Source organism: Salvelinus namaycush, chromosome 20, assembly GCF_016432855.1.
Source record: "Salvelinus namaycush isolate Seneca chromosome 20, SaNama_1.0, whole genome shotgun sequence".
Taxonomy (NCBI): Eukaryota; Metazoa; Chordata; class Actinopteri; order Salmoniformes; family Salmonidae; genus Salvelinus; species Salvelinus namaycush.
In genome coordinates, this window is record NC_052326.1 from 42181986 (window position 1) to 42254074 (window position 72089).

A 72089-nucleotide genomic window follows, 5' to 3' on the forward strand; every position below is an offset into this window, starting at 1 on the left:
ATATGCAGATGGCATACAACTGAAAAGAAAGTCTACAATCTTCAATGTAAAGCCAAGTAGACTTTTATTTTACAGATTTAATGCATTTTCAGGTGGGCAGGTTCAGTACTCCTTCACAATCCATACAGTTCTGAGTCATCTTTCACACCAAAACATTGAGATGTGTTTAAAACACTTGTTTGCCCTTTACAACTTCTCAGCAAGACTGCTGGACTCCCCCCCCCCCCCCCCCAAAAAAAATAATCCGCTTCTGAGGACAGCCTCTCCCCAAGCCGTCATATGAGAACTATTAGCGCCTATTCACGCTAGCCTCACCCTCATGTGGGTGCTAACAAGCAAGCTAGGTCGTGCAACGTATAAACAGCCATTGTCAGCCAATCCAGTAGGGTTTGGAAGCTACGGTGCGCTTCGATTGGTCATTCGTGTCACGATATTGCAGAGGATTAGAATAGAAGTTCAGCTTTCCCCAACTTTAGTACCACCCTGTATAGCTCCCTCGGCCATGCTCGCGTCGCTCAACGGTCCCCCTGCCCACTTTCTCTTGCTTTCCTTCCATTGAGAGTGAATGGCTTCCAATGTTTCCACACGCAATGCCGCTTCCTAGTGTAAACGCACTGTTAGTAGCAACGCTGCTGCGTTTTCTGAGCAGTCTTTAAAAGGAGGAAGGAGGGAGCAGTGAGACGGACTAGACCATGGGAGTTGTGTGTAGCCTAGCATAAAAAAAATTAAAAAAGAAAACCGAGCCATTCACTCAAGTTATTTGAGTGAGGCTCCAACAAAGTCACCATTTTGCTGGGAGTGGACCCTGTACTGTAGTAGTCTGCTGGGACTCATGAGTGTCAAGATTAGAGGTCGACCGATTAATTAGGGCCGATTTCAAGTTTTCATAACAATCGGAAATCGGTGTCCATAATTATTTACACCTTTATTTAATCTTTATTTAACTAGGCAAGTTAGTTAAGAACATGTTGATATCACAAGTTTACTGGAGAACTGAGACGAAGTAGAGACTCTGGACAGGGTGGATATTCGTATAATAAAAAGCAGTTTATTCAGAGGTAAAGATATCTGATACAAGCATGCACGGACTCGTTCATTCAGCTCGTAAGGAACCTGCAGACAGAGCCCCGAAAACATAGTGCAAATGTATTTTATACAGGTAATAAAGTAGGTTGAGTCTGGCTGGTCTGGTCTTCTGGTTGGTCCTGATGAGTTGGGCGAGGTCCACTTCAGGCTAGTATCACTGTCCCATTGGCTCTGAGTAGAGTTCTTTGTCTTCAGAAATGTTCAGCTAAAACAGGAGATTAGGTGTGTGCGTAGATGTTCCTATTTTGACATATCTGTGTGTCTCTGTAAAATGTTCAGCTAAAACAGGAGATTTTGTGTGTGCGTAGATGTTCCTGTCTTAATCAGTGTTTATGAAAGGTTTACGTCAGCCCTCTGTCCTTGGGTGTGTGTGTGTCTCAGTATCTCGTGAAATGCAGACCCAAGCACCCTTTTGATCAAGGCCTTTCCTGCCTTATCAGTGTTTATGAAAGGTCTGTGCCAGCCCTCTGTCCTTGGGTGTGTGTGGGTCTCAGTATCTGCTTATGAGTTTGTGAGAAACCCTGTTTTGAAAGAAGTTAGTTATAACAACGTAATAGCAATATGCTTGTGTTATTTTAAATGGTATTTATTACAAACACATTCTTATTTTCAATGATAGTTGCCTCGTTCAGGGGCAGAACGACAGATTTTTACCTTGTCAGCTCGGGGGATTCAATCTTGCAACCTTACAGTTAACTAGTCCAACACTCTAACCACCTGATTACATTGCACTCCACGAGGAGCCTGCCTGTTACACGAATGCAGTAGAAGCCAAGGTAAGTTGCTAGCTAGCATTAAACTTATCTTATAAAAAACAATCAATTAATCAATCATAATCACTAGTTAACTACACATGGTTGATGATATTACTAGTTTATCTAGCGTGTCCTGCGTTGCATATAATCGATGCGGTGCGTATCGTTGCTCCAATATGTACCTAACCATAAACATCAATGCCTTTCTTAAAATCAATACACAGAAGTATATATTTTTTAAACCTGCATATTTAGCTAAAAGAAATCCAGGTTAGCAGGCAATATTTACCAGGTGAAATTGTGTCACTTCTCTTGCGTTCATTGCACACAGTCAGTGTATATGCAACAGTTTGGGCCACCTAATTTGCCAGAATTTTACTTAAATATGACATAACATTGAAGGTTGTGCAATGTAACAGGAATATTTAGACTTATGGATGCCACCCGTTAGATACAAAACCGTTCCGTATTTTATTTCACTGAAAGAATAAACGTCTTGTTTTCGAGATGATAGTTTCCGGATTCGACCATATTAAATACCTACGGCTCGAATTTCTGTGTGTTATGTTATAACTAAGTCTATGATTTGATAGAGCAGTCTGACTGAGCGGTGGTAGGCAGAAGCAGGCTCGTAAGCATTCATTCAAACCATACTTTTGTGCGTTTTGCCAGCAGCTCTTCGTTGTGCTTCAAGCATTGCGCTGTTTATGACTTCAAGCCTATAAACTCCCGAGATTAGGCTGGTGTAACCAATGTGAAATGGCTAGCTAGTTAGCGGGGTGCGCGCTAATAGCGTTTCAAACGGCACTCGCTCTGAGCCTTCTAGTAGGTGTTCCCCTTGCTCTGCATGTGTAACGCTGCTTCGAGGGTGGCTGTTGTCGATGTGTTCCTGGTTCGAGCCCAGGTAGGAGCGAGGAGAGGGACGGAAGCTATACTGTTACACTGGCAATACTAACGTGCCTATAAGAACATCCAATAGTCAAAGGTATATGAAATACAAATGGTATAGAGAGAAATAGTCCTATAATTCCTATAATAACTACAACCTAAAACTTCTTACCTGGGAATATTGAAGACTCATGTTAAAAGGAACCACCAGCTTTCATATGTTCTCATGTTCTGAGCAAGGAACTTAAACGTTAGCTTTCTTACATGGCACATATTGCACTTTCTCTCTTCTCCAACACTTTCTTTTTGCATTATTTAAACCAAATTGAACATGTTTCATTATTTATTTGAGGCTAAATTGATTTTATTGATGTATTATATTAAGTTAAAATAAGTGTTCATTCAGTATTGTTGTAATAGTCATTATTACAAATAAAACAAATAATACAAATCGGCATCGTTTTTTTTTTGGTCCTCCAATAATCGGTATCGGTGTCAAAAAATCATAATCTGTCGACCTCTAGTCAAGATGCTTCAGAGATCTCCAAATAAGTATTTTTCATGTCTACAAATCCCTCTAAAGCATGTTGAGCTCATGGTCCTTGCAGAGTTTGACTTTCAAACTGAAATGTAGTAACGATGGAATATAGTTTGAATTGTGACTGAAGAGGGCCTTCCTGTTTTAAAAAGTGACACTACCTCTGCTGCAGAGACCCATCCAACAGAAGCCCCAATCATATGACGACAGTACTATCAGACCTTACATCATGCACAAGAGTGCATAATCTTCAGTTTCTTACTTACAATTTTGGATTTGTTCCTTCCCCCCCACTTGGAACGCAGAGAGAGAAAAAGTTCAAATAAGTACTAGAATGCTACCCCAAAACAGAAATGTCATCTTCCAGGGAACACATTTTATATCCTGTCTCCAGTATCAGTGTCTCATAAATAAAGGCTGAACCAGTATGCAGATATATACCAGAACAGTATTTCATTTTTTGGGGACAAACATTCTAACACAGGTTTGTAAACATAATATTTCCCTTGAGCTCAAGACCTTGTTTATTAATGATATCATGAAATAAAGATGTTGATTTTCATCCTCAATCCATGCCTTCATCTGTCTGTCAAACTAAATCGGCATGAGTTGAATTCAAAAACTAAAACAGAAATGCTATTCGCAGTTCTTCCATAGTTCTGCTGCACTGACAAAACTGGAATCAAGGAGAAAATAATACATTTGTCTTCGTAATACAGATTTGTCCTCTAGTGGATGCATTAATTTATCAAACAGAACAGCCTGTTTTCCAGTAAATAAACTGGCGAAGAAACGCTCTAGTCCTTCCAGAGATTGGCTACTCTAGAACAGCCCCCCAATTACGAACACGAACTTTAGCCAGGTTGATCCTGAGTGCTCTGGCTAGTCAAACAAAAAGAGACTACAGCAGCTTTTTCCCCAACATGTTTTCTATCCAACAACTTATTTGTCGGTCAACTTTCCAAATGTCGACAAAACAAAACACACTAGACAAGGTGGGATCTTTTTGTTTCAATAAAATTGATGTGAGAAATGGCGTTTGCCTTTATGCGCAAATATTGATATAACCATCATATCGATGTAAACTTGGGAGTCACGCAATCATATCATGTGGTCCTCCCACTACACCTCGGGAAAGCATACAGTTTATGCTACAGATGAAATAAGGTATTTACTTCACAGGCTGGTGAAAGTGCACAGTGATGAGGTTGATGCTCTTTTCCAATAAATATTGAGGGTCTTATTCTAGTAACAATGATCGATGCTTGGCTGCCGTTTGACAAATAAAAATAATAAAATCGCTCTCATGTAGGTAGCCTACTAGCACTGTACCTGCTAGCTGTTGGCTAGAGCGCACATGCCACTGCCAGTGTAACATTTCTCTGACAAAACCATCAGTAGTTGAAAATGCGATGGAAACCAATTAAAAAAAAAAAAAAAAAAAAAAAAAAAAGTTTAAATGTGCACTACGTCATCACGCAGACTTTTATCCGCAACATGTCTGGTGGGAAAATGACGATTTCAGAATATTTGCAAGAAAATCGGTCATGAATTGGATGGAAACCTAGCTATTTTCTCACCCCCCCCACGTGTTCCCCCCCAAATCTCTTACTCCCCCCATTTTACATAGCCGCCCACCCACACATTCACACACAAACCTCCCTGACCTTTGTATTCCCTTTTTGACCCCCCCCCCAGACACACACTTCATGCTGGTGTGTTTGAGACCTGTAGCCAGGTGGTTGTAATTCCCCCATGTAAACTAACACCTTAAGGCACCCTTTTGCACAGAGAACAGAAACACTGATGTTGCACAGGGTAGCGCCCCCCTGCTATCAGGGGACAATACTCCTAAATTTACCCCCCCCCCCCCCCCCCCATGGCCCTTATAACCCATACACACATATTGGTGTTGCGTCTCAATGGTCTAAAGTGGATTCCTCTTCATCTACTTCACCATGAAGGAATAGGGTGAAGGGAAGATAAGCAACTTCTGACAATTGGGACGATACATTGGATTTTCTTTTTTTAAACTAGGCAAGTCCGTTAACAAATTCTTATTTACATTGGCGGCTTACACCGGCCAAACCCGGACGACGCTGGACCAATTGTGCGCCGCCCTATGGGACTCTCAATCACAGCCAGTTGCGATACAGCCTAGATTTGAACCAGTGTCTGTAGTGATGCCTCTAGCACTGAGATGCAGTGTCTTAGACCACTGCGCCACTCGGGATCTCCTCTCGTGTGCAAAATGTCTTCAGAAAGTCAAACACATAAGGCCCATGTTTTTTGCATTGGTTTCGGAAAATATAAACTTTTTAAACAATAAATCATGTGTGGACCACACACACACATCTGAACAGTCCAAAATAAATACATCTCCCTTTTTAAAAAACTTAAATACAAGTATAATATTTTCTCTGCTTTCAAAAATAAGTTACATTTTTGGATAAAGTCCTTCATAAGCAAGAAGTGTTAAGTATCCCCCCTACCCCCACACGCATGTAGTTCCCTTCCTCGTAGACCAGTGTTGTAGAATTGAAGAGGAGCTTCAGGAGAAACCATTACCAGAAGGGGGGGCAGCAGAGACCGGGGGGTCTGAATAAATAAAAGCCAGTTGAAACCCCCTTGCTCCGCACACCCCTTAAACCACCTCAAAACTGTGTGGTCTTGAAACTGGTGCTCTAGCTCCAGGATTGGGAACTGCGCTGGTCAAAGTCAGCGATGAGGTGCTTGATGTGGGCCAGCTTGTTATGCAGGTACTCGCAGCGCTGCTTCTCCACCTGGTAGTTTGGGCTGTGCTGCAGGGTGACACATACACAAAGAAATTAGACTCCATAATGTTACCTGATATGCAGTGTTTAGAGAGCCATTCATAACGTTTTTTTGGGGGGTTGAATTACTGTTACTTGACCGCTCAACGTTCCGACGTCGTGTTTGGTTCATAAAACACAGTGCCTTGAACTGTACAGAATGCTTGTTTTGTTTGTCTGCCTCCCTGGACAGCTGTAACCAAGCTTAGCAAAGTCAATTAATCATCTAATGTTACTTACGGGCCCTTCCCAACAATGCAGAGAGAAACAAATAAAAATAATTACACGAGGAATAAGTTGAAAAATAAATAAATACACCATCAACAGAACACACCAGCAGCATACCACCCTGCATCCCACTGCTGGCTTGCTTCTGAAGCCAAGCAGGGTCGGTCCTGGTTGGGAGACCAGCTGCTGCTGGAAGTGGTGTTGGAGGGCCAGTAGGGGGCAGTCTTCTCTCTGGTCTAAGGAGATCCCAATGCCCTAGGGCAGTGAAGGGGACATTGCCCTGCATAGGGTGCAGTCTTTCAGATGGGATATTACACAGGTGTCCTGAATCTGTGGTCATAAAAAAATCCCATGGCACTTATCAATGACCCTGGGGTCAACACTCATACGATAAGTTCCCAACCTAACCTCATTCCTAATTGGCATATCTCACTTCTCTCCACCTGAGAGCGGATGTGTGGTGAGCGTTCTGACAAAAATGGTTGCCGTGCATCACCCAGGTGGGTGCTACATATTGGTGGTGGATGAGGGGAGTTTCTCCCTACCATGTAAAGTTACAGAAAAGCGCTATATAAATCCAATGAATGATTAAGATTTAGCCTTGGTTAGCCCATTTTTAAAGTCATTAAAGGGATATGTCAGGATTTTGGCAATGAGGCCCTTTATCTATTTCCCTAGAGTCTGATAAACTTGTGTACACCATTTGTGTGTCTCAATGTCCAGTATGAAGTAAGTTCTAGGTAGTTTCACGAACATGCTAGTAGATACCCATAGTCTTCCAGAAACTACCTCTAACATACTTCATACTGGACAGACACAAAAATGGTATGCATGAGTTAATCTGACTGGAGAAATAGATAAAACGGCCTCATTGCCAAAATATCCCTTTAATATTTAGCTAATGTGGCCAGCGCTAATTACTAGCAAACGAATGCATAATGAGTACTTTAGCTAGCCAGCCAGCCCACCCTTTGGCTGTATTTGTATTTATTATGGATACCCATTAGCTGCTGCCAAGGCAGTCTTCCTGGGCTCCAGCAAAATTAAGGCAATTATACATTTTTAAAATGCCCTCAGGCCTCTACTCTCACATATCTAATCTGTGTGTACATTTGTGTATAATGCGTATGTTATCGTGTGTTTGTATGCATGTGTCTATGTTTGTTTGTGTTGCTTCACAGTCCCCGCTGTTCCATAAGGTGTATTATCACATTTTAAATAACATTTTACTACTGGCACAAGTTACTTGGTGTAGTAGAGTTCCATGTAGTCATGGCTCTATGTAATACTGCGATTTTTGATGTACCGATTCCATGGCACATGGTTTATGAATTGACACGCAAAACGTCGGATTCAAAACTTTGAAATTTAAAATTATACAAAATTCTTGCAACCAATAGAATGTTATATATGGGGGATACAATCTTCCCAGCTCTGCAGATTTTTCTGCAAAGAGGCAGAGTCATTAGATCATTTATTTTGGTACTGTCCATATGTAGCTCGTTTTTGGTCACAGGTCCGGCTGAAGATTTGCATCATTTACCAAGTACTAACACTGCAGATAACAATACTGGGTGATTTGAAAAGTCAGTCAATCGATCAATAATATAAATCATTATTTTAGCAAAAATGTTTCTTTAAATTTACAATCTGTAGTAGCTATGAGAATAGAAAGGTTCAGTACTTTTGTGAAGCATCACAGCACAGTTGAAAAATATGGCAAATAGAAGTCCAAAATGGATGGTTTGAAGAGATAGATGGGAGGGGTTGAATGGAGCTGAAGGGTGGGACTAATAACAACAAGAACACCATTGTAAAACATACGGTGTTTGAAAAATGTATAAAGGTTCAGAAATTTTGTGAAATAGCACAGTTACAAATAGATGGATGCACATCAGAAATAGAGGAAGGACTAAAAACAAACAATATATAACTATTGTGTCTGTAAAATATGTATAATCTGAAGGTAGAAGCCTAAGTGTTACTGTTTATTAGTTTACTTCATTTTTTTGGGGGGGGGGGGGGGGTTGCAGGGAATAAAGGTATATTAAAAAAAAGTGTATATGCTTATATTTTGGGGGTAAATATATACAGTAGGGGGAACAAGTATTGGATACACTGCCGATTTTGCAGGTTTTCCTACTTACAAAGCATGTAGAGGTCTGTAATTTTTTATCATAGGTACACTTCAACTGTGAGAGACGGATTCTAAAACAAAAATCCAGAAAATCACATTGTATGATTTTTAAGTAATTAATTTGCATTTTATTGCATGACATAAGTATTTGATACATCAGAAAAGCAGAACTTAATATTTGGTACAGAAACCTTTGTTTGCAATTACAGAGATCATACGTTTCCTGTAGTTCTTGACCAGGTTTGCACACACTGCAGCAGGGATTTTGGCCCACTCCTCCATACAGACCTTCTCCAGATCCTTCAGGTTTTGGGGCTGTCGCTGGGCAATACGGACTTTCAGCTCCCTCCAAAGATTTTCTATTGGGTTCAGGTCTGGAGACTGGCTAGGCCACTCCAGGACCTTGAGATGCTTCTTATGGAGCCACTCCTTAGTTGCCCTGGCTGTGTGTTTCGGGTCGTTGTCATGCTGGAAGACCCAGCCACGACCCATCTTCAATGCTCTTACTGAGGGAAGGAGGTTGTTGGCCAAGATCTCGCGATACATGGCCCCATCCATCCTCCCCTCAATACGGTGCAGTCGTCCTGTCCCCTTTGCAGAAAAGCATCCCCAAAGAATGATGTTTCCACCTCCATGCTTCACGGTTGGGATGGTGTTCTTGGGGTTGTACTCATCCTTCTTCTTCCTCCAAACACGGCGAGTGGAGTTTAGACCAAAAAGCTCTATTTTTGTCTCATCAGACCACATGACCTTCTCCCATTCCTCCTCTGGATCATCCAGGTGGTCATTGGCAAACTTCAGACGGGCCTGGACATGCGCTGGCTTGAGCAGGGGGACCTTGCATGCGCTGCAGGATTTTAATCCATGACGGCGTAGTGTGTTACTAATGGTTTTCTTTGAGACTGTGGTCCCAGCTCTCTTCAGGTCATTGACCAGGTCCGGCCGTGTAGTTCTGGGCTGATCCCTCACCTTCCTCATGATCATTGATGCCCCACGAGGTGAGATCTTGCATGGAGCCCCAGACCGAGGATGATTGACCGTCATCTTGAACTTCTTCCATTTTCTAATAATTGCGCCAACAGTTGTTGCCTTCTCACCAAGCTGCTTGCATATTGTCCTGTAGCCCATCCCAGCCTTGTGCAGGTCTACAATTGTATCCCTGATGTCCTTACACAGCTCTCTGGTCTTGGCCATTGTGGAGAGGTTGGAGTCTGTTTGATTGAGTGTGTGGACAGGTGTCTTTTATACAGGTAACGAGTTCAAACAGGTGCAGTTAATACAGGTAATGAGTGGAGAACAGGAGGGCTTCTTAAAGAAAAACTAACAGGTCTGTGAGAGCCGGAATTGTTACTGGTTGGTAGGTGATCAAATACTTATGTCATGCAATAAAATGCAAATGAATTACTTAAAAATCATACAATGTGATTTTCTGGATTTTTGTTTTAGATTCCGTCTCTCACAGTTGAAGTGTACCTATGATACAAATTACAGACCTCTACATGCTTTGTAAGTAGGAAAACCGGCAAAATCGGCAGTGTTTCAAATATTTGTTCTCAGACAATTACATTGATGGAAGCAACAATCTATCCGCAATATTAAAGCTGATTCCACCCCTTAAAAAGATCAAATAAATACTGTGCGCCTCCCATAGCCTGTTCTGGACTTGGGAACTGTGAAGAGACCTCTGGTGGCATGTCTTGTGGGGCATGGTTGTCCGAGCTGTGTGCCAGTAGTTCAAACAGACAGTGCATTCAACACCGCTCACAAATGCAAGCAGTGAGGAAGTTAAATCTCTCCTCCACTTTGAGGCAGGAGAGATTGCCATGCATAGTTGGATGTACACAGAGAGCTAACATTACAAGGGCAAGCCGTGATGCCCTGTTCGGAGCCAATTGCAATTTTCCTAAGTCCCTCTGTGGCACCTGACCACACGACTGAACATTATTCATTACCAGATTTAGTTGAGGTTTACTGAATGATTTGTCCCAAATACAATGCTTTCAGTTTTTGAAAAATGTATGACTAACTTATTCCTTGCCACCCATTCTGAAACTAACTGTTAAGTGTTGCTGTCACATCAGTCGCTGTGGTAGCTGACGTGTACAGTGCTGAGTCATCCGCATACATAGACTGGCATGTCATTAGTAAAGATTGAAAAAAGGGACCTAGACAGCTGCCCTGAGGAATTCCTGATTCTACCTGGATTTTTTTGGAGGCTTCCATTAAAAGAACGCCCTCTGTGTACTGTTAGACAGGTAACTCTTTATCCAAAATATAGCAGGGGGTGTAAATCCATAATGTCAAAAGCCGCACTGAAGTCTAACAGCCCCCAATCTTTTTATCATCAATTTTTCTCAGCTAATCAGTCATGTGTGTAAGTGCTGTGCTTGTTGAATGTCCTTCCCTATAAGCGTGCTGAAAGTCTGTTGTCAATTTGTTTACTGTAAAATAGCATTGTATCTGGGTCAAACACAATTCTTTCCAAAAGAATACTAAGGGTTGGTAACAGGCTGATTACTGGCTCAAATAGTCGACCAAAGGGGCCTTTACTATTCTTAGGTAGGGGAATAACTTTTGCTTCCCTTCAGGCCTGAGGGCACACACTTTCTAGTAGGCTTCAATCGAAAATATGGCAAATAGGGGTGGCAATATAATCCGCTATTATCCTCAAGAAATGTTAATTCCAAGTTGTCAGTCCCCAGTGGCTTGTCATTGTTGATAGACAATTTTTTCACCTCTTCCATACTTACTTTACGGAATTCAAAATTACAATGCTAGACTTATAATAATTTATAATTGGTCAGATATCATAATTTGGTCAGATATAGGTCAGCGTCTGTTGCTGGCATGTCATGCCTAAGTTTGCTAATCTTTCCAATTAAAAAAAATCCTTGAAAGTAGTCGGCTCATTCATCACAGAACCTACTGATATTGCCATCTGATTCATTGAATGATGGAGCGAAGTTTGGCTTTTTGCGAAAAAATGTAATTTAAGGTACTCCAAAGCTTTTTACTAGCATTCTTTGTCATTTATCTTTGTTTTGGTGTAGTTTCTTCTTTAAATTCAGTTTAGTCACATGATTTCTAAATTTGCACTGTTTGCCAATCAGTTGTACAGCCAGACCTATTTGCCATCTCTTTCAACCATACACTTTTTTAATTCCTCAATCCATGGGGATTTAAGTTTAATCATTTTCTTAATAGGTGCATGCTTATTAGTAACTGGGATAAGCAATTTCATAAATGTGTCAAGGGCAGTGTTCTGGTTGCTCGTCATTACACACTACGAACCAACAAATATTCTTCACAACATAGGAATCACTACAAATGTCTTGTATGACCTCATTCACAATATTAGGCCCAGCCTTAGGAACTTTGGTTTTCCTAGATATGGCTACTATATTGTGATCACTACATCAATGGATTTCGATACTTCTTTCAAACAAATTTCTGCAGCATTAGTAAAGAGATGATCAATACATGTTGATGATGTCATTCCTGTACTGTTTGTAACTACCCTGGTAGGTTAATTGATAACCTGAACCAGGTTGCGGGCACTAGTTAAAGTTTGAAGCTTTCTCTTGAGTGGGCAGCCTGATGAAAGCCAATCAATATTTAAAATCACCCAGAAAGTACACCCCTCTATTGGTATGACACACATTATCAAGCATTTCACAAGTTATTCAGATACTGACTGTTAGCCCTTGGTGGTCTATAGCAGCATCCCACCAGAATGGGCTTTAGGTGAGACAAATGAACCTGTAGCCATATTACTTCAACGGTATTTAACATGAGATCCTCGCTAAGCTTTACAGGAATGTGGTTCTGAATTTAAAAAAAACAGCCACACCTCCACCTTTGGCATTTCTGTCTTTTCAATAGGTCTTACGACCATGTATTGCTAACCCCTGGATAAAAGGTATTATCTAAGTGAGTTTCAGAGATTGTCAGAATATGAATGTCATCTGTTAATAGCAAAATAATTGATTTAATGAACCTTGTTTCTTAAGCTGCATATGTTAATGTGGGCTATATTTAAACACTTTCTGGGACGCTTAATGGGTTTTCTTGCTTTAATGGGAAACTTAGCAGAGGTAGACATGTTCAGGTTATTTTTATTAGTGCAGGGTGAGCTGCACACAATGGACTTCCTAATAGGGCACACCAACTCCATTCTAACAGTATTACTCTTGTTCATAGGCATATGATTACTGCATACAATAGCTGTAGGATCAGCAGAGGCATTTAGGGCAGTAAGAGATTTCTAACGATCAATTAGCCGTTTAAAATATAATAAAACTTGGATTAGCTAACACAACGTGCCATTGGAACACAGGAGTGATGGTTGCTGATAATGGGCCTCTACGCCTATGTAGATATTCCATTAGAAAATCAGCCGTTTCAAGCTACAATAGTCATTTACAACATTGTCTACACTATTTCTGATCAATTTGATGTTATTTTAATGGACAAAAAAGTGCTTTTCTTTAAAACAAGCAATTTCCTACGTGACCTCAAACTTTTGAACGGTAGTGTAGCTAGTGATTAGTGTCATTGCTAATTTATACCACATGTACAGTACATTCGGGAAGTATCCAGACCCCTTGACTTTTCCCAACTTTGTTACATTACAGCCTTATTCTAAAATGTCCCCTCATCAATCCACACACACACACACAATGACAAAGCAAAAACGGAAATCACATTTACATAAGTATTCAGACCCTTTACTCAGTACTTTGTTGAAGCACCTTTGGCAGCGATTAGAGCCTTCAGTCTTCTTCGGTATGACGCGATAAGCTTGGCACACCTGTATTTGGGGACTTCCTCCCATTCTTTTCTGCAGATCCTCTCAAGCTCTTTTAGGTTGGATGGGAAGTGTCGCCGCACAGCTACTTTCAGGTCTCTCCATAGATGTTCGATCAGGTTCAAGTCCGGGCCACTCAAGGACATTGTCCCGAAGCCACGCCTGCGTCGTCTTGCCTGTGTGCTTAGGTTCGCTGTCCTGTTGGAAGGGTGAACCTTCGCCTCAGTCAGGTCTTGAGCGCTCTGGAGCAGGTTTTCATTAAGGATCTCTGTACTTTGCTCCGTCCATCTTTCCCTCGATCCTGACTAGTCTCCCATTCCCTGCCACTGAAAAACATCCCCACAGCATGCTGCTGCCACCACCATGCATCAACATAGGGATGGTGCCAGCATACCTCCAGACGGGACACTTGGCATTCAGTCCAAAGAGTTCAATCTTGAATTCATCAGACCAGAGAATCTTGTTTCTCATGGTCTGAGAGTCTTTAGGTGCCTTATGGCAAACTCCATGCGAGCTGTCATGTGCCTTTTACTGAGGAATGGCTTCTGTCTGGCCACTCTACCATAAAGGCATGATTGGTGAAGCTCTGTAGAGATGGTTGTGCTTCTGGAAGATTCTCCTGTCTCTACAGAGAAACTCTGGAGCTCTGTCAGAGTGACCATCGGGTTCTTGGTCACCTCCCTGACCAAGGACCTTCTCCCCCGATTGCTTAGTTTGGCAGGGCGGCCAGCTCTAGGAAGAGTCTTGGTGGTTCCAAACTTCTTCTATTTAGGAATGGAGGCCACTGGGTTCTTGGGGCCCTTCAATGCTGCAGAAATGTTTTGGTACCCTTCCCCAGATCTGTGCCTCGACACAATCCTGTCTCGGAGCTCTACGGACAATTCCTTTGACCTCATGGCTTGGTTTTTGCTCTGACATGCACTGTCAACTGTGGGACCTTAAATAGACATATGCCTTTCCAAATCATGCCCAATCAATTGAATTTACCAGAGGTGGATTCCGAACAAATTGTAGAAACATGTCAAGGATGATCAATGGAAACAGGATGCACCGGAGCTCAATTTCGAGTCTCATAGCAAAGGGTCTGAAAACTTATGTAAAGGTATAATATATATATATATTTTTTACCCCTTTCTCTCCCCAATTCCATGGAATCCAATTGGCAGTTAATGTCTTCTCATCGCTGGAACACCTGTACGGTCTCGGGAGAGGCGAAGGTCGAGAGCCGTGCGTCCTCCGAAACACCACCCAACCAAGCCGCACTGCTTCTTGACACAATGCCTACTTAACCCGGAAGCCAGCCGCACAAATGTGTCAGGAAGAAACACCATACACTTGGCGACCGTGTCAGCGTGCACTGCGCCCGGCCAGCCACAGGAGTCCCTAGTGCACGATGGGACAAGGACATCCCTGATGGCCAAAGCTTCCCCTAACCCGGACGACGCTGGGCCAATTGTGCGCTGCCCCATGGGTCTCCCGGTCGCGGTTGGCTATGACAGAGCCTGGACTCAAACCCAGAATCTCTAGTGGTACAGCTAGCACAGCAGTACTTTTTTTTGTATAATTTTATAAAAACCTGTTTTCGCTGTGTCATTATGGCGTACTGTGTATAGATTGATGAGCAAAAATGTTTTATTTAATCAATTTTAGAATAAGGCCATAACGTAACAAAATGTGGAGAAAGTCAAGTGGTCTGAATTCCTTCCGAATGCACTAAGCGTGTAATGCAAAGACGCAAAATGGCTATGCTGCGTAGTTGCATCACAAAAACAAGTGCTTGGCCCAAAATTGGGTCTTGACGCAACTACGCAAGGAAACACTATTTTGCCTAGCAAATTCAGTTTTACACACATTAGCTAGCTAATTGACTAAGTTTGCTATTTAAGTATTTGTTTTACTTACTAGTCTCATTTTGTTGTACTCTTTCACCACGTCTTCATGTACCTCCTGCAAAAGTTGAAAAACGTTGCTTTCATTTACATGAGCATGTGTTCCATTGAGACCAGACTTTAAATCTGACCTGGTACTCTTTGGTGTAGACCTAGTTGTTATATGACCTGAGGGGTATACTACAAAGCAGGATCAATGAGGTAGCCAGCTAAATTTGCCTAAAAATTCTTAATTATATATATTTTTTGAAAGACAAGCTTGAAAATGGACATGGTATAATTGACTCAACAACCAAAAATGCATACAGTGCCTTCAGAAAGTAATCATACTAGGTCTTCAAGGGTCCAAAAAGTTGGACCCATTTTGAAATGGACCTGGGGCTTTCCCACCCAGACCCGATATGCATTATTAAAATACATTTTTTTTTTTATAGAGACCTGGTCGGATCCAGACCCGGTCCGATCAGAGTGCGGGAAGCAGAATATGTATTTTAAGCTACTTTATTAAAATCGGAGCTGATAAAGCCCGAGAGGAAGGAGATAGGTGCAGCTCTAGCAGGCGGGGGAAGGGCTATACTGTGAGCGAGTGACACGGGGAGCAGGGTGGAAGAGACAGCAACCAACCAGGCCCGACTCACGCTACAGTAGACTAATAGTTATCATAGCTAGGTTATTTATCATCAAATATGATTATGTAGTATGTCTTGATTGCATCAAACTGGGAAAAGCTAGTTAAGCTAGCTAGGCTAATTGAGTCTGCAGTGCATGCGCATTCTCAGCCTATAGTTTCAAATAAAAAGTCAGAAAATTAATTCTTAAAAGTCCATTGGGAGACAGAGGGTTCTAAGCTGACATATGGAATTGTTTTAAGATAGCTATATGATCCATAGTCATACTATTCGATTTGGAATTTCAGGACTTTAGGTAAAGACATTTTAGTTTTTGTTTTTAAATAGAAATTTCGTCAAATATTGAATTTGGCCTTTACTACTATAGCCCAGAAAAACATTCATAAACAGAAAAAGGTAAAAAAATAACAAGGTTTTGAAGTGTTTGTCCTATATTTAGGATATAAAAAAGCTGAGGAAATATATTTTTTATTTAAAAAATTAACACAAAAACAATGTCCTTTTTTCAGGACCCTGTCTCTCAAAGAATTTGTACAAATCCAAATAACTTCACAGATCTTCATTGTAAAGGGTTTAAACACTGTTTCCCATGCTTGTTCAATGAACCATAAACAATTAATGAACATGCACCTGTGGAATGTCGTTAAGACACTAACAGCTTACAGACAATAGGCAATTAAGGTCACAGTTATGAAAACTTAGAACACAAAAGAGGCCTTTCTACTGACTCTGAAAAACACCAAAAGAAAGATGCCCAGGGTCCCTGCTCATCTGCGTGAACGTTCCTTAGGCATGCTGCAAGAAGGCATGAGGACTGCAGACGTGGCCAGGGCAATAAATTGCAATGTCTTTCTGTGAGACGCCTAAGACAGCTCTACAGGGAGACAGGACGGACAGGATCGGTACATCTGAACATCACACCTGCGGGACAGGTACAGGATGGCAACAACAACTGCCTGCGTTACACCAAGAACGCACAATCCCTCCATCAGTGCTCAGACTGTCCGCAATAGGGTGGACTGAGGGCTTGTAGGCCTGTTGTAAGGCAGGTCCTCACCAGACATCACCGGCAACAACGTCGCCTAAATGGCACAAACCCACCATCGCTGGACCAGACAGGACTGGCAAAAAGTGCTCTTCACTGACGAGTCGCGGTTTTGTCTCACCAGGGGTGATGGTCGGATTCGTGTTTATCGTCAAAGGAATGAGCGTTACACCGAGGCCTGTACTCTGGAGCCGGATCGATTTGGAGGTGGAGGGTCCGTCATGCTGTGTCACAGCATCATCGGACTGAGCTTGTCATTGCAGGCAATCAACGCTGTGCGTTACAGGAAAAACATCCTCCTCCCTCATGTGGTACCATTCCTGCAGGCTCATCCTGACATGACCCTCCAGCATGACAATGTCACCAGCTATACTGCTCGTTCTGTGCTTGATTTCCTGCAAGACAGGAATGTCAGTGTTCCGCCATGGCCAGCGAAGAGCCCGGATCTCAATCCCATTGAGCACGTCTGGGACCTGTTGGATCGGAGGGTGAGGGCCATTCGCCCCAGAAATGTCCAGGAACTTGCAGGTGCCTTGGTGGAAGAGTTGGTTAACATCTCACAGCAAGAACTGGCAAATCTGGTGCAGTCCATCAGGAGGAGATGCACTGCAGTACTTAATGCTCTGGTGGCCACACCAGATACTGACTGTTACTTTTGACTTCCCCTTTTGTTCAGGGACACATTATTCCACATCTGTGGAACTTGTTCAGTCTCTCCCTCTCCATTTTTTATTTTACATGTATTTAACCCCTTATTTTTGGGAATAAAAACAGTCTCATATACTTCCATTAATGTTTTCAACTGGTACTGGGGGACCTTCAGACGAGTCTTGTGAGGCCTGTGGGTGTCCTAGAGCAAGCCTCTGGCTTGGCGGACTCACTTAGCACAAATGCATCTTTTGTAAGTGTTGGAGTGTGCCCTTGGTTATCCTTAAATTTTAAAAACAAGAAAATGGTGCTGTCTGCTTTGCTTAATATAAGGCATTTTAAGTGATTTATACTTTTGATACTTAAGTATATTTAAAACCAAATAATTTTACCCAAGTAGTATTTTACTGGTTGACTTACTTGAGAAACTTTCTATTAAAAAGGCATCGATACGTTTTCTCAAGTATGACAATTGGGTACTTTTTCCATCACTGCATGTTTGTGAGAGTCTCATCAAGTTAGTAGGCGCTAAGGATGATTTTGATAACTTATGATTGGCCAACAACAAGCTACACACCCAACTCATGAAAAAGCAAGAGCATCAACATAAAATATCTAATTTCTCTCTCCCCCTCTACTGCAGCAGTCTCGTTCGGATCTGTACGGGCCCTTCCGGACAAGTCAGTTCAAATTACACATACCTGAGACAATCATATTAGATCCAATCCAGACCCGTGACATTTATAATTCTGGATCCGGACCAGTTCGGGTATTTAGGTAAATGTGGATCCGTGAAGACCTCTAATTTACACCCCTTGACTTCATACCCCTTACATTTCACAGCTTGAATTCAAAATGGATTATTTCTCTCAGAGATCGACACACACATAATACCCCATAACGACAGAGTGAAAACATGCAAAAAATGTTTAGCCAATTAACTGAAAATGAAATACATAAATCTATATTTACATAAGTATTCACACCCCTTTGCTATGATGCTCCAAATTGAGATCCAGTGCATCCAATTTCCTTTGATTATCCTTGAGATGTCACTACAACTTGGAGTACATCTGTGGGCAATTCAATTGTTTAGACATGATTTAGAAAGAAACACATGTCTAAAATTAAAAAAGGTTAGAGCAGAAACTATACCATTGAGATCTACGGACAGTTCCTTGGATTTCAAGATAGAATTGTGATGAGGCATAAATCTGGGAAAATGTTTAAAACAATTTCTAGAATGTTGAAGTACAGTGGTCTACATCATTGGGAAATTGAAAAAAAATATGGAACTACACAGACTCCGCATAGAGCTGGCCATCTGACCAAACTGAGCAACCAGGCAAGAAAGACCTTGGTCAGGGAGATAACCAAGAACACAATGACCACCCTGACAGAACTACAGAGTTCCTTGGCTGAGATGGGAGAACCTGCCAGAAGGACAATCTACAGCACTTCACCAATCTGGGCTTTATGAAAGAGTGGCCAGACAGAAGCCAGTCCTGAGAAAAAGGCACGACTGTAGTATGCAAAAAGGCCAGTGAAAGACACCGATCATAAAGGCAAAAGATTATGGTAAAAAGTTTATCTTTGGTCGAACACAAAGCATTACGTCTGGAGAAAACCTGGCACAGCTCATCACCTGTCAAACACCGTCCCTACCGTGAAGCATGATGGTGGCAGCATCATTCTATAGGGATGCTTTTCAGCGGCAGGGACTGGATGGATGGCGGGAACAATGAATGGAGCCAAACTCTTAAATATCCAGATTGCCTCGTCACTTTTACACCTACATAATGTTTATACACTGTATTACCCCGTACCACTGCACATTGACTCGGTACTGATACCTTGTATAGCCTCGTTATTGTTATTTTATTGCGTTAAATATTTACAACAACGGTAGTCTTCACCTGTTGTATTCGGCACGTGACCAGATCTTGACGAGATCCTGCTTCAGAATGCAAGTGACTGGGGCGAAGATTTACGTTCCAACAGGAAAATGACCAAAGCATAATGAAATGGGTTTCCATGGGCGTGCAGCCACACAAGCCTAACATCACCATGCCCAATACAAAGTGTTGGCTGGAGTGGTGTAAATCTCACCGCCATTGGACTCTGGAGCAGTGGAAACGTATTCTCTGGAGTGATGGATCACGCTTCACCATCTGGCCGTCCGACAGATGAATCTGGTTTGGCGGATGCCAGGAGAATGCTACCTGCCCGAATGCATAGTGCCAACTGTAAAGTTTGGTGGAGGAGGAATAATGGTCTGGGGCTGTTTTTCGTGGTTTGGGCTAGGCCCCTTAGTTCCAGTGAAGGGAAATCTTAACGTAAAAGCATAAAATTACATTCTAGACGATTCTGTGCTTCCAACGTTGTGGCAACAATTTGGGGAAGGCCCTTTCCTGTATCAGAATGACAATGCCCCAGCGCACAAAGCGAGGTCCATACAGAAATGGTCTGTCGAGATCGGTATGGAAGAACTTGACTGGCCTGCACAGAGCCCTGACCTCAACCCCATTGAATACCTTTGGAATGAATTGGAACACAGACTGTGAGCCAGGGCTAACCGACCAACATCAGTGCCTGACCTCACTAATGCTCGTGGCTGAATGGAAGCAAGTCCCCGCATCCATGTTCCAACATCTAGTGAAAAGCACAGACTACATGACAAAGTATTTCATTTACAACATTTCTAAAAGCATGTTTCCACTTTGTCATTATGGGGAATTGTGTGTAGATGGGTTAGAAAAAACAAACGTAATCCATTTTGAATTCAGGCTCCAACAACAAAATGTGGAATAAATCAAGGGGTGTGAATACTTTCTGAAGAAACTGTATCAGCTTGGAGAAAGACATGCTCAGATATCCAGGCACTGTATCAATCAAGATCTCAGCGAACACTGCCTCATTGCCTGCATCCGTAATGGGTCTGCGACCAAACGACCACCCCTCATCACTGTCAAACGCTCCCTAAAACACTTCTGCGAGCAGGCTTTCTAATCGACCTGGCCGGGGTATCCTGGAATGACATTGACCTCATCCCATCAGTAGATGATGCCTGGCTATTCTTTAAAAGTGCCTTCCTCACTTAAATAAGCATGCCCCATTCAAAAAATGTAGAACTAGGAATAGATAGAGTCTATGGTTCACTCCAGACCTGTCTGCCTTTGACCAGCACAAAAACATCCTGTGGCGTTCTGCATTAGCATCGAATAGCCCCCGTGATATGCAACTTTTCAGGGAAGTTAGGAACAAATATACAGGCAGTTAGGATAGCTAAGGCTAGCTTTTTCAAACAGAAATTTGCATCCTGTAGTACTAACTCAAAAAAGTTCTGGGACACTGTAAAGTCCATGGAGAATAAGAACACCTCCTCCCAGCTGCCCACTGCTCTGAGGCTAGAAAACACTGTCACCACCGATAAATCCACTATAATTGAGAATTTCAATAAGCATCTCTCTACGGCTGGCCATGCTTTCCACCTGGCTATCCCTACCCCGGTCAACTGCCCGGCATCCTCCACAGCAACCTGCCAAAGCCCCCACCATATCTCCTTCACCCAAATCCAGAGAGCTGATGTTCTGAAAGGGCTGCAAAATCTGGACCCCTACAAATCAGCCAGGCTAGACAATCTGGACCCTCTCTTTCTAAAAGGATCTGCCGAAATTGTTGCAACCCCTATTACTAGCCTGTTCAACCTCTTTCGTATCGTCCGAGATTCCCAAAGATTGGAAAGCTTCCGCGGTCATCCCCCTCTTCAAAGGGGGTGACACTCTAGACCCAAACTGCTACAGACCTATATCTATCCTACCCTGTCTTTCTAAGGTCTTCGAAAGCCAAGTTAACAAACAGATTACCGACCATTTCGAATCCAACAGTACCTTCTCCGCTATGCAATCTGGTTTCAGAGCTGGTCATGGGTGCACCTCAGCCACGCTCAAGGTCCTAAACGACATCATAACCGCCATCGATAAGAGACATTACTGTGCAGCTGTATTCATCGACCTGGCCAAGGCTTGACTCAATCAATCACCACATTCTTATTGGCAGACTCGACAGCCTTGGATTCTCAAATGACTGCCTCGCCTGGTTTACCAACTACTTCTCTGATAGAGTTCAGTGTGTCAAATCGGAGGGCCTGTTGTCCTGACCTCTGGCAGTCTCTATGGGGGTGCCACAGGGTTCAATCCTCGGGCCGACTCTCTTCTCTGTATACATCAATGATGTTGCTCTTGCTGCTGGCGATTCTCTGATACACCTCTACGCAGACGACACCATTCTGTATACCTCTGGCCCTTCTTTGGACACTTAACTAACCTCCAGACGAGCTTCAATGCCATACAACTCTCCTTCCGTGGCCTCCAACTGCTCTTAAAACGCAAGTAAAACTAAATGCATGCTATTCAACCGATCACTGCCCGCACCTGCTCGCCCGTCCAGCATCACTACTCTGGAAGGCTCTGACTTAGAATACGTGGACAACTACAAATACCTAGGTGTCTGGTTAGACTATAAACTCTCCTTCAAGACTCACATTAAGCATCTCCAATCCAAAATTAAATCTAGAATTGGCTTCCTATATCACAACAAAGCATTCTTCACTCATGCTGCCAAACATACCCTCGTAAAACTGACCATCCTAACGATCCTTGACTTCGGTGATGTCATCTATAAAATAGCCTCCAACACTCTACTCAACAAAAGGGATGCAGTCTATCACAGTGCCACCTGTTTTGTCACCAAAGCCCCATACACTACCCACCATTGTGACCTGTACGCTCTCGTTGGTTGGCCCATCTACCTACCTCATCCCCATACTGTATTTATCTTCCTCCTTTGCACCCCAGTATCTCTACTTGCACATTCATCTTCTGCATATCTACTATTCCAGTGTTTAATTGCTATATTGTAATCACTTCGCCACCATGGCCTATTTATTGCCTTAACTCCCTTATCTTACCTCATTTGCACTCACTGTATATATACTTTTTGTTTTCTTTTCTTCTACTGTATTATTGACTATGTTTTGTTTATTCCATGTGTAACTCTGTTGTTGTATGTGTCGAATTGCTATGCTTTATCTTGGCCGGGTCACAGTTGCAAATGAGAACTTGTTCTCAACTAGCCTACCTGGTTAAATAAAAGTGAAATAAAAAAAAGTATCAAAGTTTAGCTTTCTTAAATGAACCAGAAAATCAATAGTAATTTCTGGTTGTTTAATGAAATTAGCTGGCTAACTCATTGAACCTGCATTGTAGTATACCCCTCAAGTTATGTGGCATAGCTTGTTGTGTTTTGACCTGGTTGTACCTGTGGTGTAGTCTTGTATTTTGACCTGGTGTTCTGTGGTGTAGTTTGTTATAATCTGACCTGGTACTCTCTGGTGCCAGGCGGCAGCCTCCGGCACTGAGCGTCTAGCTGGGTGAAGTGGCGAGTCATCTTCTCCACACGGGCATGCAGGATGCGGTACTCCTCATACTCGGCGTTGAAGTTGTCCTTGTAAATCTGCCTCTGGTCCATGGACACCACTGCCATGTACTTACTGTAGGGGGACAGCAGCACAGGACAGTGATCAGGAAACATTCACACACACACACACACACACGTGCCATTCAATTGTATTTGAGAGGGCTAAAAGGGGGTACCATCCCAAACAAGGTTGATTGGCAGCAGTGGCATTCTTATGGAAGCTTCATGTTCAACATAGAACAAAGAGGATTAAGTCAGTAAATAAAAGTAATCACCATATGTAATCTGGCATCACAGTGGTGGAGAAGTCTGTGGAGTGGACTGGCCTCTTTTTATTGTCTGGGGAATAACAAAGACACACATCGGACAATAATTCTTCATCAACTGACATCAGAACAGCTCTCTTTACTAGCCTTAAAATAATGACTCGCACCCCCCCCCCACAATTTTTTTTTTGTAAACTAACACTCACACTTGACTCTGTTCCCTCTTACTAGCTCTAAATTTGCTGAAAGCTACTATGAGGAAAAATGTATTTACTATGACTAATGTGGTTGTCCCACCCATCTTAAAATGAACTATACGTCACTCTGGATAAGAGCTCCTGCTAAATGACTAAACTAACATAAATGTAAAACAAACTATTCAAAAGTACTGGTCTTGAAACAGTTGTCAGAGTGAACCCGTGGACAGATTTCTGAGTGTGCTGCTCAGGGCGGACCCATCTTTACTTATCATAAAGACAAGGTATATCAGTGAAATTAACTCCCATGATCAGAGGTTTGTTGGCACCAATTACAGGACACATACAGAGTATGTTGAGCTAGAGTCCAAAGGATGAAAGAAAATTGGTTTGTAAGGTTGGATGTAGAAGAATTGGCACTTACATACTAATCAATCATCATACATACCAGTTGAAGTCGGAAGTTTACATACAACTTAACCAAATACATTTAAACTCAGTTTCACAAATCCTGACATTTCATCCTAGTAAAAAGTCCCTGTCGTAGGTCAGTTAGGATCACCACTTTATTTTAAGAATGTGAAATGATTTATTTTAGCTTTTATTTATTTCATCACATTCCCAGTGGGTCAGAAGTTTGCATTCACTCAATTAGTATTTGGTAGCATTGGCTTTAAATTGTTTAACTTGGGTCAAACATTTCAGGTAGCCTTCCACAAGCTTGAATTTTGGCCCATTCCTCCTGACAGAGCTGGTGTAACTGACTCAGGTTTGCAGGCCTCCTTGCTCATACACGCTTTTTCAATTCTGCCCACACATTTTCTATAAGATTGAGGTCAGGGCTTTGTGATGGCCACTCCAATACCTTGACTTTGTTGTCCTTAAGCCATTTTGCCACAACTTTGGAAGTATGCTTGTGGTCATTGTCCGTTTGGAAGACCCATTTGCGACCAAGCTTTAACTTCCTGACGGATGTCTTGAGATGTTGCTTCAATATATCCACAAAATTTTCCTTCCTCGTGATGCCATCTATTTTGTGAAGTGCACCAGTTCCTCCTGCAGCAAAGCACCCCCACAACATAATGCTGCCACCTCCGTGCTTCAAAGTTGGGACGGTGTTCTTCGGCTTGCAAGCGTCCCCCTTTTCCCTCCAAACATAATGATGGTCATTATGGCCAAACAGTTCTATTTCTATGTCCCCATGTGCAGTTGCAAACCGTAGTCTGGCATTTCCACGGCGGGTTTTGAGCAGTGGCTTCTTCCTTGCTGAGCGGCCTTTCAGGTTATGTCGATATAGGACTCGTTTTACTGTGGATATAGATACTTCTGTACCTGTTTCCTCCAGCATCTTCACAAGGTCCTTTGCTGTTGTTCTGGGATTGATTTGCACTTTTCGCACCAAAGTATGTTCATCTCTAGGAGACAGAACGCGTCTCCTTCCTGAGCGGTATGACGGCTGCGTGGTCCCATGGTGTTTATACTTGCGTACTATTGTTTGTACAGATGAAAGTGGTACCTTCAGGCGTTTGGAAATTTCTCCCAAGGATGAACCAGACATGTGGAGGTCTACAATTTTTTTTCTGAGGTCTTGGCTGATTTCTTTTCATTTTCCCATGATGTCAAGCAAAGAGGCACTGAGTTTGAAGGTAGGGCTTGAAATACATCCACAGGTACACCTCCAATTGACTCAAATGATGTCAATTAGCCTACCAGAAGCTTCTAAAGCCATGACATCATTTTCTGGAATTTTCCAAGCTGTTTAAAAAAGGCACAGTAAACTTCTGACCCACTGGAATTGTGATACAGTGAATTATAAGTTAAATAAATCGGTCTGTAAACAATTGTTGTAAAAATTACTTGTGTCGTGCACCAAGTAGATGTCCTAACCGACTTACCAAAACGATAGTTTGTTAAGAAATTTGGGGAGTGGTTGAAAAACGAGTTAATGACTCCAACCTAAGTGTATGCATGTAAACTTCGACTTCAACTGTACATACATACAACTCAAGTGAGAAACGTACTCCAATACGCAAGCAGCCCATCGTGTTCAAAGCATGCATACACTTTGCCCTTTCCAAGCATTCACACCATCAGTGCACTTCCAATGCCTGGTTGTCTAATACAGTAGTGCATTGCTGTCATTACAAAACCATGGATTGGAATCAGGCCTTGCATGATGAGCAAGCACTCATCCCTTTCCCTTCTTAACAAGGCATTCAAGCATGAAGCCGAACCAAGGCATTAAGGTAGACTACCTTCGTCTGAGCAGACTGGGCTTTTGGCGGGGATGACTGGCCTTCGTCTTTCCTCCCCCTTGGCGCGGTGTCTCTTCCTGGGCCTTTGGCCGTCCTCAACCTGTACCTCTGGGGGGCTGACGCCATCGTATGTGATGCTGCGCCCCTCCCTACACCGCTCCTTCTCTCTGTCCTTCTCTTTGTGCTTATTTGACTTCTTGCTACTGCTGGGCAAGGGAGGGGGGGTAATGGTAGAGGAACAGGATGATGAAGAGGAGATGGTGAGGGCTGGGCGGCTGGAGCTGGCCGGGGGCGGCATGCCGGAGCCATAGCGGTCGGCGGTCCTGCCTGGGGGCCTGGCTATCGGTGAGGAGGAGTGGTCCAGGCAGGTTGAGCTCTGGTCAAGGGGCAGGTCCTGGGTGCCACGGCCCTCAGGCGTGCTGGGCGAGTTGGAGTTGGAGTCCAGGCCAGGGTGATGAGACAGACGACGGAGGTGAGAAACGGGCAGCTGGGAGGGAGGGGGGAGGTGGTTGAGGGGCGGGCCAGCCGTGGTGGGCCTGGCTGGGAGAGACGAGCGTTTGGTGGTGGCAGCGGAGCTGTGGTGGCTGTTGTCCCCCTTAGTGGCGCTGCGGCGCTCTCTAGAGGACGAGGTGGGGGCGGTGGGTGGTCCTTGGCTGGTGACATGGGAAATGCGGGGCTTCTTGGGCATCAAGGGGTCAGTGAAGTGACTCGGCAACTCGGGCTGGCACTTCTGAAAGACACAAACAATTCAAAACACAAAATATCTCTTTTGTGAATTAGTGATAAAAGGCTATTTTTGATCTTAGTAAACATTAGCATAGGTTTGAGATAAAATGTCTCTTTACAGGAGAGACCTGGTCATCAGGTTTGGCTTGTCTGTTAGCTTACACGCTGGTTTGTGCAAGTAATACTGAAGGTGTGTGTCTAACAGAGTGTAGAGTTGAAGCGTTACCTGTGGGGAGCCCGGGAAGCCATCTTTAGGAGGACTGCTGGAGGTTGGCGGCTCAGTGGGAAGGCCCAGTTTCCTGAGAGAGAGGGAGAACCAACTGTTAGTCGCTGCTACATAGTCACCACGAGGTTCTGCTTGCAAGAAATGCAGGGGCCTGTTCAGGAGGGTGAAATGTATTGTGACCTACCGGGCCAGAATTCCATTAACCTGAACGCGGTCGTCCTCAGAGTAGCCTGGCCAGTCCCTCTGCACCTCACGGTACACAAAGTCCTTCATAGTGTACGAGTTATCTTTGGGGTTCAGGTTGGCCACCTATGAACAAATATACCCACAAAAAAGATTTCCATTTGAAAAAAAGTGCTCTCCAATCATTTGGGAGCATTAAAAGCAATTCAAATACAACCGCTGGTATTACTTTTTTCCCTAAGAGTTAGACTTTTCTTCCATTAATGCCTGCCCTACTTGCATCTCAACCTGGGTATGAAATCACTGCATTTCAAATCCAGCATCTCTGTATTCAATCACAACACTAGGCAAATCCCCAAACAAGTATGAGTATTGTGTTTTCTGTATACCAAGCATGGATAGTCAGCTTACCACAGTTGCTGTTGCAAAGTAAACCAGTCTGAGTAGTTCAGTACATCATCTCCAATAGCTAGTATAAGTGTGTCTGTGTGCTTGATTCTTGCTGTGTGATCTGTGCGTGCTTAGTTCTTGCTATATGTGTGTGTGTGTGTGTCTAATAAGACTAATGACTTTAATGTATGGCTGCTTGGTTCTTCATTCACAATTCAGTAATTGTGAATGAAGGTCTTTGTATTACAGGGAATTGGTCTCCTAGACTGATTTGCATTTGGTGTTTAATGCCTAAGAAGGGTGATGGGTCCTAAGGGTAAACAGGAACATTTGTCTTCTCATACACAGTGCTGCCAGTTACTCATACTTGCCATAAATAGCTAGGAACCCCCCAGTTTCATATGAAACCAATAAAGTACTATGCTCCTCCCTCTTACTTGTTTTAGGGTTCTACCCCCCCTCTCTTGTTGTTGCAGGATGCTAGCCATAATGGTTGCAGAGTTGTAACCAAACTTGTTGCAGGCTGCTAGTCCTAGTCTTACTTGTTGCAGGGGTACTAGCTGCCTCCTTACTTGTTGCAGGGGTACTACTAGCCTCAAAGGATCTGCATGGTCAATCTGGTGTCTGCAGTGGCGTACAGCATTTACTGCGATACGGCCTCTGCAGAAGGCAGGGCATTCATACTTCTTGCGCTTCGCAGAGCAGTTGGGAAGGAAGTGAGTTTGTGTTTATACAGGACCTCCCACCCCCACCTACCGTTAACCAATCATGTCAATGCGGAGCTAGCCCTTCCACATTGTTACAAAATTTGGAAGGCGCACAGCAGTGCGGAGCTTAATTTTGGCCTCTGCATGCCTCTGTAGGTGCCGCAATTACATCACACCCTCTATACGGAGCATCCAACCACATTTTCAGACCAAGCATAAAATGGCTTCTAGCCTTGTTGCAGGGCGCCAGCCTCAGCCTCACTTGTTGCAAGGCGCCAGCCTCAGCCTCACTTGTTGCAAGGCGCCAGCCTCAGCCTCACTTGTTGCAAGGCGCCAGCCTCAGCCTCACTTGTTGCAAGGCGCCAGCCTCAGCCTCACTTGTTGCAAGGCGCCAGCCTCAGCCTCACTTGTTGCAAGGCGCCAGCCTCAGCCTCACTTGTTGCAAGGCGCCAGCCTCAGCCTCACTTGTTGCAAGGCGCCAGCCTCAGCCTCACTTGTTGCAAGGCGCTAGCCTCAGCCTCACTTGTTGCAAGGCGCTAGCCTTAGCCTTACTTGTTGCAGGGTGCTCCCAAGAGAGCTGCGGTCCTTCTGACTGACCCCGTCCCGCTGCAGCCTGGCCAGTAGCTCCAGCTTCTTGTAGGAGCGCAATGCCAGCAGGTGGACGAGGCGGTCGCGGTACGGGCGCTGGGAAACCAGGTTGTTGGCAAGGCACTTGCGGATGGTCTTGGCTGGGTTGATAGGGGTGGAGCGCTTGCGCTCCGCGACTGGTTCAGAGCCTGACGGCGCTGGCTTGCGGATCTGGAATTTCTTACCTGAAGTTAGAGAGGGGCGAAGGAGGTGACGCTGAGAAAAATGGCACACAATCTGCCCAAAACCAATATCCGTTGAGACCATGGCATTATGGAACCTAAGAAGTCCACAATCCATTTATTTGATCATTTGTTTCTCTGACATTTAAATGAATCAGTTAAATGTTGTATTGCTTACCTCAATTGAGTTTACAGCAGAAACGGCACTCCTCGCTAACTAGCAGCTTAGTCACTAACTAAAACGTTTTTATTATTAATATGACAACATAATAATGTTATTGAACACTGACTGAAAGATGAGTACGAAAGCCAGCAGGCACTTGGAACACTAGAGCAGGGATAAATCAATTACATTCAGCAGCAGGCAGATTTCTTCTTGAGCGGATGGTTGGTCAAATTGAAAGTCGAAACAGATATACACCGAACAAAAATATAAACACAATTTTAGAGTGGCCATTATTGTTTCCAGCACAAAGTACACCTGTGTAATGATCATGCCGTTTAAATCAGCTTCTTGATAATCCACTTGACAGGTGTGGCATATCTTGGTGAAGGAGAAATGCTCACTAACAGGGATAAACAAATTTGTGAACAACATTTTATGGAAATAACCTTTGTCTGTATGGAACATTTCTGGGATCTTTAATTTTAGCTCATGAAACATGGGACCAACACTTTACATGTTGTGTTTATATTTTCGTTAAGTATAATATGACTAAAACAATTTCAAATATTGCTTACATTTGCATAAGATCATGTATCTATCTCACTATTATGCGTGGGAATACTTGAATAGATTTCCAAAATTAAAATTACTTGGAGAGGATTCCCTGGTGTTTTTAACAGTCTTATGACAAACAATAAAAATATATATTTTTAAATGCTCAGAGTTATTTGTTGTTGGGCCAAATAAAACCACCTGTGGGCCAAATTCAGCCCGGGTGCTGCCAGTTGGGGAACCCTGCCCTAAAGAGTCAAAGTTGCTACTTAACTATTGTGTGTTCGGAACTGTATGTGGACTGAATTTGAACTGACTGTACGTTACTAGTACAAGATACATCATAGAAGCCTGATTTGGAGAGACTGAGTTCCCAATGTAAAAGTCAATGTCATTAAGAGGATCCAGAGAATCTGGCCCCCAGCTCATAAGTTGTCTGATTAGTCAGGATGCCTTGACATTTCTCCATAATGCGCTCCAGTGATTATGAAATTCTAAAGCGCTCTACAAGATTAAAGGTTAGAGAAAAACGTGTACCCTCGTCTGCCGCCTCCTCCGGGCAAATGCTGATAGAGATCTCGCAGTCTATGTGCACAAACCACACATTCATTTTTGCTGTCTCAAGGCCTGGTGAGTGACTGAAGTAGGTGAGTTGCTTGCGTCAGCTGCTAATCAGCTTTGCTTTCAGCGCTGGCCAGCCTAGTGACTTTACATGGGAGACAATAAAAACACAGCTACCCATCACAGCAGCTCTGTTGGCTTGCTATCAGAATTACAGTTTCTGCCATTACATGCATCAAATTCAATTTCATGGGTCATATACACATATTTAGCAGATGTTATTGCGGGTGTAGCAAAAGCTTGTGTTCCTAGCTCCAACAGTGCAGTAGTATCTAACAATTCACAACATGACCAATAAAATTTGATGCATGTCATTCAAACCAACAGACCTGCCGTGTCATGTAGCAGTGCTGTGTGTGTGTTTATGATTTCACTTTGGCGTACTAAACTCTGAATGGCATCAAGTAAATGGGTCTCCCATTTAAAACAAACATTGCATAAGGTCCCAGGCCAACATACATAACGGACAAAGCCTAAACAAACTAAATAAATGAAGGTTAGGGCTAATTTTGCACATGTTAATAGGAGTGCTTCTACTGAGCCAGCTGTTACATGCCCAAACTCTACCCCTTTCCTCTGCTCCCCTCTCAGTTTCCATCTGGGACACAATATGCAAATTAATCCCCACAGGCAGAAACTAGACCGAAAGGTTGGTTTAACTGACTTTTCTAGTTTGAGAGTACGGAGAGCAAAGATTTCATGGATTCCTGCAGTTAAAGATGCACTATCCAGCCATTTCCTGGTTGCTAAAATTCGAATAGTTCGTCTAATTTCGGTTTGTGAATAAACAAGCTAGTGTAGAGAATCATTGTACCATCTAAACTGCTGTGAAATACATTTTCCATAAGCAAAAATATTGTACTTTCAGGTGTTTGAAGCTGGTGTACAACACCAAAAGTGAAAGATGCAAAAACAAAACTTGAGAATGGGAAGCATATAAATAGCATACATAGAGCAGATCTACCATTTCTTAGAGTTGCTTTCATTGAGAATGACATTTCTAAAAACACATCTGCAAATTTGGTCAGGTCACCTAAACTTGCATATTGCAGAATTAAATATAGTTCCAGAGCAGCCCTAGAGGTAAAAACCATCCCAGCAAAGACGCACATCTGCTTACTGTTGAGAAAACATGCAATGCCATGTTAAATAAACAATACCAATTCATGTAGATAACTGGAACTCTATTTCTATTAGAAACTGTGGACAAGCCCTGAACATCTACCCCTTTACGAACGTTGCTATACGATCGTCTAAACTGTAACGCCTATTCAGACAAACTTGTAGAGGCTGTGTTTTGAGCAATCATGCGACATAGAAAGATTTTATCCTGTATTTTAGGCCTTATCCCGTAATGAGAATCACACCAAAAATTAAAGCAATTGTCTGATGATGGTGCTGGACCATCTGGCATAATGAAAAGCGAACAGTTTGATGAAAAATCTTTCAATAAACGTTTGAAATCCAGGCATGTCAAATAGTTGCGCAAAACACAAGGTACTAAAATTATAATCATATACAAAGAAGCCTATAGGGCACACTGCCTTTTAGAAAAACATAACTGGTGGCAAATGGGCCATTTGGGTGACATCAAATCTATGTTGTTGCATGGCGCTTGAAGAAAAACTCTTTGCCAGTGAAACTCAGTTTATGGCCCTCTGCTGTGGGAGAACTCCGTCCACTCCCAGGTCAGTGGAGGTAGATTTTGCATGGCCAGTTACAGCAACAGTGAGCTGTTACGAGGGGAAAGGAGATTGAGAGAATGTGCAGCGTATCTCCACCGGCAAAACAGGACGAGAGAGCCAAATTAGATTAGCCCAAGATTTACTTTCCCTTTAACACGTGGCCGACCTTAATCCAGTCGTAGTGTATTAGAAATAGAAAGGCAAGACAATTGTTTTGGCTGTAGACCAGTGTTGTCGTTAAATAAGAACTATTTGCAGAGTGCGACTAACCCAGATATGGCTGTGGTGGCAGACAGTGTCAATACTCAAAGTGAGTGTTTCCCCTATATTAATTTAGGAGTGGTGGCCAAACACTGCTGAATTGTTGCCACCGCTACAAAAAAAATACGTAATTATATCTGCCGAGACGCGCTTTTAAATGGATAGTCATTCAATGATAGGAAGTCTATGGGAACAGCTAGCATGTTAGTGCACTAATGCTAGCTTTCAAAATCAGTCCTTTTTGGCTAACCACAGCAGTCAACAAGCTAATCAGCTACCTAGCTAGCTTTCTAGCACATTTACTAACTTGTTCGTAAACAATTAACAAGCTAGTTAACTACCACACGTTCTTGTCAAACTGTCAGAGTAGCTAGCAAGCAACAAGATATGCCAAATAGTTCTAAAAACCACTTACATCTGATTTATATGCATTCAGACAAGTCATGGCCAGGAATCAGATTTGTATCCGATTTCAAACCACCTACGAATGTGGTTTGAAATGGGTCTTGAAATATCTGATTCCATGTGCATTTTGGCTGTTTAGACTGCAGGAAAAACAACAAATTTGAATCGGATATGCAAAAAATTTGGAGTGGATTCACTTCAAATTGCCAATGTGAACAAGCCTTAAAAGGGCTGGACCCAAAGGGCTTAGTCAGGCGCAAACAATGGAAATGTGGGCTTAAATGGATGGAACTTGCCTTTGAACTGGCCTCCAGGCTTGAGGACTTTGGTCCCATCCTCCTCAGCCAGCGTCATGCGCTCCCGAGTCACCTGGTAGGAGTCGTTGGTGGCACACAACGTGACTTTGTCTTGAACCACCCCCAGGGACACCAGGTGGGGGGTCCCCGAACTGGAGAGGACAGGGGGGGGGGGGGGGGTTTCAGTCATACAGCACAGGGTTTCTCAACATGGACCCATCTCAATTCAACCAATTACTCATTAACAAGGCTCAATGACATTAAATTCTGACACCAGAGTGACAATTATTTCAGTTAACGAAACAGCTTACAACAATTTACACTGGGTTTTCAGTAGCGAGCATTTGATACATGCTTGGTTTCATTCCAGAGGGTGCTTACCTGGACACATACTGTTGGATGCACTCAAAGCTTCCCTGAGGGTTGTCCTTGCCCACATTGGATAGGTAGAAGTCAAAGTTCTGAGATCCATCTTGAGAGTCAGTCCTTGGGATCTTAATACGCTGTGGGGTTCACATCAAAAGGAGATCAATTAATAAAAAAAATATTAATCAACCACAGAAAACAAGGAGCATCTCTTCCCTATATGCATGAAACTGCCAGGAGTGACATATTGCAGAGGTACTCGATCATTCTGAAGGGAAATGGGATTTCATTTCCCTCTACTGCTATAGTGCCCGGTGGCGGGAAGAAGAGATTTTGCTCATATTTGAATATGACAGAGTCAGTCATGCCAAATAGCAAACCATCTGTAAAAAACACTCAACTGGGTCTAATTTCTCAAGGTCTTGTAACATTAACCCTTTACAGTGATGTTCAGTGTGTTGCATCTGTCAATATAGACTGATCTGAGCGGTGAGATCTGAGACTAATTAGAACGTGAGCTTGCATGACACAAGCAGATCTTAGAGGTCTGAGTTGCTCTGTGTGTGTGTGTGTGTGTGTGTGTGTGTGTGTTCCCTCTGCTCTGGGCCCAGCTGCAGACTGCAAGAGAAGTATTTATAGATAGACACATTGGAGAGTTCAACTATTCATAGTGTACAGCCCAGGTAGTCAGAGGTTAACCAGATGCTTTCAGAAGGGTGGAAAGAGTTAGGCCACAAGCCTCTAAATATAACTCGTAGCTTAACAAATGTATATTTCACTGAAAACACAAAACCTTGGGTCTACACCAGCTAGGGTAGGAATTGTATTTAATGTGTATACCACCAGCGCTCAAATGATAGGTTGCTTAAGTCTTCAATAATGGTTGCATTAAAATTTTGGTTTACCCCCCACAGGGTTGACCCATAACTAGTACTGTAGTTCAAAATGAGTCAAAATGAAGATTTGACATGTGAACATACTTACCCCTTGGAGTCCCTTGAATTGCATTGTTGGCCGCGAGGATGTTACATTCTGAAAAAGAGAGGAAGGGATTAGACTCTACAATCACATTTTCAATATTTACATTTATACATTTAAGTCATTTAGCAGACGCTCTTATCCAGAGCGACTTACAAATTGGAAAGTTCATACATATTCATCCTGGTCCCCCCGTGGGGAATGAACCCACAACCCTGGCGTTGCAAGCACCATGCTCTACCAACTGAGCCACACGGGACCATATAAGCATTGATTGTAAGTTGTTCCATCATAACAATAATGTGAATGTCACTCAGTTACAACTGGATTATCACAGATGTGGTTGAAAAAAAGAGGGATAAAAGAGCCGTTTCTCATTAAGTGACAAAAGCAGGCCATTCTGTCAACCAGTCACAGCTCATATGCTATTGGTAAGCATATATTGTGTTTCATCTGGCAAATCAACTAGCTAAGAAGCTAGCTAGCAAAAGCATGTTTATAGTTTCATGAATTTGCAACGAGCAAAAAGTACAGTAAGAGTAGGAATATGGAACTCCCTCTTATGTTGAAAGCGGTGTAAATAATAGGCATCTCAGACAAAATGGTCACATATCAGCATTACCTCAGAATTAGCGAGTATTCAGACCTTGACTTTTTCCACATTTTGTGTTAGGTTACAGCCTTATTCTAAAACTGATTACATTTTCCCCCCCCCCCCCCCCCCCCCCCCCCCCCCCCCTCAACCTACACACAATACCCCATAACGACAAAGCAAAACAGGATGAGACATTTTTGCTAGTTTATAAAATAAACAGAAATATTACATTTACATAAGTATTCAGACCATTTACTCAGTACAAGCTTGGCACACCTGTATTTGGGGAGTTCTTCCCATTCTTCTCTGCAGATCATCTCAAGCTGTCAGGTTGGATGGGGAGCATTGCTACACAGCTATTTTCAGGTCTCTCCAGAGATGTTCGATCGGGTTCAGGTCCGGGCGCTGGCTAGGCCACTCAGACTTGTACCAAAGCCACTCCTGCGTTGTCTTGGCTGTGTGCTTAAGATCGTTGTCCTGTTGGAAGGTGAACCTTCACCCCAGTCTGAGGTCCTGAGCACTCTGGAGCAGGTTATCAAGGATCTCTGTACTTTGCTCCGTTTATCTTTCCCTCAATCCTGACTAGTCTCCCAGTCCCTGCCACTGAAAAGCATCGCTAAAGCATGATGTTGCCACCACCATGCTTCACCGTAGAGATGCTGCCAGGTTTCCTCCAGAAGTGACGCTTGGCATTCAGGCCAAAGGGTTCGATCTTGGTTTCATCAGACCAAATAATCTTGTTTCTCATGGTCTGAAAGTCTTGGGAAGAGTCTTGGTGGTTCCAAACTTCTTCCATTTAAGATTGATGGACTCCAATCAAGTTGTAGAAACATTTCAAGGGTGATTAATGGAAGCAGGATACTTAGGTAATACATTAGCAAAGATTTACATCAACCTGTTTGCTGAAGATTTATTTTTATTTCATCCATTTAAGAATAAGGCTGTAACGTAACAAAATGTGGAAAAAGTAAACGGTTCTGAATACTTTCCGAAGGCACTGTATGTCTGATCATAATAAAGTAAATCACATGTAGTCAGATTACATCAACAGGTTGCGGATAATGGTAGCTACATGAGTAAACATTGGCACGGCAGAATAGGTTCTTCCCTGGCTGTTTTGAAACTTCAGGAACTTCCCTTCAGCAAATTTCCCTTTACAGTGTACACTAAAAATGATAAGCGCAAGTAAACTTGCTCGTGTTGTCACAATACACATACCAGGCTTACCATCACGATTTTATTTTATTTATTTATTTATTTTATTTCACCTTAATTTAACCTGTTATGCCAGGGGGGCAGTATTTTCACATCCGGATGAAAAGCATGCCCAGAGTAAACTGCCTGCTACTCAGGCCCAGAAGCTAGGATATGCATATTATTAGTAGATTTGGATAGAAAACACTCTGAAGTTTCTAAAACTGTTTGAATGATGTCTGTGAGTATAACATAACTCATATGGCAGGCAAAAACCTGAGGAAAATCCAACCAGGAAATGGGAAATCTGAGGTTTGTAGTTTTTCAAGTGATTGCCTATCCAATATACAGTGTAAATGGGGTCAGATTGCACTTCCCAAGGCTTCCACTAGATGTCAACAGTCTTTAGAAAGTTGTTTGAGGGTTCTATTGTGAAAGGGGAGCGAATAAGACCAGTCACAGTAGGTGCCTCAGCTGAAAGCTATGAGTTGTTTATCGCGCGTGGCCGTGAGCACGAGCTCCATTCCGTTTCCTTTCTAATGACAAAGGAATTGTCCGGTTGAAACATTATTGAAGATTTATGATAAAAATATCCTAAAGATTTATTATATACATCGTTTAACATGTTTCTACAAACTGTAATGGAACTTTTTTGACTTTGTCTGGACTCACGCCTTGTGCATTTGGATTAGTGAACTAAACGCGAACAAAAAGGAGGTATTTGGACATAAATATGGACTTCATCGAACAAAACAAACATTTATTGTGGAGCTGGCATTCCTGGGAGTGCATTCCGATGAAGATCAAAGATAAGTGAATATTTATAACGCTATTTCTGACTTTTGTTGACTCCACAACATGGCGGGTATCTGTATGGCTTGTTTTGGTCGCTGAACTCAGATTATTGCATGGTGTGCTTTCACCGTAAAGTTTTGAAATCTGACAGAGCGGTTGCATTAAGGAGAAGTTTCTCTAATCCTATGTATAACACTTGTATCTTATATCAAAGTTTATGAGTAATTCTGTAAATTGATGTGGCTCTCTACAAATTCACCGGATGTTTTTTAGAGGCAAAACATTACTGAACATAACGCGCCAATGTAAACTGAGATTTTTGGATATAAATATTAACTTTATCGAACAAAACATACATGTATTGCGTAACATGAATTCCTATGAGTGCCATCTGATGAAGATCAAAGGTTTGTTTATTAATTTTCTCGATTTCTGCTTTTTGTGACTCCTCTCTTTGGCTGGAAAATGGCTGTGTTTTTCTGTGACTAGGCGCTGACCTAACATAATCGCAAGGTATGCTTTCGCAATAAAGCCTTTTTGAAGGGGTGGGCATGTTTGAGGAAGGCATTGAGAGTTCACTCGCTCGCCTCCGGCTTCTCAGAAGGATCCCCGATCTGCGTCCCCTTTTCCGGCATCTTTTCTTCACACAAAAGGTGTGAAACTGATGTCCAGAAGTTATTTTCGGTCATAAGAGACGGTAGCGGCAACGTTATGTACACAATAGGTTAAAAAATAAGTTACACAAAACGCAGAAATAATAATAATTGCACAATTTGTTGGGAGAATGTAAAACGTCAGCCATGTTCTTCGGCGCCATCTTCCCATCTTCTTCTTCCAACTTCGATTGGCTTGTTGTCAGCTTGTTCTAAGCTCCTATTGGCCAAGGCAGCTCCTGACACCCCTCCTGACACCCTTTCTACCACTGACTTGAATTAGGCTACTTAACAGGCCAAGATCTTAACTTCTTAATTCAACACACTTTAAGTCCCAACCGTCCCTGAATGAAATCCTTTAGGCCCAGTTTCTCAACTTCAAATCCAATAATTTGGATTAGGATTTAAAAAAAAATGTTTTTATTGGTCCATGGCCTGAACATTCTGGGAATATGCTACAGAGTCTGACTAGCTTGTTTCTGGAATTATGTAAGTGTTGTTGACAGTCCATTGAACTTCCCAGGACTCCTGGCCCCAGTTGATCACAGGCCCCAGAGGCCCGTTAAGTGCATCTCTGTTGAGGTGCTTCCAGATAATACAGGTTGTACGGCCATGGGATTAACACGCTAGCTTTATTTGGTCCCGACAGATTGGTTTGGTAAGAGTCCGTAAGGGCCCACAATCACCAGAGGCTGACGTGATAGGAATTTGCGCAACTGTGACAACAATTTTTTTTCCTGAGTCATGATTCTGTGTTTGCCACTGAGAAAAGCCTGGTATGCAAAGCCATGGAATGAGACCAAATCCAAATCACATACCAACACTACTGCCCACCGGGACACTAGATTAGACAGAGGAAATGTATTGGCCAATACAGAAGAAAAAACATTTTAGCCTCAGATTTTCTAAATTTGGGCAAAACTATGTTAAAAAAATATATTGCTGTTAGCCCTTTTCTGTGAATATCTTGTAGGTCTAATGTGTGAACTGTTTTGCAAACATATGTAATGTTTTCTTACAATAAAATAGCCTTAGTTATATTAATCCGTGTGCAAATGGAACCTCTCCCATCCAGAAAGTCCTTGAAAAGCACTAGTTTAAAAGGGTTCATGCTGTCATGAACTTTTACTGTAGCTTTAAGAGAACAAGCACAAGATTAGAAGTAAAAGGAGTGAAAACCCTAGCGACTAGTATTTTGAAGAAAACAGCATATAACCCGATCAAACATTAAATAGGCCTATAATTTCTATATAAAAACACAGTCAAGTAGCCTATGCTATATGCTTATTATAAAGATTGGCAAGAAAGTTTCTTGCCTGGGGAGCTTGCCAATGTAACATTCACATTTAAGTCAAGAATTAAGTAATGAACATAGTTGAATCATGAACATAACGTACACTGACAAACTCAGTGTGGAGTTACTGGATAGGTCTGTAGCCAAAATATTGTTATAATAAGGTGTATTGCTATTCCAAAAATAGTTTGGCATGAAACCAATGTATTGATGAAGATAAGAAGTAACAACGGAGTGAATTTGATTTTTTTTTGTATAAAAGGTGATTTTTGGGTGAGAATTTCATAAAACGTGCTAACATAGCTAGCTACACATGTAAAAAATAATAATAATAATTAAAAAAATTGGTAGACCATGGTGGTGTGAATTTGTAAAATACACATTTAGTAATCTTAAACAGGTCTGACCTAATGGTAGCAGCTGGTGACAGTGGCTAGCTAAGTAAACTAACATCCACTGTTGACAACAGTACCCCTGACTACTTTCAAGGTAAAAGGAACATTAGCCAACTTATTTTATAATTTAAGTGGACTGTCACTTTAATGTAGCCACTAAAACTTTTAGTATAGCTAGCCAGCAAGTTGATGTTAACTAGCAAGCTAGCTAGTCAGAATAATTGCTTTCTGAACTAGCTAGATTGGCGGTCTAACTTTTGACTATTGTCATAAATTCAGCTTATGATTGCAATCTCCTTTATTATAGTATTATAGGACGTTTGTCACCGATAGACCCTAACCAAAGATGTACTCTTTAGGAGCCTGTTACCATTACTCCTTAAAGCTGCAATATGTAACTTTTTGGGTGACCCGACCAAATTCACATAGAAATGTGAGTTATAAAGCTGTCATTCTCATTGAAAGCAGGTGCGGTAGATCTGTTCTATGTGCGTTATTTCTATGCTTCCTGTTCTTATTTTGTTTTTGCATCTTTTACTTTCGGTTTTGTACACCAGCTTCAAACAACTGAAAATACAATATTTTCTGTTATGGAAAATATATTTCACAGCAGATGGTACAATTATTTTCCACGCAATGACAGCTTGTTTTGTCACAAACTGACATTAGGCAAACTATTATGATTTTAACAACATTTTCTGCATATTGCACCTTTAAGGTCCAAGGACCTTATTATATCTTATTTTCAGAGGTACTGCTAATTTACTATCTAGCATGCTCTGAACTCCTGTGTGTAATGGAAGGCAGCCCAAAAGGTGTTGTCACTGAAAAGTACAGTATGTGTGTATTTTGAATTTGTGAAATTATTTTGATGTGATATGAAAGTAAAGGGCTTTATGTTTCTAGAACCATATCGCAATTGATATTCGACTTCACGTTTAGATGGGAGTATTTTGCTGTTTTGGCCGTCTTCCGTAAACACGCGCTGTAACATGGGGATATGGCCGTGTGGGAACACTAACCCTATAATGGCGTGTATTCATTTAACGTTATGTTTTTTAAAAATTGTTTCTCGCTGATATGAAAGATAAGGTCCTTATCATGCTACCACAACTGATGCGTGTTAATGTTCAGACCAAGCATCGGTGCGCTTAACAAAACTCCCCCGTACAGAAGACGCCTTCGTCCAATGACTTAGGTACTGTAATGTGTAATGGAACAGAGTCATTCATGATCAAGGGTTACGATAGTTACCTTAGCTAGCCAAAAAATAATAATAATAATAAATATATATATATCCTAACATCTCCAAAACACTGACTACAGTGCCAATCCTTGGTTTAAGAATATACGGTAAGTTAGCTAAAGTTAAGTAAAGATGTCACGCGAAATTGCCATCAAAAGAGTCATCGATTTCACCAAACAGTGCAATTGTCGTCACATTTCAGTACTGACTTGAGTAGGGAAAAAAAGTGGACTTGGCTGGGGAAAACGTTATTTTTTTGTTGTGGGGGAAATTACATTTGGTTAGCCAGCTAACGTTAACTACATTACCAAATGTAGCTAGCTATAGTACATCGACTACACAAATCCATTTCTCTCAAACTTTGATTTGTAATCCACAAATTGCTAACTCACTTCATGGCATATGCATTATTGGTATGACAGTAAGTTACGTTAACTAGCAAGGTAATTTGAATAACGTTTGACCAACCTGACTGTGCGTGGCAGTTAGTTCACCAGTTTTGATAGCATCGGTAGTTGTATAAGGTAAGCTATAAGACATGTATTCAACTTACCTTAGAGGTTTGGTACCTTTCTATCGCTCTGAAAGCTGTCTCTGTCAATTTTACGTGCAATACAGTGACTTGGTCTGTATTCCGTCGGCCACAATTCAGTCCATACCTTCCATCCACGGAGAGCGCCGCCATCTTTACCAACCCTCTACCATCGTCTTGGTCTTATGTCCGAGCATTTAGATACTCTACCTAACACAAATTCAAGGGAGGGACTCCCCCAAGGGCTTGTTCAATTTTTTTTTTGTCCATATGTAATTTGTGATTTCCATATGTAATTTCAGCCCTACTCAGTCTTCACTCCTTCAGTGTATGAATGCTAGAGTTTGTCATTGTAGAACTCTTTCTTTTGAGAAGTGAAAGGAATGGATCGAATCAGCTGTGGTCTGTCCACTACTATGTCATAGAAAAATACGGTATCATAATGTCCACTTGGAATTAGTGGAAATGTATGCTGCTGACACCTACAAAGTTTTTATCGTTGACATTTATTTACTACTGACAGGTATTACATTAAATTCAAAGATTTTTTCCCATTGCTTTTCACTGACACGATCCAGATTCTCTTACAATAATTTATAGTGAAAACAATATATATTCATTGTAGGGTTTCATATGAGACCCCCATAGTAAAGAATATTAGAGGCATACTGGCCAAACCAGTAACCATGGAAGAGCAGTTGTCTCAACCTTTTTTGGTTACATATTTTGCTTATACCAGAGTACCCCCGAAGTACCCCCTCGTGCATTTACCAGTAGGCCTATGTTGTTATGAAGCTCAAGGGGGTGTGCTTAGTCCCATCCTGTACTGCTTGTTCACCCAAGACTGTGTGGCCAGCAGGTATTGCCCTGGAGGCAGAACTGAGTCATTTTCCCTTAGATATGCCAGCCGCAAAGTCAAATTTGGCTTTATTGTAAAAAATTATGACAACAAAAAAGCTTTTTGGTCCTAATTTAAGGTTAGGCATTAGGGTTAGCAGTGTGGTTAAGGTCAGGGTTAGGTTTAAAATCAGATTTTACGACTTTGTGGCTGTGCCAGCTAGTGACCACTCTGCAGAGCTGCCTCCAGAACAAGATTTATGACGAAAAACGCTAACTTGCGGGTGGCCATGCAAGACTGAAATGGTGCTTTTAAGACAACTGGGAACTCTGGGAATAAACAAGGTAAAATTATGATGTCAGTGACCTTCAGATCAGAGCTCTCGAAAGATGCCAGAGTTTCCGACTTGGAATTCCGACTTGGATGACAGTTCAAAATGATTATTCCCATTCGGAGCTTGTTTTTTTTTTCCAGAGTTCCCAGTAGTCTTGAAGGCACTGAAGTTGGAAGTCAGAGATTTCCCAGATTCAAGTTCCCAGTTGCCGGTGATCAGGCCTACCATCGTCGTGTCATCCGCAAACTTGAGGATTGTATTGTTTCCGCGTTCAAAACAACAGGGAACTCAGATCTCCGACTTCTGACTAAGTGAAGGGGAAGGTGTGGTGAAGAGCTCAGAGCCCGAGCCTTGCATCGATGGACATGAGAAAGAAGAATCTGGTCCAGTAGGAGTGACATTTTTGAAAAGTAGATCCTTGCCTTTTGGCAGATCCATTTGTGGTTTCAGGGTGGGTGGAAAAGGAGTTGGGTGCAGTTGAGTCAGTTAAAGTAACCCGTAGTGGGCTTGTGATATTTGTGTTTTTCTTCCAACCAGACGGAGCAGGCGCTTTGTGTCACGCAACTCAGGGCAAGATCGGTTTCTTGCTTTGCTCTTAGGAACAGGGCCCCATTGAAAGGAGTGATTACTGGGGTAGCGGTAAATGTGAAGGTGGACCTCTCCCATCAAACTAAACACGTTTTAACTAGCGCCATGATGCTGTTGTTGCCAGCTAGCCAGCCCTGCATATAAACTAGCTAGCTGGGAAGGGCTCATCAGGAAAACTGAACCGAATCCATTCATCTCCAGACTTGGATCTCAGCTACATGACATACATCATCAATTTGGGCACCAAGGTGTCTGTATAGCCTCTCCATGGCAGTGTGGTGCCAGGACAGCAACCTCTCCCTCAACGTCAGTAAGACCAAGGAGCTGATCGTGAACTACAGGAAACGGGGGGCGTGCACACCCCTATCCACCTCAACAGGGCTGTAGGTGAGCGGGTCGAGAGCATCAAGTTCCTCGGTGTCCAAACCCTACACTGCAAAAAGTGAAATCTAAACAAGTCTAAATATCTTATATTGATTTATAATTCTCTTAAAATGTCATTTTTTCTTGTTTTTTCATACCAAGTGAAATGATCTAATGTAATTTTTTCGGTGTTATTTACATATTGCATCCTGATTGGCCATATGCTAATGAAGTGGGAATTTAGAGGTTCATGAAGAAAGCGTCTCTCTCTCTCTCTCATGTGGCTTGTAATGTGAAGTAATGTCAAGTTAGCAATACATTTGCATTCATGAAGATACACCTTTAGTTGTTATTTTACTCACGTATAGACAAGTCTGATTACACGATATGGTTTCAGAAGTGGACTAAAACGAGCGTATTTACTAACAGAGTTTAGCTTACCGGGTTGAAAAGTTTTGGGAAGAAAATTGAAGAGGCTAATCAGCATGGAAGACGTCGCAGGAGAAGCGCAGCAGCCACTGGCAGCAGTGGGTAGAGGAAGAGGCCAGGCTCCTGTTCAATGTGCAGCGGGAGGGGCACAGATACTCACGCATACAGGCCCAAGTGCTACATTCAGTTTACAGCCACTAGAGCTGTTTGATTTTTCTAAACCGATTAGGAGTTGCGAGCGCTTTTGTCAGATGAGCAATCTTCACACATCTACCGAGGAGAATCAGGGGAACAACCTCATATACTGTTTGGGCGATGAAGCAGGTGACGTTTTGAGGTCCAAACCTAAACAAACTCGAGCAACAACAGTATGGACAAGTAAGAGACAGATTTCATACATTCTTTATTGTGAAAAAGAATGTGATCTATGAGAGAGCCCGCTTTAACATGTGGAGACAGAGGGGAAATTAAACTTAATTATTTTGTCACAGCCTTATATGCCCTAGCAGAGCATTGCAACTATGGACTTTTACATGATTATGTCGCCTCAAAACTTCTCACTGTCATACATTACAAAGACAACTCACCTCCATAATCTGATGACCCAACAGGGAACAAAACAAAGTGTCTCTAGACAGTACAGGAAAAGAGACTTTGGTCTTCTCTCCACCGATGCACCAAATCAAAACTTGTAATAAATAAACAAGTTCCTGGGCCTCATTATCTTGGACAAAGTAGTACAGCCCGACCGACAAAGACAGAGGCTGTCAAGGAGATGGCGGAGCCATCCAAAGTCGGCGAGCTGCGGAGTTTCCTAGGAATGGTGAACCAGCTGGGAAAGTTCATCCCTCAGTTAGCAGAAAAGGACAAACCTCTCAGAGACCTACTCTCAAAGAAAAAACACTGGTACTGGGGGGCCGACCAAGTCAGAGCCTTCAAAGAGCTGAAGGAGCTGACATCCACACCCGTGCTAGCCCTGTAAGTCCCAAACAAAGAGATCAAGATGTCAGCCGATGCATCTTCCTACGGACTAGGACTAGTGCTGCTGCAGAAGAATAGTGAGGAATGTAGACCCATTGCCTACACTTCCCGGTCTCTCACACCGACCGAGCAGAGATAAGCTCAAGTGGAAAAAGAAGCTCTGAAGCTGACATGGGCATGTGAAAGACTCAAAGACTTTCTCATTGATCAACACTTTGTTGGGAACTGATCACAAACCTCTCCTGAGTCTTCTACTAAAGCTACTGTGCACAAATATCTATGTAGATGCCATCATAAAACAGCTTCCAGTGAGTGTTTTCTACATGGATAATATGAGAGAACAACTCAAAGCCAACAGTGTGTGCTCAAAAGTCATGACAATGTGTCAGGAAGGATGATCTGAATGCGAAGGACCACTGAAACTGTACTGGGCAGAACGTGCTTTTCTCACAGTGCACAATGGTCTCCTGTTGAAAGGAACAAGAACATTCCATCAGCCTTACAAAATGATGTCCTCACTAAGCTGCACAAGGGTCATCAAGGTGTGGTCAAGTGCAGAGAATGTGCTCAACAGGCTGTGTGTTGGCCTGGACTCATCCAGCAACTGAACTAATTGTGCATAACTGCAGGACATGAATCAAAGAGCACACAAACCACACAGAACCACTCATACCATCACTACTTCCTGTGAGACCCTGGCAGAGATTGGGAGCGGACTTGTTCACTCTGAAAAGCACCACCTACCTGCTAGTTGTGAGCTACTTCTCAAGGTATGTGGAAATCACAAACCTGTCACTAACAAAGTCTCTGGACATCGTACTCCATCTGAAGTCCATCTTCGCCCGCATGGGGTACCTGAGGTCCTGGTTACAGACACTGGGCCTCAGTTCTCTGGAAGACCCCTTTCTGACTTCGCTGCAGAGTATGGATTTTTCCATGTCACCAGCAGTCCAAAGTTCCCGCAAAGCAACAGAGATGCGGAACACACCGTTCAGACCGTGAAGAACCTCCTCAAGAAAGCAGCTGACCCTTACCTTGCTTTGCTGGCCTATCTGTCAACTCCACTCCAGAATGGCTTTAACCCGGTGCAACTGATGAGATGACAGTTTCGAACCACAGTGCCAACACTCCCATCGCTGCTAAATCCATCACTCCGAAACACAGCTGCGGTCAGCTCAAAGGAAAAGGAAAGAAGGAGTGCAGATCAGCAACGCTTCAATAAGCATCACAGAGTCAGCTACCTGAGCAGTGACTGACTCAAAAGTCACGGGAACAGTGCTGAGGGAACATGCAGCACCACGATCCTACATGATGGAAGTTCCCCATGGGTCGGTCCGCAGGAACAGACATCACCTCATCTCTATGGATGGACCCAAGAACAACAACGCTACGCAGGAGAAGATTCAAGTGTCTTCACCACTCTAACACACAGAATTGCCAGATCCAGAACTGTCCTCAGCTTTTCTCCCCAGAACAAAGAAACAGGATGCCACTTATAACCCCCCACCCTAGCCTGGGGTTGACCAATCAGAAGTCCTTGCAGTACAACTGGGACAATGGCCAAATAACAAGTATCCTGCTCCAGACTCAATGTACAGAACATTGTAGCTCTGAGTTCAGGACTGAGATTCCACAGATTCTAAACAGCTGTTGAACTGAAAACCAACTCCTATTTACATTGACAATTCCCTATTGACCGTGAGTACTCTATTTAGTTTTTAGTACTCTCGTCCTCTCATCCTCTGCATTGTGTATTTATCTTCAAAATATTCTTATACCACCAACACACAAGGTAATCATGGATGTACCTGCTACACTCAGAACAAGGTCTGGGCGAGCATTAGTTAAACCTCAAAGACTGGACTTATAAGTCAGCAAACAAGAACAAAAGACTGAGCTTTAAGTTAAAAAAAAATAAAAAAAAACAGCTGACAAGTTGTTACAGTTCTAACTTACCTGTAGGGTAGATTTGTGTTAACAGAAGTGTGAGATGCATTTTGGGTTCAAGTTTACAAAAATTATTTTATGTTCATGACTATGTAACATTTTTCCAGAAGAACTAGTCAGGAAGAGAGACAGAAGGGCAATGCAGGTGCTTCTACACCTGCATTGCTTGCTGTTTGGGGTTTTAGGCTGGGTTTCTGTACAGCACTTTGATATATCAGCTGATGTAAGAAGGGCTATATAAATACATTTGATTTGATTTGAATAATCCCTTGAGGCAGTCTACCCTTTGTTCTCTGAAAAGGGGAGATGTGGTGTTATTTGCTTTTTGCATCCTGATTGGCCATATGCTAATGCAGACTTGTGGGAATTTAGGGGTTCACGAGGAAAGCGTCTCTCTCGCTCATGTAGCTTGTAATGTGAAGCAAGTTAGCAACACATTAGCCTTCATAAAGATACACGGTTAGTAGTTATTTTACTCACATATAGACAAGTCTGATTGCACAACAATTTTAACTTAAAAAAGGCTTAATACAAGAAATTGATCTTATTTGAAGATATATTTCAAGATTTAAATATCACTCAATATAAGATATTTAGGCTTGCTTATATTTAACTTTTTGCAGTGAGGACTTAAAATGGTCCAGGCACACAGTCGTACAGCGGGTGGTGTGGACAGCCCTGTACATCACTGGGACCGAGCTCCCTGACATCCAGGACCTCTAAAGGAAGGTCCGGAAAATTGTTAGACTCCAGCCACCCAAGCCATAGACTGTTCTCTCTGTTTCTGCATGGCAAGCGGTACTGGAGCATCGAGTCTGATACCAACAGGCTCCTGAACAGCTTCTATCCCCAAGCCATGACTGCTAAATAGCTAACAAAATGGCTATACGGACTGTCTGCATTGACCCTTTTATTTTTATTTTTGCAGACTTTGCACACTCACAGGACTCTACACACTCACTCACACACACACAAACTCATACTGACACTCCAACACACATACACACACACTCACACAAAAACACTTGATATGCCCACACACACACGCACACACATTCATACTGACTCTACACACACGCACGCACACACACTCACTCACATACGATCATCATATATATATCATATATCGTGTTCTTTCCGATGTGTTTTTGTTCTACTTTAATTTGTTTTATAGTACTACTGATATTGAGTACTGCATTGTTGGGAAAGAGCAAGAAAGGCATTTCACTGTACTTGTGCATGTGACAATAAAACATGAAACTTGAAACTTATTCGCAAGTAAGTACCTTTTGTGGATAGGCCAAGTACCTCCAGGGGTCCATCTAGGCTAGCCCAGGTTGACAACCGCTGGTGTATAATGCATTTTTTTTTAAATCAGGCTTGGGAAGTGGACTCAAAAGGTCATTAAAGCACATCTCCTTGTCTGTACACACCTGCACTATCTCTCCCTGCAGTCAGTCCCTACAGAAGGGAGTGTTTTGGTGTGGTGTAGCCTCAGGCAGGGTGTGGGAAAGCCTGTTTGAATCCAGCAGATTACTGGATTCTCTGTAGCCTGTCCACCACACCCATCCTGACACACACACACACACACACACACACACACACACACACATTTAAGGCTTCTTACTTACTCAAAAAAACATGAACATACACAAACACAGCGAATGACTTACTCACACTCAAACGAAAAGACAGACAAGAACACACACACACAGACACACAGACACAGACACACACACACACACACACACACACACACACACACACACACACACACACACACACACACACACCTGAAACAGTCATCCGGACTCGATAAACCAACCAACCAACATACCCGGATGACATATTGTCCTCATTGTCTTACAGGAATTATTGCACAATTACAGTGATAATTAAATATGTTCTACACTCTTGTGGCTTTGAGTCAGTGACTCTTATCACAGAGTGAAATTCAGATAATCTCATATGACTACATTGATTACAGTCACGTCATCTCAAATGATTACATTTCCTCTGTATCGTGCCCGTTCTTTGATGACACAAGTGCTCATTGTCCCAGGTTGTCAGTACTGTGTGAGGACAGAAGAGGTCCTGAAGACTGCTCCTATCCCAACCAGGCACCCATGCCTGGCACATAATGTGCAATGGATGGGATTGGACTAATTCACTTAACAGCCATTGTTTTTACAACAGCGTAACCCATCCTACAGCATCTACTGTACACTGTGTGTCACTGAAGAAAGCAACAAGGCTTTGGGCATAATTCATTTACATTTGCATAATGTTAGACAAAGAAAGACATCCGTTTGAGTACTGAGCACTCCTCTCTTTGTTTATGTTGATTTTATAGTGAAAGTGATCATGACATTGACCTAAATATGCCGAACTAATAATAAAATACATAGCCTAACCCTAAATTGTCTTTGTCAGTTTTTTATCCAAAATGGCTTCTTTGGAATCATTATGCTAATTTCACAATGTGTTGTGAATACCGGTAGGTAAAATTCAGCACAATGATTCTTGACAGCTGGGAAATGTGCATCACAGAGAGACAGGTTGTGGCTGAATGGGCTATATCCATATGCACATAGTAGAACTCTTTTCTTACAATTGTCATTCATTTTGTAATACACACTCTCCTTCTCCACCTGTCTGGCACTCAGACTCTCCTCCCACCTGATTCTAGTTTGAGGGACAAGAGAAGTCAATCATTAATCACTGTGCTATTTGGACAGGTTCCCTCATCGGTGATAATCAACAACAGTACATGCTCACTGGACTGCCGCTGAAGCCTCTAATCAGTACACAAAGAGATAAAGATGTTCTTTCTCCATTGCCAATACCCAGAGGTGCTGTTAATGAATGGGTTATGTCCCAGAACTGAGGTCAATTCTAGGATATTGATGTTTCATCACAAGCCTGAATTTGGATTGGAAATATCATTTGTAAGACATCCAGAATGTGGATATATTCATTTGTGTTTCCCCCCACCTTCACAGGGTTTTACTAAAACCACTTCCCACATGAAAAAATACTATAGTACAGTCGTGGCCAAAAGTTGAGAATGACACAAATATTCATTTTCACAAAGTCTGCTGCCTCAGTTGTATGATGGAAATTTGCATATACTCCAGAATGTTATGAAGAGTGATCAGATGAATTGCAATTCATTGGAAAATCCCTCTTTGCCATGCAAATTAACTGAATCCCCAAAAAACATTTCCACTGCATTTCAGCCCTGCAACAAATGGACCAGCTGACATCATGTCAGTGATTCTCTCGTTAACACAGGTGTGAGTGTTGACGAGGACAAAGCTGGAGATCACTCTGTCATGCTGATTGAGTTCGAATAACAGACTGGAAGCTTCAAAAGGAGGGTGGTACTTGGAGTCATTGTTCTTCCTCTGTCAAACATGGTTACATGCAAAGAAACACGTGCCATCATCATTGCTTTGCACAAAAAGGGCTTCACAGGCAAGGATATTGCCGCCAGTAAGATTGCACATAAATCAACCATTTATCGGATCATCAAGAACTTCAAGGAGAGCTGTTCAATTGTTGTGACGAAGGCTTCAGGAAAAGTCCAGCAAGCGCCAGGACCGTCTCCTAAAGTTGATTCAGCTGCGGAATCGGGGCACCACCAGTACAGAGCTTGCTCAGGAATGGCAGAAGGCAGGTGTGAGTGCATCTGCACGCACAGTGAGGCGAAGACTTTTGGAGGATGGCCTGGTGTCAAGAAGGGCAGCAAAGAAGCCACTTCTCTCCAGGAAAAACATCAGGAACAGACTGATATTCTGCAAAAGGTACAGGGATTGGACTGCTGAGGACTGGGGTAAAGTCATTTTCTCTGATGAATCCCCTTTCCAATTGTTTGGGGCATCCGGAAAAAAGATTGTCCAGAGAAGACAAGGTGAGCGCTACCATCAGTCTTGTGTCATGCCAACAGTAAAGCATCCTGAGACCATTCATGTGTGGTGTTGGTTCTCAGCCAAGGGAGTGGGCTCACTCACAATTTGGCCTAAGAACACAGCCATGAATAAAGAATGGTACCAACACATCCTCCGAGAGCAACTTCTCCCAACCATCCAGGAACAGTTTGGTGATGAACAATGCCTTTTCCAGCATGATGGAGCACCTTGCCATAAGGCAAAGGTGATAACTAAGTGGCTCGGTGAACAAAACATCAATATTTTGGGGCCATGGCCAGGAAACTCCCCAGACCTTAATTCCATTGAGAACTTGTGGTAAATCCTCAAGAGGCGGGTGGACAAACAAAAACCCACAAATTCTGACAAACTCCAAGCATTGATTATGCAAGAATGGGCTGCCATCAGTCAGGAGGTGGCCCAGAAGTTAATTGACAGCATGCCAGGGCAGATTGCAGAGGTCTTGAAAAAGAAGGGTCAACACTGCAAATATTGACTCTTTGCATCAACTTCATGTAACTGTCAATAAAAGCCTTTGACACTTATGAAATGCTTGTAATTATACTTCAGTATTCCATAGTAACATCTGACAAAAATACCTAAAGACACTGAAGCAGCAAACTTTGTGGAAATTAATATTTGTGTCATTCTCAAAACTTTTGGCCACAACTGTATACTTAAGCAATAAGGCACGAGGGGGTGTGGTATATGGCCAAAATACCACGGCTAAGGGCTGTTCTTATGCACGACGCATAGCGGAGTGCCTAGACACAGCCCTTAGCCGTGGTATATTGGCCATATACCACGAGGTGCCTTGCTGCTATTATAAACTGGATACCAACATAATTAGAGCAGTAAAAATAAATGTTTTGTCATACACGTGGTATATGGTCTGATATACCACGGCTGTCAGCCAATCAGCATTCAGGGCTCGAACCACCCAGTTTATAATATGGTATAAGTACTATAGTATTCACTGTAGTGTTTTTGCTGACTTTACTGTAGTATTCACCAGTGGAGAACCGTCAGGGCCCTCTACGCCCTCAGTGTCACGATCGTCTTGCTGAGAGAGAGTGGACCAAGGCGCAGCGTGTGCAAAATACATTCTCTTTTATTTTAGAGAAAGGAAAAAACACGCAACGAACACTTTAACAAACTGAAACAAAACAACAAACGATCGTGAAGCTATAGACGTAAGTGCACACACAAGCTACAAACGTACAACATAGACAATTACCCACATTAACCTAGTGCCTATGGCTGTCTTAAATATGGCTCCCAATCAGAGACAATAAATGACATCTGTCTCTGATTGAGAACCATTCAGGCAACCATAGACACAGCTAGACACCTACACTAAACACAAACCCATCTACTCTACTAAACCCCCTAAACCATACAACCACCCTAGACAATACAAAAACACATACCTTCCCCATGTCACACCCTGACCTAACTAAAATAATAAAGGAAACAAAGAATACTAAGGCCAGGGCGTGGCAGTACCCCCCCCCCAAAGGTGCGGACTCCGGCCGCAGAACCTGAAACAGAAGGGGAGGGTCCGGGGTGGTCCCCATCATGGCGGCGGCTCTGGCGCGGGACGAGGCCCCCACTCCACCATTGTCAATACCCGCTTTGGTGGCGCCTCTGGAGCGGCGACCCTTGTGGCAAGTCCCGGACTGAAGACCATCCCAGAGGGCGCCACCGGACGGATGGGTAGCTCCGGACTGAGGGGTAGCTCCGGACTGAGGGGTAGCTCCGGACTGAGGGGTAGCTCCGGACTGAGGGGTAGCTCCGGACTGAGGGGTAGCTCCTGACTGAGGGGTAGCTCCTGACTGGAGGGCAGCTCCTGACTGGAGGTGTCGTGGAAAATCGGTTCAAATATAACGCTTTACAAGAACTTGTGAAATCAATTAGGCTTTTAATACAGAGCATTGCCAGCCGGAATGTCCCGCGGAACACACACCGCTTCCCAGCCCCGGCTCCAACATTTATACACAAATAGCATATGGGTCCACCCCATATGCAAATAAGCATACTTCCCCTAATTCTTCCTGCCATCATTATCTTTTTAGTTCAGTCTTCCTACTTGTTCACGCCCAATAACGCCCATATCTGCTTTCAGTTAGATTATAATCGTGGCCAGACCCATGCTTGTCTTAAAAATAATATATGTCCATCTATCCTATAGGCCTATGACTTAGCCCTGTATTTAACTCAGTGCCTCAGCATGTTCTCTGGTATGTGTGCCCTTATTGGAATCGGCAGACTATGTGTCTCTTCTATCATTAGTGTCCAGTTGCCTTAGGCATATTTCTCTGGTATGTGTGCTTTTAGTGGAATGGGTAGACTATAAGTCTAGTGTGTCCAATTGTTTTAGGCGCCTATTTGTCTGGTATGTGTGCTTTTAGTGGAATCAGCAGACTATGTGTCTCTTCTCTTCATGTGGTCTGCCACTTCAATGTTCAGCTGTCCTATGCCTCCACATGCCATCCATGTGTCTCATTTTACTCCTACAATCCCTCCTCTGGGGCTAATCAGCCACATAAATCATACAAATATGACTTTGGGATAGTAAATGAGAATACCTATGATAAACAAGAAAATACAAAAACAGAGTAAAACACATAAACCAACTGGACCAAACATCTCCAAATGATTAAAACTAAAATAGGAGTAAAAGATCCAATTAGAAACATTAATGAAAACCTAACTAGACCAAACATCTCCAGTTTGCATAAGAGTAAAAGATCTAATTAGGTGTAAAAATGAGAAAGATATAATATTACATATTTGATGAAGCATGAGCGTGTAGGTACTTAGCCTTGCCTGTGTTTATCTCAGTTATGTGAAAATTAAAAATTAAAAAATTAAAAATAATACAATGAGTATAATAATAAATGAATATGAGAAAATCAGAGACCTACATGCAGTTACAAAAGAAAATTGACACAACATCATTCTAAATTTAAGCATTTCAACATGATCCTCCCTTGCAGACACCTCTCTAATAAAGTGATATCAATGATACCAACCTTAGTTAGAAGATTTAAGGACATTGTCCGTAGACACTTGTAACCAGAATACCCTCTGTCACCTAACATGTTCTTGAAATTAACCTAGTTTTTTAGAAGGCATAACTAGCTTTAATTAAAGGAAACCAGATATATTCATTGATATACATATCTAAAAATTCAACCAAACATACAAAAACACAAGGCCTTAAGCAAAAAATAGATATACTAAAATCCTTACATAGGTGCACAGTCCTCATCCTTACAGATACTACAATCTCCTCTTTGACATTTCGCGCAAAACACGGGGTCTCCGTGATGGTCATGGCCTTCCACATTAAATTTTGTGCACCACTTGCACTTACGGCGCAAATGACACTTTTTGTGGACATGTACAAGTAGACATTCATCTGAATTTGGGAATACAGCATATACAGGTAGACCATCCTTACGAAAATCATGGCAAACATAACCACCTCCAGGAACTATTCTATATAGACAGTTTGGATTCCCAAAGGGGCAGTCCAAAGGTCCACCGACCGCATTGCATGGCTGTCCATTTTTGTCGGTATACTGGCCTGGGCTCCCAGGTACAGGACTAATTATCACAGGAGGGTCAGCTCTCCTTACAGACATCTGTTTAACCGTTGTCTGAACCACAAGTGATTTTATCAAGGGTAAAACACAACAAAATACTATACCCAGAGCCAATAACCCTCCTCCCAACATAATAGCCATCCTAGCAAACATAGCTCCCCACTTTCCTAATGCTAAATCCAACCAATCCCAAACATGAAAGTCAAACCCAGCATTTGCCTTAACCTCTGCTCGTAAACCTTTAAGTTTAGCCATAGCGATTGCAAAGGATCCATTAGCCGCAGTGTTATTGGAAATAAAGGTGCAACAATCATCCCCAAACATAACACAAACTCCACCCTTCTCCGCTAAGAGCCAATTGAGAGCCTGTCTATTTTGCCAAGTCATTTTACTGGTAGCCTGTACCTGTTCCCCCAACGCTGTTAGGGCTGAGTCAGTATAGTTAATGAATCTCTGTTGGTTATAATATATATAATTAATCCACTCTAAGTTTTTATTTGGTGTTTATCCACAAAAATATAGATTCAAATCCTGATCTAACTTCATCTCTTGCCTTGAACTCCCGAGGTACACCTCTAGGCTGTCCAATTGCATCAAGGTATACCTCAGGGTCTTTCTCATAAGCCCTTTTAACTCTAGGTTTAACATAGTCATCATGGGGTGATTTAATAATAGTAACCTATTTAATTGCTATAACTAAGGCACAAAGACCAATCCATTCATCAAACAATACATTCAACAGTTTGTTCTTTCCACACATCCAGAAACTATCAGCAATACCTCTGTCTTGATTTTTCAACATAGTAAGAGATGGCGCAACCTGAGTTATTTTACCACACAACCCTTCTCTATTCATTATCAACCCTTTATCATTATTTCTACGTACTCCCACATTCTCTAACACCCAAATAGTATCACATTCTACAGTGGTGTTTCCTACATCCATTCCTTCGGTGTGGTGTCTGTAAAAACATTCATATTTTCCTTTAACCACGGTACTTCTGTCTAATTGAGGTCCATTTGATTCAGTTCTAATGTTATAGGCAGCACAATCGTTGTCTCCCAGCATGGTCTCATTAAACATAGTTTTACCCCTAGTGCTTACCCAGAGCAATCCTACATTCTATGTCACACAAGGGAATAGAATACTTTCTATTGGTACAATGGTCATTTTCCCAACTTACACAGTTTTTAAATGATGCTGGTTCAGAGACTATTAAAAGATCAGACAAAGTTGATTTTCTACACAAAATACAATTGTCCATTTTGTGTTTGTTTGCCATATACTTAGCTCATTCGTATCACTCCTTTTTCACTACTTCTTCTCGTGTGGTGTCCCTGAGTGGTTCTGATTCTGATATATCTAATTCTGTCGCTTTTTCAATGTTCTTATCTTGAGGTAGATCATTAGAGTTTATCAGAAAGTTCCAAATGTCAGTAAAAAATTCTCCTGACTCTGATGTCTCAGGTTGCTTTGTGGGTACGGTGGTCTGCTTGGTAAGGGAGGTCGATGTCATCTTAGTGGTAACTACTGTGGTCGTCACAGCAGCCGCCACCCTTGTTATTGTCACAGGTTCTTCCTGTTCAGGTGCAGGAGTAGGATCAATCTTAATGACCGTGGTGCTACTCCCTTCGGTCACTGTTGTTCTTGTTATTTCAACTATTAATTCTTCACCTTCAACTGGTTCAATCTGATTCATGATGAGCACCCTCTCGTTTTTTTCTTTGATTAATGTCAGGTCACATCCTTTCGGATCCCAAACGACTTGTCCCTTTGTTTGGTAATGTGTCCATCCACAGAGTGTCATCTCCGGTAAGGGTTTGATCCTTATGATTGAGATAGACTTCAGTTCTCCTGCTTCTGTTATAAGTTGAGGTGGAACAGAGATTCTAACCTTGTCAGTCATTTTGGATTGTTCGGCTGATTCCTTTCTTCTCTTCCTGCTTCCACCATACATCTTGATTGTGCGTGAGTCTGTTGTTTCTGTACTAGTGTTCACTGTTACTTCTGTTTATGTCAATGTCATTATTCTTTTGTTGTTCTAACTTCAATTGTCTGTAAAGGAGACCATTCAAGAGTTAAAAAGTCAATTGTGGGGAAATCCCCATTTTCTTCAGCTTGCGGGACTTTTCCTTCTCTTTCTTCACCTGAGGCTCCCTCCTCAGGCCGGACTTAGCTTCCATCTGGAAGGGTTTCAATTTTAGGGAAGAAATGTTCTCATTCTGTTCCTTGTGAGTCCTCTCCTCCTCTTCTGGGTGCATTAGTCGGTGCACCTGTCACATTTTGGCTTTCACTTGATTTGCTGTTTTCTTGGCTCCTCCCTGGTGAATCAGCATCCTCTGTGTCTTCATCTCTATATGGTTGTGTCCTTCTCTCTGTTGGGACTCAGGTGCAGTGGTTCAGATGGTACCACGTCTGGCTTCCTTTCACTTGGACGGCCGTTCTTGTTGCTTTGGCCACCTCATAGGGTCCTTCTCTCCTCGGTTGATCCCACTTCCTCCGGAACACTCGAACGTGGACTAGATCTCCTGGTATCACTGGAAGAGGTCCTTCTGGTCCCCTTGGATCATCAGACGCGGAACCTCTCGTCCTGGTTCAGGTTTCTGCCTTCTTTTTCCATTACTCATCACACAACAAACTGACATTCCAGCTGAAGCTGGCGAACCCCTCTCCTTCTGGTTTCCTAAACATAAGACTTGGAAAACAACAGACAAAACATAACAGCATTGACAATGTTATGTGTTATGCATAAATATATTCATGAAAACTGAAATCTGAGACCATGACAATTCCCACTCTCTCTTCACCTGACTCTATGCCTCCAGGATACTTTTCTGCTGGACTCCACAAAAATAAAAGCCCTAAAAAGCTTCCTCATGCTTCCACCCAGTCTTCCCCTTTCGGCCCCAGGTTCTGAGAGGTGTTCCCAAATCATGTCATTTTTTACTTAGTTTCCCATCTGCTCCATTTCAACTGACAATCATGTGCATAACCTTAATCAACATTATCTCTTCTTGAAGTAATTCAACACTGTATATGCTTTCACATCAATTCCTTTAACATGTTTGTTTAGAGTACAATATCCTATCATCTATACCCTATCATCCATTCTTTTTCACATGATGCATTAAAAAATAAAACAAGTAGCCCCCAAACTCAACCCAGTATGTCTATAGTGGAATCTAGTCTCTCTCTCTCTCTCTCTCTGGTCCCACGTCCTCTGTCATGGTGTTTTCAAGCTCACCCATTATTCAGCTGGACCTCACTTCTCGTGAGACTTATGCACCCACCAAAGAGAGACATGAAGATCTTTACCACTGCAGTGTTGTAAGAAGTATACCACCAGCCTGGTGTATCTTGATGTACACTCAGTCTCCAGAATGCAGCCCAAGCCCTTCCATTTCTGGCTGTTTTTTCCTGAGGACATACACACTAACACATGGGTTATTTCCTGACAACAGACTTTCTTCTTATAGCAAGATCACTAAATCTTAATTTTTAATAACAGCCCTATGTAACCATTCTGCCTCAAATACCTGGCCTCCTGCCACAGAAATATTCATAATGATAGTCAAATGATGGTCCCTACAGCAACTGCTGTAAAATAACATGTAATCAGTCAAATGTCTTCCAGTTGGATTAATATCCAATCCTATCAAAACTAAGTAATACGTTTCTTAAACTTTTGCTCTAGTGTTCAAAATGCCACCACTTATTATTTTTACCTTTTTACCATTCTTACCATTTTATCATATGTGAATTGTTCTATTCACTTTAGAATTGTCCCTATATTTTACACAGCCAGCTGTCTTTCCTTTTCTGTGAATTATCTCTATTATTATACATAGTTTCTAGAAATAACACCCCTTCACTACCATTACCTTCATTTATGAGATCCCTCATATCCCTAATGTAGTCACAGTTTTTTCTAACCGATAACAGCCATTTGTTTGATACATACTTAAAACATTCTTAAATCAATTTATATATCATTTATATCAGTATCAGTCCCTCCTCAGGAACATATACACAACCTTATGTTCCTCAAAACAAAAATAAATTGACCAAACGAGAAAAAGAGAAAAAGAAATTATAATAATTGCACATTTGCAATATTACCACTACTTGTAATGTAATTAAACCTGGGGAAAATGTCCATCTGTTTCATTCTATGCCCATGTTATTATTGGTCTCTTTCTTCTTCATTCTTGGGTATCATCGCACAACAGACTACCTTTTTATTCAATTAAACATTACATTTTATCATTACAATTCCAATGACATTATAAAACAAAAGAAAAAAACCTTTAATCTAATATTCTGTAAGTTTTGTCAACCTCCTTGTCTCAGGATTAGTTTCCAGAGCTTCCCTAAGCCTATTAACATTAAACAGTTCTATATCCAAATAACTAAACAGTTCTTTTTTAAATACTTTTTCCAATCCAATATTCAGGATAACAGTCCTTAGTGTTTACTTTAACTCAAATTTGACCTTATCTATTCAATACACAACATCCCTTTAATAATTAACATTTATACTAAACACTTTAAATACCAGTATTATCTATTTTACAATAGCCCTTTTGTCTCAGTTTTTCTCTCATGAGTGGCCTGATAATAAAAGGTCAGTACCCCAATTCCTTTAAGTCATTATTCACCCAACAAATATAATTTCAGCATGTCTATTTTTAAATACAGTTCACAGGTCATCAGACACAGTTGTCCCTCACTATTCAGTCGGTCAGGGTGGGTTTGAGCTCCACACCCACTTGTGGTGATATTCTCTCCCATGCCTTAAAGCATTCTGACGTCACCTTTTATGATAACTCCCTTATTCTACTGGTGATCTCTCAGATGAATTACAGATGATGTATTTATCAACAAAACCCTCACAGAAACCCACACTCCAATAAACCCTTTGGAGTAACTTTCATCACTTTTTATATGCAGAATGAACAAAGCACATTTGTGTATTTACCCAAAGACCATGACCCCAAGAAACTGATAATTTTTACCTATGAACTCATGTTATATCAAAATTAAAATTAAAATACAACCTATTTGAATAAGTTATTCAATTTAAGGGTACAACTCTTCATAATTTTCCCAGGGACATAATAGATTTTCAAAGTAATTATACAGTTTGAATAGAGTCTGGTGTCTTTCAATCATTTTATAATTCAATCCCACCTGTTCCAACAATTTCTAGTAAAAGGTGATCAGTCTTTCACAGGAAATTCTTAGGATTCAGGGCATTTTGACACCATTAATATGTTTCCACTCCCCCTTTCTTTAGGAACAACTTAAATACATTTTTCAAAAACATTTCCATCCTTTTGCATACCCAATTTGAAACTGAATTGGAAAAAACCCTTCCAATAAATCTACTAATGCATATTCATTCCCAGTACATGGTGTACTTACTAGTGAACCATAAGCCAATAACGCAAAGGGACTGGACTCACTCATCCAGAACTCCATTTTTTAGCCTTATCCAGATATTTTTATTTTTAAAGCAACTGACTTTAAGAACTGCTTTCCACAGTAATGCAGTCTCCAATGACATTTTGACCAGAGAAGATTAAACCTTTTTTTTTTTTCCTGGAAAAGAAAGTATACATATCGTTAATATTCACAATGTTACCTTTTAATCAGCAAATAGTTTTTATTCCATAAACGTCTTAACAGTTTTCAGAGAATGACGGTATAGAATGCCTAACAATTAAAATTCCATCTGTACTCTACTAGATGTCAAGTCAAACGTGATCTAATACTTCTTCTTGACCACATATAAACTGTAATCTCTATGAAACACTCATTGTTCGCTCAGACTATACACCGCCAAGTAAAAAATTCCATTCTCACCAACCTCAAACCGATTAGTTGTTTGTTATTTTGACAAGGATATAAACTCTTGTATAGCGGCATTTCCTGCTACCGCACTAAGTTCTAGTGTCACATTACACTAATTTTCCCCATACCCGCTATACCCATATTCAAAACAGAGAGCTATTTTCTTATTCGTTCTTAGATATTGTCAATAGTTCTGCTAATCACCCGCACGTCTGCGAGGACTAGAGGAACCACATTTGTACCTCATCGCAATGTATTTTCTGATGATAGAATGTTGACATCAGAACGCCTGCAAATCGAGCTTCACATTTTGGTCCCATGCGACTGTGCCTCCCTTATTCTATTCATCCTGTTTATCAGGTAATAGTGTCCTTCTCTCTCTATTCTATGGAAACAGTCATTTTGTTGTCATGCCACTATTTATTTATTTATTTTTCCTAAATACTCCCATGTATTATACACCTTTTATTTACTATTTTTCCGAGGTAGAGCTAATCCCCTTTCCAATTAAAAATTCATTTGTCACATCACTTAATTTCTCTTATCAAAGCCTGCTCTATATAGTACAGACATTATTTCTGAATACTACAGATGACTTAATGTCTTATTCTAGTACAGTACTTCAAATATCACTGTTTTTCCCTTTACAGATATCATTATTTATTCATTTTATCCGTTTGGTTTATTCTATTTTTATAGTTCTAATCAATTTTATGATTACATTTACATTACATTTAAGTCATTTAGCAGACTCTCTTATCCAGAGCGACTTACAAATTGGAAAGTTCATACATATTCATCCTGGTCCCCCCGTGGGAATTGAACCCTCAACCCTGGCGTTGCAAGCACCATGCTCTACCAACTGAGCCACACAGGTCCACTGCCCGCTCCGTTAAGATCTCTATCTAACGTCTTACTTTTACCTTTATTTATTTATTTTGTCTATACTTTCTTACCTCTTCTCTATATTCTTATTGTTTGATCCTATGGTCAATTTACTAGTGAGTCAAGCCTCCCCTGTTCTCCTGTTTTATCCTGGCCACTCCATTTTGCACCCCTCTCTGCTCTTCAGGCTATTTTTAGACCGTAGCTTCTGTAGGCACAGAGTGACTGACGGCCTGTTTTTTCCTCTTCCTTTGTTTCACCGTACGTGAATTCTTAATGTGTCCTGGATTCCACTATTTATCTTAACTAACCTAGATTCGTTTTTAACTTTATAGTATAATTTCAATTTATTAGCGCTCCTACTTTCTGTTTTGTTTCACACTTTTCTATTCGTTTTATACTATTTGGTTAATCCTCTTTTATTATCTTTATTCATTATTTATTTTGACACCTTTTTTAGTAATTCTACTATGGTCGCTTATTACTTTATCACATCAGTGTTTTTATCCTTGATTACAACTTAGTTTACTTCGATGTTTCTTAACTTCATTCCGTCTGCCTAATAGCAGTTAACTGCACCCTTCTACAACTCTATACTCTATTCACAGGAGGGCTGCGCGCTCCCTCTTCTGGACGTTCTGCCTACACACACACAACCTGTCTTTCCTTTATTCCTAATGTTCTATCTCTACACAGATCTACTAATTTCTTACAACATTTTCTTTCATCCTTTTTATTTTTCATCTGTTCATTCAATCCCTTTGTTTTTACCTCAAAACAACTTAGTCTTTCTTTATTGACTTAATTCACTTCCTCCTACATAAGCCTAGACTGCTAGGATTTCTACAATATGACGAGACTACTGTCTAATCGGATCAGCTTGTCTTCATATCCTATTCACCCCCCAATACTGATCTTTTCTTCTATTTTAGAGTAGTATTGTGGCGTGACCTACTGAATTACAAAACCCCGTTAGCTAGACAGAGCGTTTTTTATTCGCAGGATTTCTTTTGCATTTGAACGCCGCACAATCGGGCAAACGTCCTAAATATTTCACCCGTACAGTCCCCCTTTCGGAGCGGTAACCAAGAATATTTATTTAACTACTGATTTATGTTTTAACCGTATAAACTACTTTTGCAGTTGAACGCCGCACAATCGGGCCAACGTTTTCCTGCGTCCTAAATATTTCACCCGTACAGTCCTCCTTTCAGAGCGGTAACCATGAATATTTATTTAACTACTGATTTATGTTTTAACCGTATAAGCTGCTAGTTGTAGCCCTGCGCCTGAGCCCAGCCGCTCAACTAGAGAGTACAAACAGTCGCCCCGATCAGCCCACACAAGGCTGCTCAAAATGGATGGTCCGACGAGAGGGGCAGTCCGAATCACACACACCCGACACGAGTCGCCCGCTCAGGTTGACTGAGGTGTGTTTACGCACATCCCAAAACAGATCCTGATACGGTCGAACCCGGCCAAGCAGAATCAGACGGAACAACTCCCCCAATCAAACCAGACACATGAGCCCGTCTCGAGCAGTCCAACCAGAACAAATACCCGCCCCCCCCAGCCAAACACCCGACACAAGCGAAGTTCACAGTTCCAGTTCACTCAATCTCTAGACATGCGCATTCATACAAAACCCAAGCTCACACATGCATGCAAATTTATTTGAATTCAAAAGTTCTTTCGTTTTTATTGTTTTTTAGGAAATTTGAGAGAGAGACCTACATGACATTCCTCCCGCTGAGACAGGACCTCTGAAGCAATCTACACAAACATTTCAACTATTGTAAGAACTTGCTTACCTTCTATAGTTGGGCGGCCACCCTTGTTTGTCAGATTGTCCAAAGAACCCGTCATCAGCCAAGAACGTCCCCGTCCCTGTCACTCCTGGCAAGCTCGCCAAATTCTGTCGTGGAAAATCGGTTCAAATATAACGCTTTACAAGAACTTGTGAAATCAATTAGGCTTTTAATACAGAGCATTGCCAGCCGGAATGTCCCGCGGAACACACACCGCTTCCCAGCCCCGGCTCCAACATTTATACACAAATAGCATATGGGTCCACCCCATATGTAAATAAGCATACTTCCCCTAATTCTTCCTGCCATCATTATCTTTTTAGTTCAGTCTTCCTACTTGTTCACGCCCAATAACGCCCATATCTGCTTTCAGTTAGATTATAATCGTGGCCAGACCCATGCTTGTCTTAAAAATAATATATGTCCATCTATCCTATAGGCCTATGACTTAGCCCTGTATTTAACTCAGTGCCTCAGCATGTTCTCTGGTATGTGTGCCCTTATTGGAATCGGCAGACTATGTGTCTCTTCTATCATTAGTGTCCAGTTGCCTTAGGCATATTTCTCTGGTATGTGTGCTTTTAGTGGAATGGGTAGACTATAAGTCTAGTGTGTCCAATTGTTTTAGGCGCCTATTTGTCTGGTATGTGTGCTTTTAGTGGAATCAGCAGACTATGTGTCTCTTCTCTTCATGTGGTCTGCCACTTCAATGTTCAGCTGTCCTATGCCTCCACATGCCATCCATGTGTCTCATTTTACTCCTACAGAGGGCAGCTCATGACTGGAGGGCAGCTCATGACTGGAAGGCAGCTCATGACTGGAAGGCAGCTCCGGACTGAGGGACGGCAGCTCCGGACTGAGGGACGGCAGCTCCGGACTGAGGAACGGCAGCTCCGGACTGAGGAACGGCAGCTCCGGACTGAGGGACTGCAGCTCATGGCTGGCTGACGGATCTGGCTGCTTATGGCTGGCTGGCGGATCTGGCTGCTCATGGCTGGCTGTCGAATCTGGCTGCTTATGGCTGGCTGTCGGATCTGGCTGCTCATGGCTGGCTGACGGATCTGGCTGCTCATGGCTGGCTGACGGATCTGGCTGCTCATGGCTGGCTGACGGATCTGGCTGCTCATGGCTGGCTGACGGATCTGGCTGCTCATGGCTGGCTGACGGATCTGGCTGCTCATGGCTGGCTGACGGATCTGGCTGCTCATGGCTGGCGGACGGATCTGGCTGCTCATGGCTGGCGGACGGATCTGGCTGCTCATGGCTGGCGGACGGATCTGGCTGCTCATGGCTGGCGGGGCTGGGGACACGCACCTCAGGGCTAGTGCGGGGAGCAGCAACAGGACGCACAGGACTCTGGGGACACACAGGAGGCTTGGTGCGTGGTGTAGGCACTGGTGGTAATGGGCTGGAGACACGCACCATAGGGCTAGTGCGTGGAGGAGGAACAGGGCTCTGGAGACGCACAGGAAGCCTGGTGCGTGGTGTAGGCACTGGTGGTACTGGGCTGGGGCGAGGAGGTGGCGCCGGAAATACCGGACCGTGCAGGCGTACTGGCTCCCTTGAGCACTGAGCCTGCCCAACCTTACCTGGTTGTATGCTCCCCGTCGCCCGACCAGTGCGGGGAGGTGGAATAACCCGCACCGGGCTATGTAGGCGAACCGGGGACACCATGCGTAAGGCTGGTGCCATGTAATTCGGCCCGAGGAGACGCACTGGTGGCCAGATGCGTTGGGCCGGCTTCATGACATCCGGCTCAATCCTCAATCTAGCCCTGCCAGTGCAGGGAGGTGGAATAACCCGCACCGGGCTATGAACACGTACAGGAGACACCATGCGCTCTACTGCGTAACACGGTGTCTGCCCGTACTCTCGCTCTCCACGGTAAGTACAGGGAGTATGCGCAGGTCTCCTACCTGACTTCGCCACACTCCCTTTTAGCCCCCCCCCCCAAGAAATTTTTGGGTTGTACTCGCGGGCTTCCAGCCTTGCTTCCGTGCTGCCTCCTCATATCGCCTCCTCTCGGCTTTAGCTGCCTCCAGCTCTTCACGAGGGAGGCGATATTCTCCCGGTTGTGCCCAAGGACCCTTTCCATCCAGTATCTCCTCCCATGTCCATGAATCCTTTGTGTATTGCTCCTGTTGCTGCTTTACACGCCGCTTGGTCCGATTCTGGTGGGTAATTCTGTCACGATCGTCTTGCTGAGAGAGAGTGGACCAAGGCGCAGCGTGTTCAAAATACATTCTCTTTTATTTTAGAGAAAGGAAAAAACACGCAACAAACACTTTAACAAACTGAAACAAAACAACAAATGATCGTGAAGCTATAGACGTAAGTGCACACACAAGCTACAAACGTACAACATAGACAATTACCCACATTAACCTAGTGCCTATGGCTGTCTTAAATATGGCTCCCAATCAGAGACAATAAATGACATCTGTCTCTGATTGAGAACCATTCAGGCAACCATAGACACAGCTAGACACCTACACTAAACACAAACCCATCTACTCTACTAAACCCCCTAAACCATACAACCACCCTAGACAATACAAAAACACATACCTTCCCCATGTCACACCCTGACATAACTAAAATAATAAAGGAAACAAAGAATACTAAGGCCAGGGCGTGACACTCAGGGCCTTTGGATAGATACAAATCTGAATTTTTATATTTTATAATTTGTGATTTTGTTTTCATTGATTTAATCTTTTTTTGTCTTACTTGTAATGATCTCCCTATTGAAGTTCTTCAATTTGTGTTGGAAAAATAAGGGTTAATATCCAAGAGAAAAAAAATATCCAATCAGAATTCTTCTTTGGTAGTCTCTTGGTAGAAATAATCTAGCTGGGCTCAATGCTCATTGACTAGGTCCTCAGGCTTTGAATAGAAGGCACCAGCCAACGTCATTGACATTGACCTCAATTAGAGCAGCATTTTGGAATGACAGTAGAATCAACCAATCACAAATTGTGACATCAATTTTTCCATTATTAAAGTGGCTGGAGTTGAGTTAGTATGTTGGCAGCAGCCACTCAATGTTAATGATGGCTGTTGAACAGTCTGATGGCCTTGAGATAGAAGCTGCTTTTCAGGCTCTCGGTCCCCGCTTTGATGCACCTGTACTGACCTGGCCTTCTGGATGATAGCGGGGTGAACAGGCAGTGGCTCGGGTGGTTGTTGTCCTTGATGATCTTTATGGCCTTCCTGTGACATCGGGTGGTGTAGGTGTCCTGGAGGGCAGGTAGTTTGCCCCCGGTGATGCGTTGTGCAGACCTCACTACCCTCTGGAGAGCCTTGCGGTTGTGGGCGGAGCAGTTGCCCTACCAGGCGGTGATACAGCCCGACAGGATGCTTTCGATTGTGCATCTGTAAAAGTTTGAGTGTTTTTGGTGACAAGCCAAATTTCTTCAGCCTCCTGAGGCGCTGCTGCGCCTTCTTCACCACGCTGTCTGTGAGGGTGGACGATTTCAATTTGTCCGTGATGTGTACCCCGAAGAACTTAAAACTCTCCACCCTCTCCACTACTGTCACGTCAATTTAGATAGGGGGCTGCTCCCTCAGCTGAAGTGCCCTCATCTCCTCCCTGTAGACCGTCTCGTCGTTGTTGGTAATCAAGCCTACCACTGTAGTGTCGTCTGCAAACTTGATGATTGAGTTGGAGGCGTGCATGGCCACACAGTCGTGGGTTAACAGGGAGTACAGGAAAGGGCTGAGAACGCACCCTTGTGGGGAGCCAGTGTTGAGGATCAGCGGGGTGGAGATGTTGTTACCTACCCTCACCACCTGGGGGCGGCCCGTCAGGAAGTCCAGGACCCAGTTGCACAGGGCGGGGTCGAGACCCAGGGTCTCGAGCTTAATGACGAGTTTGGAGGGTACTATGGTGTTAAATACTGAGCTGTAATCGATGAACAGCATTAAAATAGGTATTCCTCTTGTCCAGATGGGATGGGGCAGTGTGCAGTGTGATGGCGATTGCGTCGTCTGTGGACCTATTGGGGCGGTAAGCAAATTGGAGTGGGTCTAGGGTGTCAGGTAGGGTGGAGGTGATATGGTCCTTGACTAGTCTCTCAAAGCACTTCATGATGACGGAAGTGAGTGCTAGTCATTTAGCTCAGTTATCTTAGCTTTCTTGGGAACAGGAACAATGGTGGCCCTCTTGAAGCATGTGGGGACAGCAGACTGGGATAAGGATTGATTGAATATGTCTGTAAACACATCAGCCAGCTGGTCTGTGCATGCTCTGAGTACGCGGCCGGGGATGCCGTCTGGGCCTGCAGTCTTGCGAGGGTTAACACGTTTAAATGTTTTACTCACGTTGGCTACAGTGAAGGAGAGCCCGCAGGTTTTGGTAGCGGGCCGTGTCAGTGGCACTGTATTGTCCTCAAAGCGAGCAAAAAAAATGTTTAGTCTGTCTGGGAGCAAGGCATCGTGATCCGCGACGGGCTGTTTTTTTCTTTTGTAGTCCGTGATTGACTGTAGACCCTGCCAAATACCTCTCGTGTCTGAGCCATTGAATTGCGACTCCACTTTGTCTCTGTACTGATGCTTAGCTTGTTTGATTGCCTTGCGGAGGGAAAAGCTACACTGTTTGTATTCGGTCATGTTTCCGGTCACCTTGCCCTGATTAAAAGCAGTGGTTCGCCGTTCAGTTTTGCGCGAATGCTGCCATCAATCCACAATTTCTGGTTGGGGAATGTTCTAATAGACGCTGTGGGTACAACATCACCGATGCACTTATTAATAAACTCGCACACCGAATCAGCGTATTCATCAATGTTGTTGTTCGCCGCAATGTGGAACACATCCTAGTCCATGTGATCGAAGCAATCTTGAAGCGTGGAATCCGATTGGTCGGACCAGCGTTGAACAGACCTGAGCGCGGGAGCTTCCTGTTTTAGTTTCTGTCTATAGGCAGGGAAAAACAAAATGGAGTCATGGTCAGCTTTTCCGAAGGGAGGGCGGGGGAGGGACTTATATGCATCGCTGAAGTTAGAATAACAGTGGTCTAGGGTTTTGCCAGCCCTGGTAGCACAATCGATATGCTGATAGAATTTGGGGAGACTTGTTTTCAGATTAGCCTTTAAAATCCCCGGCTAAAATCCCCGGCTACAATAAATGCATCCTCAGGATAAGTGGTTTCCAGTTTACATAGAGTCCAATGAAGTTCTTTCAGTGCCGTCGATGTGTCTGCTTGGGGGGGAATATACACGACTGTGATTATGATTGAAGAGAATTCTCTTGGTAGATAATGCGGTCGGCATTTGATTGTGAGGAATTCTAAGTCAGGTGAACAAAAGGACTTGAGTTCCTGTATGTTGTTATGATCACATCACGTCTCGTTAATCATAAGGCAAACACCCCCGCCCTTCTTCTTACCAGAGAGATGCTTGTTTCTGTCGGCGCGATGCGTGAAGAAACCAGGTGGCTGTACCGACTCAGATAGCGTGTCTCGAGTGAGCCATGTTTCCGTGAAACAAAAAACGTTACAGTCTTGGATGTCTCTCTGGGATGCTACCCTTGCTCGGATTTCGTCTACCTTGTTGTCAAGAGACTGGACATTGGCGAGTAGTATGCTCGGAAGCGGTGCGTGATGTGCCCCTTCTTCTACGGCGTCGTTGTTTTGGGTCGCCGGCTGGGATCCGATCCATTGTCCTGGGTGGTCGGCCAAACACAGGATCCGCTTCGGGAAAGTCGTATTCCTGGTCGTAATGTTGGTGAGTTGACGTTGCTCTTATATCCAATAGTTCCTCCCGACTGTATGTAATAAAACCTAAGATTACCTGGGGTAACAATGTAAGAAATAACACATAAAAAAACAAAATACTGCATAGTTTCCTAGGAACGTGAAGCGAAGCGAGGCGGCCATCTCTGTCGGCGCCGGAAGTTAAGTTACTAGATGAAATATGCCAGCGAAGACTACCCAGAGTGGCACCAACACGATGGAACTTCTCCTCACCGTTAGTTTGCACTGTGTATGAAAAAAAGGCGGAACCCACTGAACTCTTTGAATACATAGTGGACCATCACTATGACTCTGATGAAGACATCAATCACAGCGCAGTTGGATACATGATGCACCTGACAAGCTTAGAGTTCTACTTCCTGCTATCCGCGTTCTACTCAATATTTGCATTCTTCGACATGCTGTTTGGAATATTGCAGAACAGGGAGTTTGACATGCAGTTCTGCTTGTCCAGGGTGGACGACTTCTGCAACACCACAGAAAGGGAAAAAGGAAAATTCGATTCCATCTACGAGGACACTGTGAGTGAGACCGGAGTTCCAAAGGGGCGCAGGACACATATGCAAGGAGACGTTTGCGGGCAGTACCAACAGCTACACAGTGCGAACATCGACAACATTTTCACTCAGCTAAGAAACAGGTTCAATGACCATGAAAGGCTCATGTTCCTTGCCCTCCTTGACCCACAAAAGTTCCCAATATATGGGGAAACACCAAACTTTCCAAACAATGTGTTCTCAAGTCTTGAGGAAAGTTATGGCCCTAATTTTGATTTGCCGCAGCTTGAAACAGAACTCAACGTTATGTACTCAATGTCTGACTTCGAGGGTAAGAGCCTGGCTGATCTGCTCCACTTTCTCCAGTAGAAGAGACTAATTGATAGTATGCACCAATTGTATCTGCTTACCTGTCTAGTTGTGACCATTCCAGTGTCCACTGCATCAGTAGAAATAACATTTTCTGCACTAAAATGGATCAAGACATATTCCAGGAACACCACTGGACAGGCCCGACTGTCAGCCCTGGCTTTGATCGCAATCGAAAAATAACTTATTTCGGATTTAAAATCAAAAGACAATCTATATGAACCTGCCATTGCCCATTTCATAAAGAAGGACAGGAGAATGAACTTCGTTTTTAAATGATAATCAAAATGGTGAGTGGACTTTTTGTTTTCATCGACAGCTTGCTTTTTGTTGTTATCTCATTTATATCATTTTGACCCCTTCACTTTTTCCATATTTTGTTACGTTATAGCTTTATTCTAACATGTATTAAAAAAAAAAATCCTCAGCAATCTACACACAATACGTCATAATGACAAAGCGAAAAACAGGTTAACATTTTTTGGGGCAAATGTATAAAAAAAAAAATTAAAAAAATATTCAGACCCTTTGCTATGAGACTCGAAATTGATCTCAGATGCATCTTGTTTCTATTGATCATCCTTGAGATGTTTCTACAACTTGATTGGAGTCCACCTGTGGTAAATTCAATTGATTGGACATGATTTGGAAAGGCACACACCTGTCTGTATAAGGTCCCACAGTTGTCGGAGCAAAAACCAAGCCATGAGGTCAAAGGAATTGAGCTCCGAGACAGGACTGTCGAGGCAGAGATCTGGGAAAGGGTACCAAAAAGTTACTGCAGCATTGAAGGTCCCCAAGAACACAGTGGCCGCCATCATTCTTAAAATGGAAGAAGTTTGGAACCACCAAGACTTACTAGAGCTGGGTACCTGGCCAAACTGAGCAATTGGGGGAGAAGGGCCTTGGTCAGGAAGGTGACCAAGAACCCGATGGTCACTCTGACAGAGCTCTAGAGTTCCTCTGTGGAGATGGGAGAAACTTCCAGAAGGACAAACATCTCTGCAGCACTCCACCAATCAGGCCTTTATGATAGAGTGGCCAGACAGAAGCCACTCCTCAGTTAAAGGCACATTACAGCCCGCTTGGAGTTTGCCAAAAGGCACCTAAAGACTCTCAGACCATGAGAAACAAGATTCTCTGGTCTGATGAATTCAAGATTGAACTCTTTGGACTGAATGCCAAGTGTCACGTCTGGAGGAAACCTGGCACCATCCCTACGGGGAAGCATGGTGGTGGCAGCATCATACTGTGGGGATGTTTTTTAGTGGCAGGGACTGGGAGACTAGTCAGGGTAGAGGCAAAGATGAACGGCGCAAAGTACAGAGATCCTTGATGAAAACCTGCTCCAGAGCACTCAGGACCTCAGACTGTCAACAGGACAATGACCCTAAGCACACAGCCAAGACAACGCAGGAGTGGCTTTGGGACAAGTCTCTGAATGTCTGAGTGGCCCAGCCAGAGCCCGGACTTGAACCCGATCTAACATCTCTGGAGAGACTTGAAAATAGCTGGTGCAGCAACGCTCCCCATCCAACCTGACAGAGCTTGAGAGGATCTGCAGAGAAGAATGGGAAGAACTCCCCAAATACAGGTGTGCCAAGCTTGTAGCATCATACCCAAAAAGACTCGATGCTGTAATCGTTGCCAAAAGGGATTCAACAAAGTAATGAGTAAAGTGCCTGAATACTCATGTAAATGTTATATATCCGGTTTAACCAGTATATATAAATTAGCAAAAAATTCTAAACCTGTTTTTGCTTTATCATTATGGGATATTGTGTGTAGATTGATGAGGGGGAAAAAACGAATTGATCAATTTTAGAATAAGGCTGTAACGTAACAAAATGTGGAAAAAGTCAAGGGGTCTGAATACTTTCCGAAGGCACTGTATACCATAGTAATGAACGTTTTTGTAGGTTGTAGTATACTGTAGTATTTACTGTTGTATATATGCGAACATTACTGTTGTATTTACTATAGTGTTTTTGTTTTATTATCTTTGACATAGAAGTGGAGGCTTTCTCCTTAAGGACACCTACTGGAGAAATAATGTACCATAACCTGTAGGTAGTTAGGACTGGGGTCTGAACGGATAACCTGTAGGGAATATATGCAAATAAAATACTTTAGTATTTACTATAGATAAAAAAGTGGACTGTTTTTGTGGACTGTAGCGTTCTTGTGAACATTACTGTAGTATTTACTGCAGTGTTTTTTTGTCGATAACACTGTAGTATTTACTATAGTATTCTACAGTATACTACAACATTATATAGTAAGTACTACACATGATCAAGGGATACTACAATTTGTAGTATAGTATTCTGCAGTATACTACAGTTTACTACAGAATTCTATAGCAAACTGTAGTATGTTTTCATATGGGTTTATAGGCCGCCTTTGTACTTATTCTGAAATTGAGACCCTCAAGAGTTTCAGACTCTTGTCCAGGTCATAAATGCAATGATGAATGGTTCTTAGTTGGCCCAATAATAGATTTTACAGAATTATTGGGGGGGGGGGGGGGGGGGGGGGGAGTGTGCTCAACGATGAATTTTCTTGTGGTCGTGTTTATTGAGATGTATCGTTCTCAAAATATGTTTTCTGTCAGAATAAAATGCCCCTTTGACAGAACCACATTTAAAGAAATGTGAAATTATTTACATCAATCAGTCACCGTGTGCTGCTAGCCATCATTCTAGAGGCTGCTAGCCATCATGCTAGAGGCTGCAAGGTGAGGTACAACTGGTCTAACCTAGTCATATCATGTAATGAGAAAGTAGAAAGTAGGCTAAGGAGAGAGAGTCCGTGATCCTACATCTGGGTTTGTTTACTTAGCAACAGCTTAGCATTATTGAGTTAAAACTAGTGGTATAGGACCCCTGTCAGCATTCTTCAAGTAGCATGTCTAAATCACTTATCCCTTTAATCAGTGTTTAACGTTAATCAGTGTATAAAAAGGAACCGTAGCTGTTTGTTTGAAGATTAAACCAACAGATATGCAGATAGCATACAGTGCCTTCCGAAAGTATTCACACCTCTTGATTTTTTCAGAATTTTGCTGTGTTACAAAGTGGGATTAACATGTTATTCTTGTGGAAGAAAAATTGGAACATTTGTAAAAAAGTTATGAAAAATAACAGTCAGCTTTAATTTGATGGTATTTT

At 42.6% G+C, this 72089-nt stretch overlaps 1 protein-coding gene across 2 annotated transcripts; it reads right to left on the reverse strand.

Annotated features, from left to right (window-relative positions):
* Positions 1 to 5133: 5133 nt before the first annotated feature.
* Positions 5134 to 40990, reverse strand: ell2 (elongation factor for RNA polymerase II 2). Of its 2 annotated transcripts, XM_039016337.1 has the most exons (12): positions 40756 to 40989; positions 34037 to 34084; positions 33068 to 33189; positions 32687 to 32838; positions 28444 to 28703; positions 26796 to 26920; positions 26612 to 26684; positions 25660 to 26389; positions 23217 to 23280; positions 22843 to 23014; positions 15155 to 15199; positions 5134 to 6068 (listed from the first exon to the last, which is right to left on the reverse strand). In XM_039016337.1, exons 1-12 carry the CDS (start codon positions 40885 to 40887, stop codon positions 5952 to 5954), a joined length of 2040 nt encoding a protein of 679 aa, XP_038872265.1. In that variant the 5' UTR covers positions 40888 to 40989; the 3' UTR covers positions 5134 to 5951. The 2 variants fall into 2 exon arrangements, with proteins under 2 accessions (XP_038872265.1, XP_038872266.1); XM_039016338.1 differs by lacking the exon at positions 15155 to 15199 and having other exon boundaries at positions 40756 to 40990.
* Between the last annotated feature and the right edge of the window lie 31099 nt (positions 40991 to 72089).

Coding starts and splice junctions, on each gene's coding strand:
- ell2 (XM_039016337.1), bottom strand. CDS start 40,887: ATGGCGGCGCTCTCCGTGGATGGAAGGTATGGACTGAATTGTGGCCGA. Junction 28,704..32,686: donor GCCTGGAGGCCAGTTCAAAG/GCAAGTTCCATC, acceptor CTCTAACTTCAG/GTAAGAAATTCCAGATCCGC. Junction 6,069..15,154: donor AGTACAACAAAATGAGACTA/GTAAGTAAAACA, acceptor GTCACCCTGCAG/CACAGCCCAAACTACCAGGT.